The sequence below is a fragment of the Anolis carolinensis genome, chromosome 5, assembly GCF_035594765.1.
Source record: "Anolis carolinensis isolate JA03-04 chromosome 5, rAnoCar3.1.pri, whole genome shotgun sequence".
NCBI classification, from domain to species: Eukaryota; Metazoa; Chordata; class Lepidosauria; order Squamata; family Dactyloidae; genus Anolis; species Anolis carolinensis.
Genome location: NC_085845.1, coordinates 53,072,295 through 53,144,383, shown reverse-complemented (window position 1 = coordinate 53,144,383; position 72,089 = coordinate 53,072,295). Strand labels below are relative to the sequence as shown.

At 38.8% G+C, this 72,089-nt stretch overlaps 1 protein-coding gene across 5 annotated transcripts; it reads right to left on the bottom strand.

Moving 5' to 3' along the window:
* Positions 1-12,813: 12,813 nt before the first annotated feature.
* On the bottom strand, positions 12,814-68,196 carry fnip2 (folliculin interacting protein 2). Of its 5 annotated transcripts, XM_008111913.3 has the most exons (19): positions 68,097-68,196; positions 67,722-67,865; positions 44,781-44,907; positions 41,900-42,019; positions 41,233-41,333; positions 41,083-41,154; positions 38,755-38,852; positions 38,549-38,638; positions 35,438-35,509; positions 34,300-34,420; positions 30,490-30,691; positions 29,259-29,347; positions 26,688-26,834; positions 26,425-26,594; positions 23,476-24,673; positions 21,346-21,502; positions 19,600-19,800; positions 18,646-18,761; positions 12,814-15,444 (listed from the first exon to the last, which is right to left on the bottom strand). In XM_008111913.3, the coding sequence occupies exons 2-19, from the start codon at positions 67,826-67,828 to the stop codon at positions 15,366-15,368; spliced, it is 3,267 nt and encodes a 1,088-aa protein (XP_008110120.2). In that variant the 5' UTR covers positions 67,829-67,865; positions 68,097-68,196; the 3' UTR covers positions 12,814-15,365. The 5 variants fall into 5 exon arrangements, with proteins under 5 accessions (XP_008110120.2, XP_003221750.3, XP_008110123.2 ...); XM_003221702.4 differs by lacking the exon at positions 68,097-68,196 and having other exon boundaries at positions 67,722-68,043; XM_008111916.3 differs by lacking the exons at positions 67,722-67,865; positions 68,097-68,196 and adding an exon at positions 59,552-60,526.
* Between the last annotated feature and the right edge of the window lie 3,893 nt (positions 68,197-72,089).

Below are 72,089 nucleotides of genomic sequence, written 5' to 3'. Positions count from 1 at the left end.
TAACCACCATCTGGCCTCAAACTGGTTCCCAGATTTCCTATGTAATCATCTGCACAGCGAAACAACTATATCAGTTTGAAACTGACTTAAGTGGTCGGGGCAGATGGGGTCTCAGAAATGAACCTGCTGGTCTTTTCATACAGCAGACAAATGTGTGCATGTCCCTCTCCTAGGGAAGTAGGGAAGTGTTGTTATGTGCTTTAGGGTGATTGCCATGGGATTTTCTTGATTCAGAGTAGGTTTGCTGTTGCATTCCTTGGAAGCTGAAAGAGTGTGACTTGCCCAAGGTCACCAGGTTCCACGGTTGAGCAGCTTGGCAGCTGCTGCTGTTAGGTAAAAGAGTAAAGGTTTCCCCCTGACATTAAATCTAGTTATGTCCGACTCTGGGGGTTGGTGCTCATCTCCATTTCTAAGCCAAAGAGCCAGCATTGTCTGCAGACACCTCCAAAGTCATGTGACTGACATGACTGCATGAAACACTGTTGCTTTCTCACAGGAGAGGTAACTATTGATCTACTCACATTTGCATGTTTTTGAACTGCTAGGTTGGCAGAAGTTGGGGCTAACAGTGGGAGCTCACCCCGCTCCCTGGATTTGAACCACCAACCTTTCTATCAGCAAGTTCAGCAGCTAAACAGTTTAAGTTGCTGCGCCACTGGGGGCTCCACTGCTAAGTAATGTTTACCATTATTATTTTCTAGCAAAACCCTTAACATCTTGCCCCCACTGTCTAAAATGCACTGACAGATGAAATGAACAAAAATTATAATTATGACAATTGTAATCAGGGAATTCCCACTCTCTCTTCAGAGTGCAACTGTGAAACCACCACTTCCTTTTTGTGGGTTGACCTCTTCAGGAAGTGATTGATAACCATAAGTGAGCATTCATTAACAGCAAGGGGAGCTACTACACTGTCGTTGGTCTCGCTTGATTGTTCCCCAGCAATTTCTTGACTGGAGTTCAGAAACAATTTCTGTTTGGTATCTGTTTTTAAGAAAAATGTGCATTGGTTGCTCTAAGTGTTCAGTGTCTATATTAGGCTGTCATGCAATCAACCATGCTTCACCACTTTCCTGCCACATGCTCCTTTTGTGGTTAATTTTGAAGTACAGAAATCCATCTTAACTGCCTCTATACTGGTGCCCCAGACAGCGTCCTCAAATGTAGAAGGGGTAGAAAGAAACTGGGACAATTTAAAAGCTGCTGAAAATGGGATGGCAGAATGAATTGGGAATGTCCTGCCAAATCAGGACAGCAATACTAGTAAGAGTGTTTCACTTATACCCCATGTTTTTCCCAAGTACTGAGACTTAAGATAGCTAGGCACACCAGGTGATAAATGTTGGCAAAATATTTATCCTTGGTTAGAAATGAGTGCTGGACAAGAAAACTTGAGATCCCACAAACCCCTTAGCTTCCTCTAAAACAGTGGTTCTCAAACTGTGGGTTCTGGGAGTCGACCTACAACTCCCAGAAATCCCAACCAGTTTACCAGCCATTAGGATTTTTGGGAGTTGAAGGACAAAACATTTGGGGACCCACAGGTTCAGAACCACTGCTCTAAAATATAGCCAGCTACTCTGAAGAAAGCAAGAATGTCTCTGTAGGGGTAGCTGTACCTATGAAGATCATTTCTTTTTTTTTCTTTGGAATTTTCTACATACAATATGAAACTGAATACAAATTCCATTTTCTGCTCATCTTCATATGCAGCTCCTAAGCTTTTAGGAAAGAGAAGATGGGAAATTGGAGGCAAATGCTTTTACCAGAACTAAGCATTTTAGTTGAAATACATGAGAGGAATGCTTATCATGTGCAAGGTGGTGACGACACAGTTCTGCCCTCTGGGAAGCAGCACATACCAGAAAGGAATGTAATCTCACCCATAGTTAAACAAACACAGATGTTATGGGTAATATGTTAAACATACATTATTACTATAATATTATATCTCACAAAATGTGAAATTGGGTTTGTTTTGTTTTTCAGAATACCCCACAACATAGAGTAGTTACCTAATCCAAATAGGAAAATAACACAATTTGAGTCATGAATCCTTTTAATTGACATTTTCAGATGTCTCACTCAGAATAATATCCAACTGAATATCTATATATGCAGACTAATATTGGCTCCCTCCTTCTCCTGTTCCCCCATATTTATTCTTGTATCTGTATTTACAGTGTTCTCTCACTACTTCACGGTTCACTTTTCATGAATTCGCTGTTTTGCAGTTTTTTGATAAACTCTAAACAACTATTATAAATAATAAAAAATTACAATTTACAGCCTAAGGAAGGGAGGAAGGAGAAGCCAAAGGGAGAGAAAAGGAGCCCAAGCAGCAACGGGAGGGGAAGGAGGTGATTTATCAACACACAATTGGTTGATAAAGACTTAAAATAGTGTATAACTACTAAAATAATGTATAAATATTAAAATAAATATAGCATCCCTACTTTGCGGATTTTCACTTATTGCGGGTGGTCCTGGAACCTAATCCCTGCGATAAGTGAGGGAACACTGTAATTCTGGTGAATCAGTCAGTTTGTAATTCAGCTCTTAAGAGCTCTATCATTGGAAGTTATGCTATTCTGGACTTCATTTCAGATAGGTTATCCCACCGAACTACCTGTCATTGTGTCATTTCTGATATTATTTTGTACATTTGTGTTTATCCTGTACTACAGTACGACCTCAGTAACCATGGAGAATACAATCCTAAACCATAATAATAGCAAAACCTTTTCAAATGAACTACTTTCACCAAAAGTTAAAAAAAACATAATCCTGAAGGACCTAGAAAATTCATAGGAAAGTATCAGAAGAATTTGCTCGCTCATCCAGGATGACACTATGACAACATCCTATGGAAGCATAACATAGAATTGCCTGGAGGACCTAGAAAATTCTAGAGATGACATATTTTGTCAGGTATGGGTAGCTAAAACTACCAATCCTACAGTGCACAAAATAAGTAAGTAGAAAGGGGTGTTTTTATTGTTGTTGTATATCTTCAAAGCTCCTGGGATTTCTTGGCAAGGTTCATTCAGAGAAAGCTTGCCATTACCTTCCTCTAAGTGTGTGGCTGAGTGTGTGGCTTGTCCAAGATCATACTATGGCTGAGCAAGGACTCAGTCTCCCAGAGCTCTAGCTCAGCATTCAATTATTATGAGACTATATAGGCTCTTGTTGACTTAGGTGAGATTTATGATAGCGTAACCCCAGAAGAAAACAAATTGTAGTATTGGTATTGGATGATTCAAATGGTATAGCTTTTTTCCTTCTAGAATTCAGAGTGTCTTGAATTCATACATTTGAAAAACATACATTTGGCTATCTAGATGGTGCAAGTATGGAATAAGTTGCATAATGCCTTTCCTTTGGAATTTAATTAGTGATGGCATCCAATTAAAATAGGGTTCTTCACCCAAAGACTTGGGGCCTGATAATAATAATGATGGTGTGATCATGACTTGGTTTTTAAGCTGTTGTAATGGTTTGAGCATTAGATGTTGATTCTGGAGATGAACAGGCAAGAGGCCACTATAGCTAGAAATGTAATCCAATAATATGAACTATAAAACATAGTTCATATTATTGGATTACATTTCTAGCTATAGTGGCCTCTTGCCTGTGCATTTCAGGGAATCCTTTCTTTGTATTGATTCTGGAGATGAGGCATGGCCAAGTCACACTGTCTCAGTCTCAAAGAAAGGCAAAGGCGAACCCCTGTACTAGGTTTGCCTTAAGAACACTGTATGTTGGAAACAACTTGAAGGCACACAACAACTGCAGATTTTAGTAGGTAAAGGTTTTCCCTCAACATTAAGTCTAGTCGTGTCCAACTCTGGGGGTGGGTGCTCATCTCCATTCCTAAGCTGAAGAGCCAGCGTTGTCCGTAGACGCCTCCAATGTCATGTGGCTGGCATGACTGCATGGAGCACTGTTACCTTCCCACCAAAGTTCAGCAGCTCAGCGGTTTAATTAAATTGTCTTAATTATTGTAAACTCTTTGTTATTTAAGGTTATTTTTGAAGTGAATTTGCTTATTGCATCCTGTGATAAGAGCCGCTGACAGAGGGTGATTACGGTAGCTATACTTTAGTAAACAAATAGATCCTTGCTGAAAGCTCTCTGTTTTGCTTTCTTTGGTACAGTTGCACACAGCCTAGTGCTTATTCATTTATTTAAATTCATTTTCTTCATTATTTTCCTTTGAAATGTTTACAGCATAGTGTTGTTGAGGTAATAATAATAATTTTATTTCTTACCCGCTTCTCCTCATGGCTCAAGGCAGGTTACAGCATTGCTAAAAACACACAATCTACAAAAACATTCTACAAAATACACATATTAAAACATATTTCTACAAAATACATCTTAAAATACACAGAACAAGGATTAAACACGAGACACAAGTTTAAAGTTGTGATTACAACTGGCTGGGTAGGCCTACCGGAAGAGATAGGTCGTGAGATGGTTTTCAAATTCCAATAGCTTGTTTAGCTGTTAGAGCTCTACTGGCAGGTTGTTCCACAGTTATGGGCTGCCGATTAAAAGGTCCTCTGGATGACGGTCACCAGTTGGGATCTGGCAAGCTGGAATAGCTGCCCCTCCCCCCCAAGGACCTCAGTGTGTGGGGCAAACTGTACAGCCAAAGCTGATCCTGTAGGTAATCTGGTCCCAAATGATGAACGTAACCCACACACAGTCACAGTCATCACACATTTCACTCTGCTTCTTTAAATTTGAGGTATAAGCAAGTCCATTTTGTCCAACATTTGTGTCTAAATGGCACATGTTGGATCTGATGTGTACTGTTCGTTACATTTGCAAAATCAAAACAGAATGTTCTGCCTGTTTACTTGCCTCCTTTGTAAGCTCTCCAAGATGTGAAGTTCAGTGCCATAAACCCATTGCAACTTTACAATAATAATTTCATGTAGATGAGCTGCTAAACAATAGCTCGAATAACTCATCACATGCCACTCTCTTCAGCGTTCCTGCCCTGTCAAAACTACTTATTAAAAAAGACACCCATACCCATCTGGTTTTTCATATATGCAAGTAGTGAAAAAAACATTTTTTGAAAAAAAATGTTTATCCACTACATCAATCTCAATGTGTCACAACAAGATTTAAAATCTCAAGATTTGCAGATGTTCAGAACCTTAAAAAATATTTTTTCTGCTCTAGCATATTTGTCAATTAGTAGACTAATTCAAACCTCTTCAATGATTTGCCTAATTGTATGCATTGCACATAATTACCATCTGCCATGTTGAAAAGGATAATGAGCGGCTGGCACATTCAAGAGTGAGCATGTACGCTTGATCCTCGACATGATTTCCCAATTTGATTCAATTTGGACTGTCCAGGAAGGATGGGATTGAGAAGAAAGCTACAAGAAAGGTGTATAATGGGGGCCACTGAGAACTGACATAGGGTAGATGGAAAGATGGGTAATCGAGTCCTAAATTTACCAGTGGATGCTGCAATGATTCTCTAGGCTGTTGAGGGTAACTAAACATATTCTGTAATGCATTCTTTGCTTTTTCACTGTTTATTCTTTTACAGAGGCCAGGATCTAGGAATTGAGTCCCCTCCACACCCCCTTTCATAAATCCTATGTGAGCTATTGATGTCTGTCTCATCATATTTGTATATTTCATTATCCAGCAGACACAACTATTGAAGTAAGCAATAACATGCTTACTTTTGGCCAAAGCATAACTTGAAAAACATAGAGAAAATATATATCACATCCTCTCATGTTTAATGATTCATACTTTCTAACTTTCCCAGTTAATCTCTGTCATCTTACCTTTTTGGATGCTTTTAAAAGGCCCATTTCTCTCTTTTCCTTCATGTTAAATTAAAAAGCACAGTTAAAAACAGCTTATAAAACAATTAAAATATAGTTTCTGTTAGCTGGAGCTCTGAAATCCAAAATACCCCAACATCCAAAATTGTTCACATGGATGGCTCAGTTAATGTCACCTTTGCTTTCTGATGGTTCAGTGTACAAACTCTTTCATGTGCAAAATGATTAAAATGTTGTATAAAACTACCTTCAAGCTATGAGTATAACATAAATCAATTTCATGTTTATACTAGGGCTCCATCCCCCCAAAATCTCATTTAGGTGCATATATGCAAATACACCCCCGGTGGTACGGTGGGTTAAACCGCTGAGCTGCTGAACTTGCTGACCGAAACGTCGATGGTTTGAATCCGGGGAGTGGTGTGAGCTCCCACTGTTAGCCCCAGCTTCTGCCAACCTAGCAGTTCGAAAACATGCAAATGTGAGTAGATCAATAGGTACCGCTCTAGCGGGAAGATAGTGGCGCTCCATGCAGTCATGCCGGCCACATGACCTAGGAAGTATCTATAGACAACACTGGTTCTTTGGCTTAGAAATGGAGATGAACACCACCCCCCAGAGTTGGACCCAACTAGACTTAGTGTCAAGGGGAAAGCTTTACCTTTATGCAAATATAGGTATTCCAAAATCTGAAAAATTCAAAACACATCTGGTCCCAAACATTTCAGGTGAGAGATACTCACTATAATTGAAAATATATCATTCCACTTGTGGGAATACCAGTATAGGAATCACGCAAAATTGCATATATTGGCCACGTAAAAACCGAGTATTTTCAGTTCTCTCTGTGGGCCCAGCAATCATTCCTCAGTTTGCAGGAATTGTTAATAATGTTAGTCTAACACCAGCCATTATTAAAGCTGCTTCTAAGCAAGACTTAGCAATATATCAAACGTTTTTATCCCAGGCTTCCTTCAGAACCACATACCAAAATACACTATTGTGCTCTCCTCTCCCTCTATTGCAGCAGTTAGAACACAGCAGTAAAGGAAATTAATAGAAGCTACTGATGTAATATTCCCCTGACCAAGAATGATTTCTAACTAGGAGTCCTTGGCAGAGCAGCTCTTTTTGGAAGCTGCTTGTGAAGAGGAAAATACGATTTGCTTAGGTTGCATTACCTCAGAGTAATTTGAAACCCAGCTGGAATCCATAAGTAGTAATCAGCATTGTCCCTGTGACATCACCATCGGGCTAAGACACCCCCCCCCCTTCCAGTCTCCGGGAAACAGAAATGTCATTTATCAGCTTTGGAAACCACACAGACACGCACATACAGAACAGAAAAGTGAAGCTTTTGCTGATCATTTCAAGTCAAGTGTAAGGCCAGACACTAAAACACATAAACGCACACACAGAATATAGGAAGCGTTGAATGGTCCAGCCCCTAAGTACTATTAAATACCTCATTACTAGAGTATTAGTATTAGCCATGCTGTGGAACAGTGTGCACTCCCCTTCTTTCCTCCTCCCTCAGAAAGGGTAAGTAGCTTAACTGCAGGAAATAAACATATTTACTGTAGACCGTATTTATAAATGGTATATTTTAACACATTCAACAAATGCTATATATTCCTCCATTTCTTTTCTTAATTCAAGAAAAACATAAACACATAGACATTTTAGATACATAATACTGCAACAATTACACAGCTACATTCTACACACTACAATTCAACAGCTATGAAACACTACAGCTTCCCATTTTTGTTTGATAGTAATTATTCATTATTAGTCTCCTCCTCACCTCTATCCCTTGACTTTTTCTCCGAAAATTCTCTAGTACTTACTTAGGCAATCCCTTGTTGTCTGAGTATGATGGCCTTCCAAGTGTAGTGTCTTGGTGGTGGGTACGTAGGTGACTGTGGAGCCCTATTCTTGACCCGCATGTTCTTGCACAGTGAGGGTATGAGTTTTCAGGTGGAAGGCGGTGCCGGTTAGGGTTGGCTTGACACGCCTTCCTCTTGGTACGGCTCTCCCTTTTGCCCTCCATTCGCGCCTCTTCAAATTCCACAGCACTGCTGGTCACAGCTGACCTCGAGTTAGAATGCTCAAGGGCCAGGGTTTCCCATTTCTTGGTGTCTATGCCACAGTTTTTAAGGTTAGTTTAAGCTCATCTTTAAATCTCTTTTCCTGTCCACCAACATTCCGTTTTCCGTTCTTGAGTTGGGAATATAGTAACTGCTTTGGGATATGGTGATCGGGTATTCAGACAATGTGGCCAGTCCAGCGGAGTTGATGGTGTAGGAGCATCTCTTCAATGATGGTATTTGCTTCTTTTAGCACATTGACATTTGTCCGCTTGTCTTCCTAAGAGATTTGCAGGATTTTTCAGAAGTAATGCTGATGGAATCATTCCAGGAATTGAGTGTGATGTCTGTAGTTGTTGACTATAAACTTTACAAGCTATAATGGAACATGGGAAGGGGGTACTGAGAACCAGAATACTTCAAATACTTTGGTGGCGAAGTGCATTAAAGCACTGAGCTGGAGACCGAAAGGTCCCAGGTTCAAACCCTGGGAGCAGCGTGAGCGGCCGCTGTTAGCTCCAGCTCCTGCCAACCTAGCAGTTCGAAAACATGCCAATGTGAGTAGATCAATAGATACCACTCCGGCGGGAAGGTAACGGCGCTCGATGCAGTCTTGCCGGCCGCATGACCTTGGAGGTGTCTACGGACAATGCCGGCTCTTTGGCTTAGAAATTGAGATGAGCACCAACCCCCAGAGTCAGACATGACTGGACTTAACGTCAGGGGGAAACTTTACCTTTACCTTTCCTTAGTGTGATGCATCATGTTAAAGCACATGCTAGTTGGTAATACCCGAGAATATGTGTTTTTCTGTGCAACTGGAATATAGTCCTGAAAGTAGGTGTGGGATGCCTAATAGAATGTCACAACACAAACAAGAGTGAAAAGCTGTGCTGAATTTCCACTTTTCATGGGCCGAATTCAAAGAAACTTGTATAGAGGTGACAGGGGATCATACACAAAGAAAAATTAATTACTGTGAGGATCCTTTGGCCTAGGGGTTGTTAAAATGGTTAGTAAGAACATTTCCAAGGATCATATGGAGCTGGGTCACAAGAACAGGGAATGCTACACAACAGCAGGGTGTGGTTAAATCAGTCTCCCCTTAAGATGGACTCCTTAGATATACAAAATCAGTTCTTTTAGTATTTGTTTGTGTCTATGTGTTTATCATAACCAATCGTAGTTCGCTTTGTCAAGCCTTCACATTGTGGACTCAGTTATTATTCACTTGCTCAGGGCTGAACAAAAGGAGGTGGGGTGTTCTACATAGCTCTTCGCCATAACCTTTCCTGTTAGAGAATTTTCTTTGTTGCCATTGTATGTTGGATTTCTTTGTGAGACTATAATTGCAAAGGAAGGATTATCCCAGGTCTTGTGATCTGGGGGTCAAACATGAGACCTAAGGAGGACCTCTTGTTATGCCACAGGAGGAACTTGTGTTGATGTCATTAACATTATCCACCAACTGTAATTGTCAGCAATGTCTCATTCAAAGAAAAAACACCCAGTCTAATAAATGAGGAATTTATGCACATACAATACATACACACACACACAATTCAAGGTTTTTACCGTGAGATTCCTCCTTCTCCCCTTGACAACAGAGAAGAAGAGCCAGACTCTGAGATCTGGGAATCACACGTGGGACACAGAAGCAGAATACACAAAATGAAAAATAAACAAAATAATTGTAATGTAGAAAGGAAGAATACCATGGATATGGTTATCATTGCTCTTTGTGCATAACTGTTTTTCTTCCTAATGTAGACTGCAAAGACATTTTACCACACATGATAGGACTATGTCTAGGAAGATGGGCACTCTTGTAGGCCATCCAAAAAACAGATATTTAGGGCTTTTCAAAGAGAATGTCTAGTAACAAAGAATTTAATGGACAAGAAGTATATTGCCCCAAGGCCACAAAGTCATGTTGCTGCCTACTGTATTCCATAACACAAAACACAATATGAACATTATCTTACAGACCTAGAGGAAAATTTCCACTGAATTTACCATAAGAATCAGTAGAGAAAGACAGTGGGTATTCGGTTGAGTGCCATCATGCAATTAGAGCACTTTGTTAGATGAGAAGAGTCTATAAAAGAGACTTTGACTTTAAAAAGGCAGTTAGTGCCATTGTTCTCTGCAACAGGTTTTTAAGGATGTCTCCTGAGGGCACTCTCTAAACCCCTTACTCTTTGGATTGACTTATCTGATGACTGGAATAAAACAAAAAATATTATTAATTGCTGAAAGTAATTCTTCAGGGATTATTAATGAACACTGTCATTTCTCATGGATTGTAATCCATGTACAGAACTGTAGTACAGAACATTTTTCTTCTGCTTTCAGCTATCTGAATTTCCCAATAAACTGGGGGATGGAGAGCCTTACTTACCCCCATCAGCTCTCTCCGATGAACTGTGATGTGACTTGACTCTGTCCATAGTTCTCCATCAGTTTCAAATGGAGAACCTTTTCTGGCAGAAACTGCCATTAATGACATTTTAAAAGAAAATAATTATTGCCCTGGATGGTGATTTGACTTAATAATAAGCCTCTTTCCCTCTGCAATGCTAGATATGGATGGTGACATTGAAAATTCATTTGGAAAAGTTCATGAACCAAATCTGACAAAAGACAAAAGGTCAACATAAGCCTTTTGGATTAAGTCTCTAATCTCTCATGCCAATATTCATGGTAACAGACATTGTCCTGGAAAACTGATTTCAATATTTTCAACAAACATGTTAAAAAGGTATTTCTATGCAGAAGCATAGTATTACATGCAAATATACCATACTGGAGTGAGGAATATGTGGCTCTCCAGATGTTATTAAACTACAATTACCATCACCCCCATTTGCATAATGGCAAAGGGATAACAGAAGTCCACTTTTATCATAATCTATAGAACATGTTCCCCAGGCTTGACCTATGCCAATGCAAGAAGCTTTGCAAATAAAATTGCTCGTTTTATATACATTCTGGCTTTTAAACAAAGTTAGCATCTATAAAGCATACTGGAGCGAGCATTAAACCAATACAGTATATATTAAATAATGAGGTACATGTTCTACCTTCCTCATTGATACCACATTCTCCAAAACAGCTTGCAAAGGTATCTTCCTCCTGATCCACAATACCTGTTCTGGAGAGACTCTCTCAACTATCAACCCTTTATGCCAAGCATGGATAGACCAGAGACTTCGCCTTATCCGATGAAGGTGGGGATATTCCTTCTTTAATGATACTGGTAGTTAGGTTTGCAAGTGGAATTAAATCTTCAGCAACTGATTGCACCAGAAGTTCTTAACTTGACCCAGAGTTAGCCAAAAAAGACAGAAACTGGTTGATTATATTGTTTGCCATCTGTGCATTTTTGAGATGGATTTAATTGATATATGCACTAAGTTTACTAGTAGTAAGGAGTGAATTACAAAGAGAAAATATATAGTTTATGCATTATGGCTGCAATCCTGACACACCTACTAGGAAGTAAACCCAATTAAAATACTGTGGGACTTGCTCCCAAACATCCATGCATAGTTCTGAGATGTTAGTTTCACTTTTAACTGTTCTCAGATGAAATTGGTTCTTAGAGTATACGAGGCTTGCCAGTTTATTAACAGCACAGGAAGCTTTCTTGTTAGCATCAGCACAGAGGATTCCCCCATCTAAGGGACTTTTGGCAGACTGTTGTAACACTGGATGCAAGAAATCCAATTTAGCTGAGATTACATTTATTTTTAAAGACCTGACAGTCTCTCATAAGCTTCCTTGCACTATTTTGACCTTGCCAAATTCCTGGCTCCGTGCAATTAATTATCTGTAGCTCTTAAGACCATCCCCCATGGAAAAAGAGACATGTGCCTTTGACTGGATGTGCTTTATGGGATAGTTTGCCAGCATGTAGGCTACCAACATGTGGTCATTAAGCTAATTTTCTCTGGTACTAGAAGTAGGTCAAAGCTATTCAGCTGTCCCACCCACAACAATCCGACTTTGTGCATTTTAGTTCCACTCAGTCGATCTTCCTTCATAAGAGGAAGTAAAACAAAGGCCTTCAGACTATTTGCCACTCAATGCCTCATTCTTTTTCTTTTTAGGGCTAAAGCAGTTGACCATTGGAAGGAAAAGAAAGCAACTTTGATGTGCATCAAGAATGCAGTATCATTTCTATTTAGCTTGTCTTTGCCTGTGCAGAAACAAGTCCTTATGTTTACAAAACAAATGGGCTGATTTGGACATAACAGTAAACTACAACTCTAAAGTATGTTGGCTTGTGATGTATGATCAAACATATTTCTAGAAACAGCTACACAAACCAGAAAGCCCACACTCTTGGTTCATTTACCATTTCATCCAAACTAAAATATCTAAGTTACCTTTTATTAAGCTGGAGTCAGAAGATGAGTTTTGTTCTTCACTTACATTCAATAGCAGATCAAGTCAGGAATATGTTTGGGACAAAAGACTCAAACTACACATGGGACTACTCCCCAGTTTGTTCATTGCATATATTGAAGTATTTGACTATCTCAGCCTTGCCTAAGGATAGCTATTTATTAAAACAGTAACTTCCTTCTCACAGCTTAGCTTTATAGAATAGTCAGTATTCATTTTATTGAACAGATTCCAAGGTGGGCAATCTTGGGATAATTCAGACTCCCTAATTATTTGGACACACCCTCTAACAGAACCAGAAATTGTTTGGGAAGAGAGGGGAACAGCCACCTCTTCCATCATCTTTCCCCCTGGAATTGGGAAATGACAGCATCTCAGATGCAAACCCATCTTCCTTGTTGGGATTGTTCTTCCCTTGGGTTTATCATGATGAGATTATCGGCCACTGTAAAACTTTTAAAAATAAATAGCAGATTTAGCCATTCATTGACAAAATGTAATTCTATAATTTATTGCACTAAAGCCACAAGTAAACTGACATAAATGATACTGTACATTTACAGCCCCAAAGTAAGAAGTTTGACACTGGTATCCAAGCAATCATAATACAGTATTTGCACCTTCTCTCTAGAGACATATCACACCAATACACACACACATATCTTTCCCTAGAAAGTCACGTTACTTCATCTAATCCAGGTAACATGCTTCACTGAAACAACTAGAACAGCTGCTGTGTTTCTTTAAAAAAGCAACTGTTATTTTAGTGTATGGACAACTGTTTTAGCAGTACAATTATCAACCTGACTAAAAAGTTAAAAGACAATCAAGCCTTCAAAATGAGATGTTGATTTCAGATAATACCTAGTATACTAATAAATACTTTTTGAATGCTAGACATTGAGCTGTAAAACTCTGATTGCACTGTGATATATTACAAACTGTTTATCAAGATAAACATCTATTAATAAGACATCAGATTTCATTTTATTCATGTTTGTATACATTAATTTGGAGGGGGGGAAGCCACTCTTTCTTATCACTGCAAAATATGGTACATGAAATATTGAAGAGATTTGCTCCCACTCAGGAAATAAAAAACATGGTATTTTATGTAATCTTTTGATACAAAATACTGCTAACACACCATGAAAAATAAACGACTTTGGAAGATTTAGGAGCTTCCCCCTTCTTCTCACGTTCAGTGTCTCTTGTGTATATACATATCATATTTAAAAATTGACATAGGGAAATAAAACACAACCATGGAACCTCACTGGTACAGCACTTGCTCTGCAAATGTTACAGCACATTCCATCAGAAAATTCAACAGGTGCAAGCATCTAATGCTCCCCCTGCTGGCAGCTTATTCTGTCAATTGAGGTAGTTTTAAAAGGGAAAAAAGTGGAAAGGTTTTTGTTTTTGAATAATGCTATTTTTACTACATTCCTAGAAATCACAATCTTAATTTGGGGCTATTCAGGCTATACTTTTTCTTAAAAGCACATTTTAAAATTGGAAACAGAGATGAATCAATAGGTGGGGGTAGGCTATATAAGTGTATGGCAGATAAAATAAATATGGAATGCTAATTAATTTTGTTTCTTGATGCTGATGTAGGAATGAGGCATTTCTCCTTAACCTTGCTTGTGTAGATTTTCTCCACATAACTTAAATCATCAGTTTAGACAATAAAGTTTTCATTCATTTTTAAAGCTAACCAAGGACAGTTAATTCTTTTAGGTTTATTGACTAGCTCTCTGAGTTGCACCCAGTATAATAACTCGCAAGAATTAAGGAGCAATTAAACAGAATTTGTTTGTTACAATTTCACAAACAAATTTACTTAAAAGTTGCTTGAAATGTTAGAAGTCACCATGTTTACACTGAATCTGTTCAGAGAAAGGCCCTATGTTTGAAACCCAAGATGTTCATGGCTCTACATTAGTACAGAAAAATGTTTAAAAGAGGAATTTATATTTTGGATTTTTAAGTCACTTACGTTTCTCTTCCAGAGTCAAAATGTAACAAGTGGAGGAAGGCACTGAGAGGCTAGTGCAAAAGTTGTTGGATCAAATACCTGGAATTATCTTAATGAATTTCACTGTCACAATACCACCCTTCCTCTTCTCAGTGACATCTCTTCTGAGATTTCTTCTGTACATTTCTTGAATTCACTTAAGAGGTGGATCTTGCTTGCACAGGGTGGCTAAAGTGTGGTCTCTTATCTAAAGGGCAACAGTATTCTTGGGTTTTAAAATAAACCATTGGGAGTTTATGCCAAGTTCACCACCATGTCAGCTTTTAAGATTCAAATACACACTTTTGAAGGCTGATTGTATAAGACAAATAAGCAGGTCTGAAATGTTTCAATAAGGCCAGAAAACAAGTTCAAGACCTGGCATAAACATCGAAGACTTTATCAGTAGCTTTACCGAAGACTCCAGCAGCTTCTTCCGATTTCATCTAACATTATGGAGATTCTAGAATGTCCTTCTTCACCATGAATGTTGAGTGAAGTTGCAGCTTTTTTGACAATAACTGCAATATTGGCAGTCCTTCTTCCAAAGAAGGGCAGTGCTGTAACACAGGTGCTTACTCATGTATACATCTTCCAGCTTGTCCTCCCAGCACAGGGATGCGATGCTGTGTGTGTTTTTTTTTAAAGAAATCCAGTTGGAGGCAAATCAGAACAAGACCAGTGCAATAGTTAGGAAACAATACTTGTTTTTTTTCCTTTTAGTTTGGTTCAAAACAACATATACTAAGCAGTTTATCTGCCAACAGTGTTTAATGGTTTTGTCCATTACAATGCAAGGCTGCGTGCCAGTATAAAAACCCTGAATGTCTTTTATTTTATGTAAACTGGAAACCCACAAATAAGTGTTCAGACAAAATCCAGCAGTGGGAAAAGTAACAGAACGAATTGCTGTCACCTGTTGTCCTCCACTCCTCACCACTTCACATTTGGTATTGCTGTTCTTCACACCTAAATTCACTCACTTTGCCAAGGAAGCTTTTGCCTTCATCATTTTAGTTTAGAGGAGTATCTGAGCAACACACGGAGAATGAGTACTTGCTATAGCAGCCAGCAAAGGCAAGTCGTTGGATTCAATCCTAAAGATAACAAGTGAAAAAAAAATGATAGATGCTTTTAAATATATAAGTTACAGCTACAAGTTAAAGTCAAGTCAGCATGGTGTAGTGGTTTGAGGACTGGACAATGACCCTGGAGTCCAAAACTGAACCTCTACTTGGCCATAAAAACCTATTAAGGCAAGTCACATACTCTGCCTTGTAGGAAAAGCAAATCTACATAAGAACAAATCTTGCCAATACAATCTGGTAAGTTTGTCTTAGGTTTGCCATAAGTCATCAATGATTTGAAGGCAAACCACAACTCATTTTAAGTAACTTTCAACCATAGTACAGGGGTAGAAGTTGAAGACATGTAACAGAACTCAACTCTTAATAGAGATAATGTAAGCTGTAATATTAAATTGGGGTAGACAACTGTAGTTTTTCAGATGTCATTGGATTGCATTTCCCATCAGCCTTAGCACAGTAAATGACAAGGGGCTGTAGAAGCTGCAATGCATCGGCATCAGAATGACCACAAGTTGCCCAAGTCAGATTATAGTAAAACTACAAACCCATACCCATTTATCTGAAAGTAAAGCCTCAGTCAACACAATAGGAATAACATCTTAAAGCACAATCCTATGTGTGCTTCTTAAAGCACAGTCGCATGGAGGCGTGACAGTCTCAGAACATCCCCCCCCCCCCACGTCCATGCAACACTGACAATAATAGGAAGTGCATGGTCCTATTAATCTGTGCTTAGTCAACAGTAGTCTAACATTAGCATCAGACAGAGTGGACGACTGCAATACAAAACAATTGGAACTGCAATACAAAACAATTGGAAAGTGCCGGGTTGCCTGCCTCTGAATTAAGTGTTTCTGGTGTGCCATGCATTACATTTCAACTGGCAAGAAAAAGGGCACACCATGAAACTTAAGAGTGTTAACTTAAGCACATAACTGCACAGGGAAGGGATTCCTTGGAGTGGAAGGAATGGAAATTTCTCGAAGGACTTCTGCAAGGAACACAACAGCCCTAACCAAAGACAATAGGTTTTTGAGGAATAGGGAGGAAGAGAAATCAATAGTCATGTGCAACCAAGCAACTGGAGTGTCTACTGAAAGCATATATGGATTATATACTTAAGAAAAATATTGTGCAGTGATACAGGGGCTTATAATAAGATCCACCTGCCAGCAACATAAACAGACTCAGAGATAAGATTGAATGCCATAAGCATGTTGCTCCAAGCCCTTGTCAGTAAGACACCTTGCCTTTGAGGAACAATTTGTATTCAGATATAGTAATGGAGAGGGTCCAGGACTTTGCTAATCTAGAGTTGTTTATTTGTCAAATTTATATCAACCAGCAAACATTTGCTGTGCTGAAGGCTGAGCTATCTGAGGGTGCAGTAATGTATCTTTTCAAAGCTTTAAAAATGTCAAATGACAAAATAAACAGCGCAATTTCCTATGAACTCAGGGTTGGGAACAAAATTATTTTCCAAGGCATTCATTTATTTAACTACTTTATATGCTGCAGAAGCAAACAAATCACATACTCTTCAACACTAAAACTGGGATAGCTAACTGACAGGCTACAGAGATTTCAGCATGATTCCTCCAGCCTTTATTTTCACTCTTTGTAATAACCGTTCAACAGAAAACTGTTCAATGTTAATTTGTTCTAAACAATCCACACTTAGTAGAAAGAATACAGATAAATTAATACAAGGTATTTTCCAAAAAACGCACTAGAGGTTCTTTTATCTAGAAATCTCAAATACTTCCACAACCTTTTGCTGTCAGCCATCCACATATATTTTGGGAAAAGAGGGCTAGTCACATGCTCAGTGCCCACTGGGGTCTCATCAAGGAGTGTTAACAGGAAAGAGAAGAGGAAGAAGGGGTGGGAGAACTCTGCTTACACAAGGCCCCTGCAGAAAGAAGACGTTCAAGACAAGCCCTCTGGAAACAGTTGCAACAGTGAACACAGAATGACTCTATTTGCCCACCACTTGTACCCAGCCCAGAGATAATGAAAAAGTGTGGTGGGAGGATTTTTCCTTCCTTTCCTAGCTACTTGATTGAAAGGGCAGGAAAGGTGATAACAGGCAGGGAACTGCCTGGGACATCTGCTTTTTATAGAGGCCGTGTGTAAGGAGAGTCCTCCCCTGCTTTTCTTTCACCTGTCAGGGCTCCTTGAGATAAAACTCAGTAGATGATGGACATGAGACTAGCCCCCCTTTACCCTCATCTGTTCTGCACTATATATAAGCAAATACAGATAATTCAAAATTTAATAAAATCCGACAGACTTGTGGCCCCACAACCTGTGGTACAAAAGCGAAATCCAATTAAAACATTAATTTTAACATATTAACAGTAAAATACACATTATGTAACATCTACCCATTTCACACCTCTCACAATTAGTTAAATGGGAAGTTAAATTAGCAAATTCTTTGCCTAGTGGTGAAAAAAGAGCAGAGGGAAGGCCAACTACAGCTTCCCTTGGGAGACAGTTCCATGGGATAGGAACAGCCACTGAACAGATCCTCTCCCATGGTCTCAGAAGATGACTGTAGAAAGGGAAGGATGTCCTCCCCAGAGATCAACACGCAGACAGGCTAATATGGTGAGATACAGACTTTCAGATGGTATGGGCCTAAGCAACATAGGGTTTTATATGTCAAAACCAGCTGTGTGAATTTTGCCTGGAAAGGGGCTGGCATCCAGTTAAGCTGTTTCAACAAAGGAGATATGTGCTTCTTTTAACAAGCCTTGGTTAACAGCCTAGCTATAGCAAACTAAATATGCTGAAGTTTACAAGCAATTTCCAAAGGCAGCCGAAGTGCATTATATTAATCCAAATGGGTGTAAGGCATGTGTCTATGTAGAGACAGACTATGCAAGAATGTATAATAATTAAAAAATTCCATTCAAAAGAAAAAAAAACATTTTTACTTATTTACTGTAAAAAACAGTAATGGGCATGGGATCTCCAGGGAATAGCATTTTGTAGTAAGTATAATTTCAAATTAGTGCCAAGGACAGTCCATGTAAAAGATCACAGCATATCATAGCAGATTAGTTTGTAATTCACAAAGCAAGAATTATGTAACCAACGCTCTTATTTTCCATGAATATTTTTATGGTTTTAACTGTTTGGTACATGACAGAAGCTTTTTTTTTTAACCTGCTGAAACTTCAAAGCATTGTTAGCACTACTTACCCCAACACCACTCCAAGTTCTTTCACATGGACTCTTGATTGACCTCGCAAATATTTAGACAGCATTGTGCTTTTGAGGTATATTTCCTGTAGACGATCCTCGAGATGCATTATGCACTGTCAATAAAAAAAAGGTCCACGGTGATCAAATCCAGAATAATTTAGCACAATGGATAATGTGTAGAATACCCAAATACATGGAATCATGGAAAGTAGTATTCACATTCTGTCAATCTCTGTACTTTACCAATCCAGGTTAACCCCTTTAAACAGGTGACTACCCAAAGAGATAGAGAGAGAGAGAGAGAGAGAGAGATGCCCTGCCACTGAACGACCAGTATACTTACCCTAACAATGGATGGTAGTTTACTAATAATCAGGAGTGCCAGAAGTGGGAATAGCTGGGCTGATATAAGGTATTTTGGTATCAGTTATCCCTAGGCCTCATAAGTAGTCTAATGAGCTAGCTGGAATTGAAAGTTATTATTTTCTGGTGGACCTACAGTTTGGGAGGAATAAAGGAGGAAACAGTGATCTGCTGGGGGAGAAACTACACTCAAGTCAAGAAAGGAGGTCTTGAGAGAACTTGTATCCTGTTTGAAATTTCCTAGTCTACTATTTCCTATACTATCAGATGTGAGTGGCCAGTGTGCTACGAACTAGTGCCATATTTGTAATCATTGGCACCAACTAGTTTTTCCTTTCCTGAAAACTCTGCAAGGACTGGAAGAGGATGATTGGTGGACTGGCATCAGTCCATGGACCACTACTTTGAATTATGCAGTCCTAGAGTCTCAGTTCTGAAAGCAGCAAATAGTTTAGATAACTGAGCAGGGAAAATACTCTTTCCTGTGCTGCCCTTCTTCTACATTTAAAGAGAAAGTGGAATGGCACATGCATCACATTTTCCCTGTGTGAAATGCCTGAATAAAGTTATCTGTAAAATAATACTTACAAAGTCAGCAGGAAGATTAAGTTTGTAAAGGTGTAAAATGGACTGCAATAAGGAAGACACTTGGTTGGAAACAAGGACATCCTTGCCCAGTTTAATATTGTCCATAGTTTTTCTCTGACTTGTAGCCACCTGGACAGTCCATTTATCTGTATTTGCAATAATGCAAAGAGCTTCTGTTATGGGCTCATCTAGAACAGGATGCTGCAAAAACAAAGACATCAGAAAGAACAAAACAAAATAATTTCGAACTGCTCTTCTGTTTTTATTTAATAAAACTGCATATTGAAATCACAAATGTTACATTTTGTATTCAATTTAACTGAACACAATCAACTATTCCCAAACAGTAGCTGCATTCAAGCAATGGGTTGTGTTCCACTCGGTCTAAAAAAAGACAGTTTTGATGTCGGCAAGGGTTTTTCTTCTTCGCAGAATGCGTGTGTGAGACAACTGCTTCCTATGAGTAATTCACAATAACATTATGGATCACCATAGTTCCTAGGAAAATTCTCCATGAGTGCGAGTTTTCTATGTGAAAGGAATTTCTCATGAAAGAAAACGATGGGCTAGAATTCCAGTATTCCTCTACAAGCTGCACTCGATAGGGCTGATAATAATAATAATAATAATAATAATAATAATAATAATAATAATAATAATAATAATCTTTATTTGTATTCAACTCTATTTTCCCGAGGGGACTCAGGGCGGATTCTAACATACAACAGCAAACATTCAATGCCTCCATAAAACAAAACAAAAACATTTTCTAAGAGCAGAATACATTTTCCCCTGCTTACAATAAATCAAGAAAACTCATTTTTAAAGCAAGTGGAATACAGTACAGCCCATTGCTTGAATAGAACTGAAGTTGGGAAAAGTTGTTCATGTTCAGTATGTGGGAGTGAATTATGGTTCTAAACTCTAGTGATTTGATATTGCACCTAGCAAGGAGATCCTAAAGGTATATAACTGGTGGTTCTTTGTCACAGCCCATCAAACATTACCTATATATTTATCGCATAAGTTGAGAGGGGTTTGGGGGTCAAAATTATGGATTTTGATATGTCCTGTTGATAAATCAAGAATTATTGCAAAGAAAGGGGAAAGCACTCATTTCCTTGTATGGGCATTTAAAGGGGCCAGAAGGGGCCCCATGGTGGAAAAAGTGGAGGGGATTGGTGCTTCTTCTAGGTGATACTGGGATGGAATAAGCTCTTGCCTTTCACCACTCTACTCAAAGAAGGGGGTGCTTTTGTTTTGATCAGCAGTAAGATACTGTACTCATATTGACTCATAGATAAGTCAACCCAGCTTTTTAGTTGATTTTTACTAAAATTTCTATACTTCTACATGATTCCATAGTGTAATTTGAATGTGTCTCTGAGTTGGTTCTTTTTAGTCACTAAGTGGCAGATTTCTTTAACCAGTATATAAGTTTGCTACTGACACAATCTGAAATTGAGGTGGCAAAAGGGACAGTAGTATATGGGATCATGTTACACACTGCCCTTGTCATGAAAGATGCATGTATATGGTAGTTATGGTTTCACTCTTACAGTACATCATCATCATTACATCTGCAACAAAGAAATTTGAATTCTACCAGTGGAAGAAAGTGATAGACCTGCATCCCTCCTGTGCACCCCATTCTAACTATAGCTTACTGTCAGTTCTACCAGGTCCCTCCTCCTTCTCTACATGTTTGTCTGTATTAATCTTTCTCAGAAGCACGCACAGACTTACATTCACAGCATGACTCAATTCGGCTGGTAAGCACTGTTTAAGCTGCTCCTCATTACTTATTCCTTGTAACACCAGATCAGACATATATGAGGCACAATAGCCACCCAGAAGCGACCTTCCAAAATGCTTCACATTTTGGTTGCTGATTGTGCTGGATCTAAAACACAGGAATTAGCAGCTTGCTTAGCACTCAACCTCTTAGAGGCTTCTTTGTTAAAGGCATTGAAATGTTTTATAAGTTTTTTTTTTAAAAAAAACTAGTGTTATGCAAATGGACTACATGACCACTTTCTTTCCTTGCCAAAATACTTGGAACATTATCACACAGGACTCTGAATATGGGTCTGGCATTGCAAACACATCTCGAGTTTGAACTGGAAAGTGCCAGGATAGCTGCTCATCTTATTGCACCAATCAATTTATGCAAGTGCTTTAAGAAAATAGCAAGCATGGTTAGAATTACTACATCTGCCGAGGACCTTTCTCCTCCTAGACCAGTGGTTCCCAACCTTTGATCCTCCAGGTGTTTTGAACTGCAACACTCAGAAATCCCAGCCAGGTTACCAGCTGTTAGGAATTGTGGGAGCTGAAGTCCAAAACACCTGGAGGATCAAAGGTTAGGTACCACTGTCCTAGACCATGTATTGCACGTTAGTCCATATGCCCCCCTTTTTTTCACCATAGGAATTCCACACCCCTGAAAATTCAACATCTCATGAGACTGGGGCTTCATAATTAAATACTTCCACAAGATCATAAGCACTGTCCCTTTAAACACCTAACATAATAGTTACAGAATATACACTTTCCATTTAGTATCTTTCCCATTACAGTAGAGTCTCACTAATCCAACACTCGCTTATCCAACGTTCTGGATTATCCAACGCATTTTTGTAGTCAATGTTTTCAATACATCATGATATTTTGGTGCTAAATTCATAAATACAGTAATTACTACATAGTATTACTGTGTATTGAACTACTTTTTCTTTCAAATTTGTTGTATAACATGATGTTTTGGTGCTTAATTTGTAAAATCATAACCTAATTTGATGTTTAATAGGCTTTTTCCTAAATGCCTCCTTATTATCCAACATATTCGCTTATCCAACATTCTGCTGGCCCGTTTATGTTGGATAAGTGAGACTCTACTGTATATGTATTTGGCAAGAGAGAGGGCTACTTCTATTTACAAGTCCACATAAGCTGCTGCTTTGTGCAACATGGCTGTATTGCAAAATGAATAATTTTAAATAATAAAAAAAGAAAGTTTCATTTTGCAATTAGAATCTTTCCCCTGGTTTGTGCATTCTGCAAAGGAGAGGGCGATTCCTCACTGACTAACCAGTAATGTATTTTTCAGCATTCTGGTTCCAACACATTGATTTCATGTTTGCAAAAGAACAGTTTGCAAAAAGTACAAAGTAAAATTGTTAGTACTATGGCCATAGGGAAGTGAAGCAGTTAAAAGTGGCACACAATAATACATCACTGTTTTCAAACTTACGACTGAAGTGCTTTTGCATTTACCGCACAGCTGAAAATACTGCTTCAAGTACTTTCTGCCACTTGAAAATACAAGTTCTTGTTTTTTAAAAATTCACTGCTTACAGATGAGTTGCAGACTGATTTGGAATGAATACAGGATGACAGCATGCAATTGTAAGTAATTCAATCTGTGGCTGGGAAGACTGCAGCTTGCATTATGAGCCTTGTGTGATAATGTCCTGGCATACTTAGGATGGGCCATGAAAAACTGCCAATGAAAAAGATTGGCCACAAAAAAGCAACCATTTCTCATATCTGAATGTTAATTGCTTCATGGATATTAACAAACAACTGCACATTTATCCCTAAGCTGCACGTACCACAAAATATTTGCATATATTATCTAAAAAGGATACTCAGTGCAATAATATACATTAACTTACATTAATATAAATACATATACATTGTCCCAATCCAGTTTTTCTATGTCAATACTGCTAGGTTGTAAAACTCTCTGGCTTTAGGTTAGATCAAATTTCACATCAGATCTTCCATCACATCTTACAAGTATCTTGGAACAATGCAAACATAAAACCTCTGGGAAACTACACCTTAGAGCAGCACTTTTTGTTATTTGTTTACCTTGGTAAAAGAAGTTCCACCTCAGAAAGTTCTTCAGGTCTATTGCTGGGAGAGTTTAGAGATGGTACATCTGGAATATATGCACTGCCTTCATCATCACTCTCGCCCAGGGCACTGTCAGAGCTTTCATTTCTAGGAATGTTCTCTTCCATTCTAAAAGTATGTTTCCTGCCAGCATCCCCATAGGGGATATCCTGAGTAACTACTTGGACAGATCCTGGCTCAACATAAGGATTGCCTGAATCACATTCAAATGAACTTCTTTCCAAGTTTTCACAGCATGTACTTTTAGCTTTCTCCAGTGTTCCTGAATCTATCATCTTGACTTTGTTAGCAGGTGACACAGATCTGATGATCTGATCTGATGACAACCAGAGTGCTTGCATTTTACTAGCTTTCTGCTTTGTCCGTGATTTAAGACAAAGCTGGGATTGCGAAAGCAGACTTGACATAACATATGGAGATTTGCTCTTAGCCCTGTACACCCCAATAGTTTTATCCATCTCCTTTCTTTGAGTCTCTAAATCAGACTCTGGTGACGCTGAACTTCCAATCTGGAAGGTAACCCTTTCCAAAACAGGGTATTTTTGGTCAAACTTCTCTGGGCACTGTACAACTGCCAAGCCAAGAAGCATCTCTTCTGTTACACAACACTGGTTGCCATTATGCATCCTTGCTGTTAAATGATCCAGTTTAGCTTGCCCTTCAGAAGCAGGTCCTGAATTGCCCACAGTTTTTCCCTTCTTAGTCTCCTCTACAATTCCTTTTGGGAAGCCATCTCTGGACACACAAGGGGAAATCTCAGAGAACTGCTCAGCATTTTCTCCTTCACATTTTCCCTTCAAGCAGATAGGCTCAAAGCAATTGTCACGTTTCAGAGCTGCAGTAGTCCCGTGCTTCCCACGCTTTGGGGGCAAAACAGGAGGTATGAGAGCAGGTTCATTTTGAACAGTGACAACCACATAATCAGATTCTTCAGTTTCTCCTTTTTCCAGAGCTGTGGTAATATTGCTTCCATTCAGAGTTTGCTCTTCTCTTCCAACTTTCCTACTCCAGGTCAGCTGATTGTCTTGTAGCTCAGAGCACCGCAAAAAATATGTAAGGACATAGAGTATCCGCTGAACCAAATCCTTACGTTTCCCAACAATTACAGTCCTTGTCGTCCTGACAGGTGAACCTATTGCACCATACAAGTCACCTAGACCAAGCAAAGGGAGAAGAAAAGAAGGAGAGATACATACAAAGTAATTAAACTAAGCAGACACATGGCTTAAACTGAAACCATTAGAAACAAACTTGTCCAAAAGTGATTTCTCTGTCTATAAAAGGTGCAATGAGAGTCAGCACTTAGGAAGCAAACATTACTATTCCATACTGAGATGAATTAGGTTCCATTGATTTTAGTAGGAGAAATGAATACACAGGAATACACTTCCAACTAAAAATCAAAATGTTTGGAATTAGCTATCCCCTTGAGGTTCTTTTTCATCGTACAAGAGAGTTTTCCTTTTTGGTACATCATTAACAAGGAGGCCTATACATTCAATTAAAATGAGTTTGTGTCAACATCATCTGGATTCTTCAAACTCATATAAAATAGAGTAATTTACAATTTACAGTTCTGTTTCTATGTTGGATGTAGTTTCAAGTGTAATATAAGATTTATAGCAACTCATATCATACAGATATGCTACATACAAGGGAGGTCGGTCACCTAATTTAAATCAGTACAGCAATTACTATATACATGTACAATATGGCATTCGATAAACTAGTACTATGAGATTTACAGACTGATGATGTGTAAGCTACATGCATGAGTAGCAGTCTCATCCAGTATAACTCAAGGGTTCAGCAATATCCAAGTCACACTGTGGTTTTTACTGAATGTCACATTGTGGATTATAATTAGGACTGCAATATTTTATTGTCTGACAGGTGTTAAACAGATATTTTGAAGACCTGAACAATTGTATTGACTTCACAATATCTGAATAAAACAGTACAGTTATATTATTCTGCCATATTTATATCATTCTCAAGTGGATCAATACAGTTTAGCTGAAGAAATAAAAAACAAAAACATAATAAAACTATTAAGAATAAGTAAAACAGTCAAACTCAACATCTCTAAACTGAACAGGCTAATGTGTGACCCACCAAATATTATTATACAACAGTTTTCAGATATTCTTGGACTAAAACTATCTATGCATAACAAATGGAGAGAGGTGTTAGAAGTTGTACTGTAGCAAAAAAAAATCTGGTCACAAGTTGTCAAGTTCTGTACTAAGACAGATCGATTGAATTCATCACTAGAATTACAAGTCAGGCCATTCTTTGGTTTGTAAAGCAGAATACTAATTCAATCCTATTTCCTCTGCTCGAAGCAAGTTAGGTAAGAGAAGATAGTAAGCAATCTGACTTCTAATGTTGGTGTTGAATGTATCTGTTGGATTTGTTGTGTTATTTTTGTTATATTCTGAGTCTAGCAAGAACCGCTATTTATTAATGCACAGACTACAGACTCATTCACATTTTTAAGAAAATACAAATCCAGTTCTTTCATTCGCACTTACTTTCTTAGTGCCAAATACACTACCAGCCAATTATCCAGTTTGTAATGTATTCAGGAACCACTAGGGGGCATTCCCCAGCTTCATGGAGATATCACTACTGTTTCCCCATAAGATCTGACAACTGGTTGTAATTTTAGGTTACAGGGTACAAACATACATGTTTAAAGTCAATCATATAGGTGCATGTGTTAATGAACGCGGTCATATTGTTCTCTAACTGTAGGCCAGTTGTTCCAAACCTTAATATTTTCAGGCAAACAATTCCTACATCCATGTAAGCAAACACATTTCTGTTCAAAACATACTCCTGCTTTCTTTATAGGAAAAATCATTTGTTAGAAAATGTCTGCATGCAAAAATTTCTACTGACCAAGCTGTGCCCAGAGTGGATTATAAGGGTGAGATTTTGCTAGAAAGTTCACAGACTGAGAAGCGCGTTTCTCAGAGAAGGTCCTGTTGGGAAGATGGTCAACTGGCATCACTGTTGGGACCCAGGCCAGGTGATAGGTCAGCACTGCTGTTAATAGAGCAGCTAAGAATCTATGGAGACAGAAACAAGACAATTAACATTGCCATACATTTATTCTTTCCAAGTAGGGAAGCAGAGCAAAGCAGGACATAGAGGTGACTTACTGGTTTTTGCTAGTCTGCTCTATCAAAGAAGTGAACTCCTTGAGAAAGTGCTGGCATAAAGTATTCTTTTCTGAAGCACCAGACGTCATAGTAAGCCACACAGGCTCTACAATTCTTGGAAATGAATACAAGTTCCAGATTGTAGCTCTACAAAGAGATCCCAGAGAGAAAGTAAACAGCAACAACGTGTTAGCTAAAAAAAAGTACAATTATTCACATAACAAAACCTCTATCAAGCAAAAAGGAAGGGGTCATGTTTTGTAAAGACAAATTATTAATTATGATCCTCCAATGCCACTGAAATGGCCGAGAAATTCGGGAAGCAATGCAGAGGTGACAAGACATTTTCTACTTGAAGTGAAGATACACAAAGCTGTTCCCTTCTGAGGGAAAGACAGGTGAAGTGACACATGGAGTTCTGTTCTCCAAGAGAAGAATTTTCTAGAAATTCAGAAAGAAAACTGAAGACATGTAACAGCACATACTTTGCCACTCCCTACCGTCTGCCACCTGAGGCAACTGCCTCACTCTGTCTAATGAATCAGTGAGAGTAAATGATAAAATAAGTGTGAGTGATTCAAGGGATAGAGGATCTTTCCTTCCTTGCAACTGGTACAAATAGATTCAAAAGCCAAAGTAAAGCATGAAATCATTATTCAAATACTATTTTTTCAGCTTGTTAAAACCAACTTACAACTGATTAGCAGATCTAACACTGAAAGGAAGTAAAGTTACCAAATCGGACTATGGTGAAACCCAGGGTTGTACCATGCATACAGGATACACCTTATCCCAGATAACTGCAGGAGCTTTTCATCACATTGCTCTAATGGTAGATACCAAAAATCTAGTTCAGATGTTGTGTGAATGAACATGCCTGACTGTGAAAATTGTGGAAAAGCCCACTTACAACAGTATTTGTGGAAAGTGCGTCAGTTGTGACTGGGGACTCTTTCATATCTTATGGCTCGAGGCTGAGTATATGCAAATCTATCTCTCCACCTTATGTTTACACAGCACTAGAACACAGTGGTGTCAAACTCAATTTCATCGAGGGCCACATCCACCTTATGATTGCCTTCAAAGGGCTGTTGAATCCTTTTTTTTTTTTACATAGTGGCCTGTGCTCTTTAGTTTTTAACCAGTTTGGGCCCCCAGATGTTACTGAACGACAACTCCTATCACTTTAGAATATTCACCATGCAGACTGGGGATAATGAAAACTGAAGCCCAACAGAAATTGTGGCTCTGAGGTTGGGGAAAAGTTAAATGAAATTTTAAAATCAGACATCATATCCAAAAATCTTGTATCTAAATTCAAACCCCACTGTCCTGATGAACTACAGCTTTCCTTCCAGAAGTTAATGTATCACAATTTCCATTATCTAGTTATGATGTCTAATAATACAGGAGGGCCACATAAAATGACATGGTGAGCTGGATTCAGCCCATGGACCTTGAGTTTGACACATGTGACATCTAGGGTATTTGGAGGCAATAGGAAAATGCAGGGAGGGTTTTTTTTGACAAAAACATTAGATTCTGAGTAAACTGAGAAAATTCTACATAAACAAAGAAATTCACTCCAGATTATTCATTCCCTATTATTAGGGAGACCCATTATCAAAACTTGGCACAGCCCATTTCTACATTATCCCCTGATACCCCAGGACAGTCAAAAGGCTGCAAGTCATGAGTGTCAGTTTTGACGGGAACGTTTATGTTGTGCATTTCATCTCTGACTCACATGCTCTTTTATATAATCTCAACTCACCCTCTCTGTCTTGGCCCTGGCCCCAGTCAGGTGCTTAAATAATGAGCTAAAGTATGGTCAGATGATCAAATCCACACAGGAGTCAAAGTGAAGCATGAAATCCTTATTCAAATACTATTTTTTTTGCACTCACGCAACTTCTGTCATATCAACATTGGGATTCTTTTATACACATGACAGCCAGAGCCTGGAAAGTGACTTTTCAGGAGTTATAGGCTGGCGAAGAGGGGTTCTTCTCAAAAAAGTAATTCTTTAATGCTATGCAAAGAGAGCTAAATGTAGTGGTTCTCACTGTTAATTTGTTTTTGTTATGATCAGTGTGTAAAAGTCATGTTTTGGAGGACAACTCTCAGAATCCAGTTCTGTCATTCAACTTTTGCAAATTATACAAATTTCACACTGACACCAATGATTCAAAATGTAATACCATAGGGTAGTACTGACACATTTATCCCAGTGCAAGTACAGTATGGAATCCTTGAAGAAACCTGGGTGAAAAACAGCTGCCTTAGGGTTCTGCACTAGTTTGCACAAGTAAGAATTAAAGCAGCATAAGCTAGGACCAAAGTGTCAAAGTGAAGTGTTCTACTGTAGGTGGGGGTTACATTTCTGAACAGAAGGGGAAGAATGCAAATAAGGCACTACCACCCTGCACCCCATGAACTACAGTCTAGCATCATGAACTGTTCTATAATTGTGAAATGTATGAGACTAAGGGGTATGCGGAGAACAAGAATTCCTGATTCCTTATAAGCTGTGTTTTACGAAACAAAAATTTAATTCAGCTAGTAACTCACCTGAATTCATCCAGTGCATTCATGACCCGGCTGATGTAAACTTGCACTCTTTGGCTAGTTTCTGCTATTTTTCTACAGGAGATCATAGCCTTGATGATAAAGAAATAATGACAATAGGTTTAAAATGAAATTGTTCTTCTTTCAAAAAATCACTAAAAAGTTTTTTTTAAAAAAATTCAGGAACTGGAGCCAAATATAGATAGTTGCCAGCTACCTGCCTGCCTGACCTGAAGTCATCCTTCTTCCCTTGTCCCCGATGCCCTCCATTGACTTTTGGGGGGCCGCCGCCGCCTTGCCTTTCTGAATCAGTGAAGCTGGTGATCTGCACTGAACCACTAAGACTTAAAATAATGTATAACATGCTCCAAAATATTGGGGTTTTTTTCCAAACATGGCTAGATTTCCCATAATACATTTTGAAAATGCCCCCCCCCCCCCCCAAGTGGATCATACAGGAGTGTTTTTCTAATAAGAGGACATGCTGCTTGCTTGCTTGTGGATGGTGGGCTTCTGGCCTCTTTCAGTATGTTGTGAGAACAGGAAATGCAAACGTTTTGGAAGAAGCTGCTGTTGTTTTTTTTATTAGTAAAGAAAGTGAAATAGTAGGTGTGTGACGTGGAAGTACATCTTTGACATTTGGCAGGGAGGAATGGTGCGCTGCTGCTGGTCCTGGAGAAGTTATAGGGCGGAGCCAGCGGCGGATACCTTTTTGGGATTTTTTTTAAAGGAGATTTTATTTCTAGAAAGAAAAGAAATTTCTAAAAATCAGGGGACGACCCAAATGTTATAAAACTTGTCAGCTAACAGTGGTAGATGTGTCCTCCAAGTGTGGCTAATTTCATCCAAATAGCTCTAAAATGATGGGAAGGGGAGCCCAGGAAGCCTCTCCATAGGCGCCAATGGGCCGGATCTTGCCACATTTTTTGGCCATGGACCAAAAACACCTATTCGGACAGCTGCTTGTTTTTTGGAGGTATGCAAAAACAAATATATGGGCCCGCTGAAATTCAGATAGCAGAAATGGATCGCAATTCAGTTGAAATGTAGAAGTCTACTAATTACTACAGCCTTTCTCCCACACTGGTCCACCCTATAAATGAGTCAGTGATACTGCTGTTAATATACTCAGTTAACAAAGTATGTGGAAACCTGGCTGTCCAATCCCTTTTCATGCAAATCCGCTTTATAGGTAGTAATTAAAACCAGGAAGAAATCTGCCCCACTGCTTTACCATTTCAATTGAACTCTTCAGCTTGCTCATATGTGATTCAAATAAAGGGAAGTGAGAAAAGAAGAAATCTTGGAAGTCCCTCTGGGCCTCTTCATTTTCTGGCAGTGTGAAAATGATACTGATGGCAATTTTCTTCCTACGAATCATTGCAGGATTGAGGCTACAGCTTTCATCTGCCATGCTGAACATTTCTTCAGTGGAGCTAAAGAAAGGAGGAGAGTGAAATAACTGTATGCACATTTAAAAAACACACACACACACATACAGCCACCGACATCCCGGAGGCTTTTGTTCATTCTTGCTGTGTTGATATTAGTAATGTGTTAGAATGGTGTCTCTCCTTGTACCCCATCAGTGGTGTAGTAGAGCCATAGCTTACAAGGTCAAAGATCCAGGACTGAGTGACCAAGTAGTAGGATTATGATTATCCATACACACACACACAGTAGAATTCTCTCTTCCCCCTGAGTTTAGCTGCAATCCAATCTGGAGGGGAAATGGTTTTTCCAATAATGATGCACAGTTATGCAATCTTCCTGCTGTAATCCAACGAGCTGTTCAGCAGTGGGAATAGGTTGGTGGAGTCTCCTTCTCTGGAGGTATTTAAGCAAAGGCTGTATATATGTCCAGAGTACTTTGATTGTGTTTTCCTGCCTGGCAGAATGGGGCTGGACTGGATGGCCCTTGTGGTCTCTTCCAACTCTATGAGTTTATGATTTAGCTGTAGCTTTACAAAATATCTCTTCTTGGTAGAAATTAAGACTGCCAGGATTTTAAAAAAAACATATCATCATCATCATCTATGGGGCTATTGCTACATGAACACCTGCACTTCAAGTTTTGCACCCCCGCCACAACATACAGTTCAGTTACTCACAAGTGGAAAGACATCTGGAGACGCAAAACATCATTCCCTCTGCCAACAGAGGTATCCATGACCAATAATATTTAATCAATATACCAATGTGGCTATAATTGAATAATCATCCTCAAGACAGAATCTGAAGTCAAATGTTATTATATTCAGACAGAAATATTAAGAGAAGAATCTCACCCTCCCATATTCCTGAATTTATTCCTGAATTTATATCTCAGGCTTAACAAAAATCTTTTACAACAGAAATAATTTCAACCCAGTTGCCCTTTGTAGTTGGAATGCTGCTGCCTGCACAATTTTAACAATAAGAAACTAAAAGGCAGACCTACAAAATTCACTTTGGGTAAACGTGTGTAAAGTGCATTTAAATGCAATAGGATATTCATGCAAACACTTTTTTAAAAAATGACTTAATTTTTTAAACATAAAATCAATAATACAGATATCAATGCACTGTGGTTTGCTTCAAAAGCTGTTAGCCATCTGGTCCAAGCATGGCCAAACTTTAAGCTTTCCAGGTGTTTTGGACTTCCACTCCCACAATACCTAACAGCCTACCAGCTAAAGTGTGCCCATGCCTGATCTAGTCACTGTGTCAAATTACATAATTAGACATAGTAGGTTGCAGACCAGAGTCCTCCAGAGTTCATGATGGTAAAACAATGAAACAAGAGGTAAGAACCGGTCTCTTCCAACCCTATGATTCTGTGATAGCAGTGTTTTATAACTCTGAAAAGTGATTTCAAATGGCACAGGAATTGCAGCCTAGTGACAGGTAAGGATAAACTATAGATGTTATAATGATGAATATTGGCAGTATCCAACCCCTTTTCAAACTATTTGCAGCTGAGATCTCTTGGCAAAACATCATCCACTAACTCATGGGGAGTTCATAAGGTACCAATGGAGGGTGCTGGCAGCATAACAAGAAAATACATACTAAAAGTGGGGCTTCTTCAGATCCAAGTCATTTTACAAGTGGGTTGAAAATGCTAGAAATGTGAATCCACAGCCTATGTGATATACAAACCAAGATATGTTGTTTTGGGGGCTTTATGAAGCTTCACACTGATTAAGTACTAAGTTCTTTAGATCAGGAATAATAAATTAATCATGGACTTGGCTTTTCAGAGAAGCTTTGCAATCTACCTCCATGTCTCTCCAATTGTCACCATACAGCTTTGAAACATAAGAAAGTCCTACTGGGTCAAATCAAGGCAATATTTAGATTAAACAGATTTCTAACTGAAGTCAACCTGTTGCAAACAAGGCATGAGGACAATTGGAACCAGCATCTTGTGTCCAAAAACAAGGAAATGCCAAGAGCACTATATCCTCTTACCCTTTTTAGATGGTGAAGTCTTTTCGGAAAGCACTGTTCAATTATTTTTAACTCTTTACAGTTCAAGAAATGTGAAGGAAACAATAGCTAAGTCATACTATATAATCATCAGTTCAGGTAGGAGGACGTAAGTGGGGACTCACATCTGTGTATTTAATCATGTGTCTGTTTTCAATAAGCATAAGTCTGAGAGGTGAGAAATGAACCAGAGAACAATTTAACATGTATCTGCTCATTCTTTCTTACTCGTTTTTAAAATTGTTTTAAATTGACTGCAAGCCACATTGAGAGATATCCTAGTGGAAAGTAGTAGTACTATGTCCTGCTGCCCTACTCAATAAATATTGAATCTATACAGTAGGGCTGAAGAAACCTGTGTCCAGATGTTTTTGACCTCAATTTTCAGAAATCTCATCTAGCTTGGAAAAATAGAAAGGTATTATGAAAATTTCTTATTCATGTCATAACATAGGCAAAACACCATACATCTATAAAGCTACCACTATTTAATCTCGCTGATGTGTGTGTGTGTGTGTGTGTGTGTGTGTGTGTGTGCACCTTCATATCAATTATTGACTGATAGTAACTCCATGAATTTTACAGGGTTTGATTAGGCAAGGAATACTCAGAAGTTATGCCAGTTCCTTCCTCTGAAATATTGCCTACAGCTCCTGGCACTCATTGGTGGTCTCCCATCCATGTACTAATCAGAGCTATCCTGTTCAGCTTTCCAGGAAAATATAGGGTCTGGTGCTTTTATTGTATATGCATATATTATTGCTTTTTAAAAGCATTCTTTGGCATTTATTTGAATGCTTTGGTACTGTAGTTAGTTTTAATTCATGTTATTAGCTGCACTGGACCCTGCATAAGAAGTATATATGTAACAAATGAATACATATATAAAAGTTTGAGATTACCTTACACCAGGGGTGGGCAATATGGCCCTCTATTTGTGGTTGGACTACAATTCCTAGGAACCCTCTCCAATGGCTACATTAACGAGGACTGATGGAAATACTGGCCAACAACATCTGGAAGGCCTTATGTTCTCCACGTGGCCCACACCATTCTTTCTACATCTGATCTAGGCCCAAAATATCAGTTTCACAGTTTATGCCCTAGGTTGTAATGTGCCAAGGAAAGGGCAATTTTAGTGGCAGCTCACATATTTGGAATTTTTCCAAAGTATCTCTCTGGTTCCCCCAGTTAAAACAACTAAGAGGATATAAAGACTAATCTGTTCTCCTAGGCTTCTAGAATTTTTCCTCCCACATAGCTTTTTACCCAATGATGTGGATTTTATTCCATTTTCAATTACTGAAAGACAGTATAGAAATAATAAAGCATGAACAATATCTGAAGAGAACATCTTCTTATATGTGTCCTCTCCATCTCCGCATACCCTGCATTTTCTCTACAGAAGCTGGGCAGTTTTGCATACTCCAATTACAAAGGTTGTTAAAATGTACTTGCTCTGCCAGTCAGCTTAAAGATTTCTGATTGCAGTTTATGAATGGTTTCTTAAAGCAGAAAAGTAACTGCATATACAGCAGCTAAATTGGAGGAAGGCAATGCCTGTGAAACTTACCACCTGGGGAAAATGCCATTTTCCAGACTTGTTGTTTGACTTCTTAGCCAACGGCGCTGGAAGCTACTAGAAGAAGGGCTTGGAGATGGCAATGGAGTCATCAAAAGACTGCTCAAAGATGCTAGCAAGAAAGCAGAAAGATATCAAAATTTCTTAAGTTCTCACTTCAAACAGTAACTCTTCCTAATCACATGGAAGTTTATATCCCACTGTTATTAAAGATATCCAACATATATTTTCTTTTGCTAGGCTGACAAAGAAAGGACAGCAGCCCTACCTTACATGTAAATACAGTGTGGAAACACATAACAGATAAGATTATTATTCCTCCAGATTATAACCACATGGAGTAGAAAGAGATAGTCCTATTATGTTATCCAGTAATAATGGACCCCAACATCACCCCAACGAAAACGCAGAGCTCTCTTCTGTAACCATCTTGCCAAGAGATTAAGTTGCCAGTTTTTAATCACACCTTGGGTGATGTCATCAAGAACCAAGCAAGTGCAATACAGAACAGTCATGGTCTTTTAACACAAACAATGTGCAGACACTGTCCGAGACAAGCTACCTTGCCCCAAAAGCGTACCAACTTCATTACAAAAAGCAAATGACTATATGAAGAGGCCAACTGTCCTATTTTACAAAGAAAACAAAACTCCAATTTCTAAAGAATGCGTCAGATTTTACGGGAGAAGTGTTCAAATTACATAAGAAGTAAAACCATATCTAAACACATTGTTTCATATTGAATGAAAATAAATTTACCACCTTCTGACAATATGGGCCGAGCATCCCTTATCTGGAATTCCAAAATTGGCCACATAACTAAGATGGTGACAACTTGGCTTTCTGATAGTTAAATGTATGCACACTTTGTTTCATGCAGAACATAATTTAAAATATCAAGCTATATTCACAAGAGTGTATATGAAACATAAATAAATTTCCTGTTTAGATTCAGATCTCATTTCCAAATTGGAAATTCCAAGATATCTCATTATTTATGTATATACAAATACAAGTATTTCAAAATCTGAAAAAAATCCCTGAAATCCAAAACCCTTCTGATCCCTAGCATTTCAAATAAATGATATTCAACCTGTACTCTAAAAAAGAGCAAAAAATTAGCAAATACCTGAGCGAGCAATGCCACTGTCTCTGTCTTCATTCTGCCCCCTGCTAGGCATGTCAACAGGTGTGCTGTGAGCTAAAAAAAACCCCACAAAACTAAATATTAAATTGCAGTACTGTTTATCATGTGTCTTCAAAACAAAGCTTGACTACAGCAGTTTGGATTTAGGAGCTGGATTCCGAATAACGGCTTGTGTTTCTCCCAAATACCAAAAAACAAATGAAGTATTAAGCAATGAAATAGTGCAATAAACAAATGAAGTATTAAGCAATGAAATAGTTGCAATAATACTGAATGAGTTCCCAAAAACAGTATAATATTAGTTTGAAATATCCCATAGGGTTTTCATAGTGGCTAAGAAAACACAATAGTATATTTAAAAACACTACAGTTGAGTCTTAAAACTGCAAGCAATTGGGGAGCAAAAAGCTGCACTTTGGCAATGTACTGTTTGGCTTGCTTCTAGGTAGAAAGAATGTGAATGCAAGAATAACTGTTTCATTGCCGAGTCTCACTTCCCACCATCCCTATCAGTTATTCATTTGTTCTCTTAAGTTCTTAGAGGAAACTATGTAACAATTTTTCTAACATTCCTCCAAAAGTAGCAAATTACAAGGTTGGTTTAGCCCGACTTTCCAATCTACACAAACTGCATTATAATCCTCTACAACAAATTGTATCCTCCTGAATTTGTTCCCACATTAAGGAAGTAAGAACCCATTTTCTCAAGCGGTATCCCTCTCCATTAGGCATATTCAGGGCAAAAAAAAAACCAAAGTGTATATTTTTGGGGTTTAGGCATGTTACATATGTAGAATAACAACTGGAATGAGCTGGTGGGAAAAACTAAGCCGCTCTAAGTCTCCTTTGGGGTGAGAGAGGGCGGGGTATAAATATGGTAAACAAAAAACAAACAAACAAACAACTAGAACCAAAAACAATGAGGTAAGTTTATATTTTTTTTAACCTTCATGCAGGCAGATGAAAAAAAATTACACCAAATGCCTCAATCTGTCCGCATTGAGAACTGCAATGTATAGCAGGTATAAGAAATGTTCATGACCATAGGAGGGATTTGGGTGCAGAATAAAGGATACTTTCCAAGTCAGAACAGACAATATTCCATGTCATGCATGACATGGAACATTTTTAATGGTTGTCAGACCTCCAGGTTTGAAAGAAACCTAAAACACAAATGCAGCAGATTTGTTGGGACAATTTTGTCCCAGATGTTGTTTGTCAATAAAAAAGACTTGTACTTCTCTTAAAACTCATTAATATGATCAAGTCATAAAATGCCAAAATGTAGATTTAGCTCTATGTGAATTCTACCTCAAAACATGTCACCAGGGTGGTGAAAAATACTGTTTGCCTGCCTGAGGATTAAACAAAAAGGTTAAACAAAAATCAGTGTTCTAAAGTTAGGTTAAATCTAAAAAGTAAAAGATTAAATTGACGTATAAGAGTATCTGAGCCTGTACTCCTGGTCAGTCTCTTTCAAATCATAAAAGCTCTCAGCACAGAATGAACACAGTTACACTGAAAGAGATCAGATTTTACAGACTTTGAATTCAACAGAACTCATATATTTCCCACTTTTTTCTCCTGTGGTGAACGGAAGAAAACTACCATAGATGGTTAGCTCAGCATGAACACAATGGCAAACATACTTCACTTGAAATTTGTTAAAGCCTATCTCTGCAATCTTTTACCTGAAAAACTCAGTCTGATTTTAATTAGTTGGTTAAAGTTGTCAGACTGGAACACTAACTAATATCACTGCAAACATTGATGCCCCATTGTTTGTCACATTCTAGTTAATAGCAATTATAGATGCTTTAATGCTTCTGTAAAAAGGTTCAAAGTGGAAGAGCATCTCAGTTTTTTAAAAGTAAAGCCCTTATCACGGCTGAGAAGTTTATTGGATACATTTGGGTATATATACCCAGATGTATCCAGCTTTAGTTTTCCTTTTCTAGCATATAGATCAAAAAACAATCCTTTCAGGGTCGGAAAATACTTTGTGTGCAGAAGAGAGCTTCTAGATGCAACAAATTGCTTTTACGTATTGTATGGTGATAATGCCCACAGGTAACAACATTCATCTTCAAATGGGTTCCACTTCAACTAACAATGCTAGCCAAAGGAGTAATTCTAAATCATGTATTCAAAGAGTATTACAAAATCCAGTGCAATTCCCTGTCACACAGGATCACAATAGTAAAATTCAGAATAGCTTACACCAACATTAAGAAGATGAATTCATTTGATTAGTACATGCATGATTTATTGCCCATGTAATATTTCTTTGATCAGACTATATTTTAACCCATTTCCCAAATTCATTATATCAATCAACTACATACTAGTTGAAAATTGTGGGGTGGGGTGAGGGTGAAGGGGTGACTTCCTGGAGAGTGAAATAATAAAACCATATTCTCAGCATTATTATGTAGATGTAACATAACAAAAAATTAACACTAGGAAAAGATTAGCCAGGAAAAACAACTCCTCTCGAAACTGGAATGGGCACACTCATTCCTGAGGACATACTATAGGAAAACTACTAATAACAAAGACACATTATGAGGAATATTGCAATGAGGGGGCATACAGCTAATGTAGCGCACTATAATCAATAAGTATGGAAATAAGACTTGCACTTTATATGTTTTTCATCTGTTATTGTCCTATGTATTTTATTTGCTCATGTGTTTTAATTGTTTTATAGTTGATGGGTTATGTTTTTATTGTTATGTTTATATGTGGCATTGAATTTTTGCTGGAGTTTGTAAGCCAAGTGAAGTAAATAAATAATTAAATATTTGTAAAAACTGGAGCCCTCCCAGAGAGCTTGGGGGTACTGTTAGACTACAACTTGCAGAATGTCCCAGTCAACATGGCCATACTGCCTGGGGGGATTCTGACAGCTGTGATGTTAAAAAGCTATATTTCCAATCTCTGGTACAATGTTTAAATAAAATAATTAAATCAGAATCAGTATTAGCCCATTCAGCTTAGAGAGCAGTCACTGATCCGATGCTAAGAAAACACACAAGAAGCCAAACAAGTGCATAGGAGCACATCACATGATGAGTGGCATTCCACACAAACCTGCAAAAAAGGAAGCACTCCGGATGAGCCGGAGGGACCCCCCTTCAGGCACACCGTGCAGCAGTTTGTTGCTACACAGCTGTAACGCACCTAAAGACAGCAATGTGAAAAATACACAAGACAAATGTCAGATTTAAAACAGACAAACAAAATACTGTGGCACATGACAAAACACATCCATAAACATACTAGGTAAATGCACTTACCTAAACTACCTCCATTCCGACAGGGGCCCAAACTGTTTGGAATGTTCACTCTTCCTAAGCCAGGATCTTGATTGATGCATTCAAAACTACCTTGCAAACTTGGAAAGAAAACATCCAAAATAGTAATCAAGAGACAATAAAAAATGTGGCTGAAACGGAGTTATTTTCATTAAATATTCAAAACTATTTCTAATTTATAGATGACATTACTCACTGTAACAAGAACTGTCCAAACTATTTTTAAGTAAAATCTAATGCACAGCATCAGTTCTGTGTGAATTTATAACAATGCATTATCTCCATTTACTAATAAATTCTGAGTGATCCATTCATAGATGCAATAAGAGGCAGAGCTAATCTTTCTCCCTCTTCTTGTGAATGTAGTTAATTCCAAAAACACATCAGGGGCTTACTCTTTTTCTCTTTTTCTCTTGGGAGAATAAAATGGTGTAGTAAATCTATAATTCAATATGGATTTCTAATGAAATTATATCACTAATACTACAATGTCATTTTTAAATGAGATACAGTAGTTATTTGATAAACAGTGCACATTATTCACATGTGTGAAACTAAACATGAGAGAAATAAGCAAAAGTATCCAGGATAAAAGGAAGACAGAACTGAAGCATTTCTTTTATTGTTCAGACATAAGAACCCACTTATTTAGGTTTCCTAAAAGAACAGGTGCTAAAGCCAAGGCCACCATTGCTTGTTTCAAGAGCAATGCATGCCTCTCTTGTGATCAGTGTCAGTATTCAGCAGACTGTCCAATGGAATCCTATTATAAAACAATACTATTTTAACACAGACTGCCAAGGTGCAGAAACAGAATGTATACCTTGTTTTTCCTGTCTAATTACTAAATCTCTAGGATAAGTGTGTAGCACCTATTTTTTATTCTCAAAGAAGGATCCTGCCTTTCCCCCAATATCGCTTTACAATTCTATGAGATAGGTCAGGTTGAGAGGCAGTCAAAGTCATATGGTTTGCTTCATGGTTTTGTGGATTTGAACTTGAAGACTTCTGTAATAGTGGGTAGAAAGATACACATTTAATAGTGCAGTGCTTAAAGTACTGGATTAGAAATATGAAGACCTAAGTTCAAATCCACAAAACCATGAAGCAAATCATGTGACTTTGACTGCCCCTCAACCTGACCTATCTCATAGAATTGTAAAGAGATATTGGGGAAAAGGCAGGACCCTTCCCACTATTACAGAAGTCTTCAAGTCAGTTATCATATAAAACATTCCCATGCCACATTCAGTAAAATAGGAAAATACATAATAGATATTGTTTGTAATTAATATAATGTAGTAGCACACAATTGATATAAAGCTATGAACACAAAATGAAATAAAGAATTACTTTCTTCCAACAACAAAAAGTGTTCATCGACAACACTCAAGTTTACAGTTGTTTCACAATCTAGAATGAGTACCAAAACTCCTAGCAGGTGGTTCCTTTTGGTTTCTTAATGTCAGGGAGCAAAATAAGTATTTTGTCTGCTACCAAAATAACATCAGTGTGAAGTACTCCATAACCTTAAGTCAACTGAAGGAATTGCTACTACTAAAAAGTACCCGCTGGTCCTCACTGAACCTCCCTTAAAGCAACCGTAAGCAAAAGATGGTGATCTCAATATTCAGACAGATAATCATGAGCTATTTGTTGTTGTACACCTTCAAGTCATTTCAAATTCATAGTGAACCTACGGCAACTTGTCATGGGATTCTCTTGGCAAGTTTTGTTCACAGAGGATTTGTCTTCCTCTGGGACGAGAGAGTGTGATTTCATTAACTTCACCCAGTAGATTTCCATGGCAGATTAGAACTCAAGGTGACCTATATCCCACTTCCTCTCCCCAAAATTTCACACAAAGCTATTGTTAAAATGTAATTAAGCTATCAATAAAGTGAAAACTGTTTAGAGAACACTTTCAAAAAGCAAATGTATCTTTTAAAAGAAAAATCTTTCTTTGGAAAGCAAACAGTTCTCCTAAATCTGTTGGAATAAAAAGGACAACAAAGAGGGAGGCAGTCTAGTCTACCTAAGAAGGGAGTTCCAGGGCCTGTATGCAATCAGCAGGAAGGCGTCTCCCTTTTGGTCACAAGGCAGGTGGGACTAAGGGGAAGACCTCCTCTAAAGATCTCAAAAATAAGGCAGGCTCATATGGAAATTCTGCCCAAAAACAAATCAGTAAATCAAGATGGCTGGGCCATTGTATATCATTAAACCATTGATATATGCTCTCTAAGGAAGGGGTGGGAAACATGCTTCAGTAAAAAGGAAACAAAACTGAATCAGAATGAGAAGATGACCTACCTATTTGTACTTCCACTGAAGCTTCCTACTCTGGCAGAGAACACTTTACTCATCATGAGCTGCGGGGGAGACCTGAAAGGATAAACCGTGTTATTGGCAGCTCAGAAATTCCAATCGCAATCCCACACTGTGCAAGGATAACAAGCTCACCGTATATAGTGAATTTTCAATGTGGAGCCTTTGTAACTCATTGCGACTGAACCAAACATCATCTCTCCCAACATGTTGACATCAGATGCTGGCCTGGTGTACTACAAGTGAGAAAGGAAAAAATACCACTGTAATCGAACAGAATTTACCATATTCAGTTTCTTATTTGGCTCAACCATGCTATACCTTGAATTCTAGACAAAGCATAAACAGAAACAAAAATAAAAGATAGCTTGAGGGTATTACTTTCTTGACTATAGCTCCCAGAAGTCAACCAGTGGCCATGCTGGCAGAAGAATTCTGAAAGCTGCAAGTAGCATTTTAAAGTTCTGTGAAAAACAGTAGTCGTCTCATTCACTGGTAACAAGCTATGCATAATCTGCACACAACCAATAGAATACATTGATCCATGGACCTGTTGACCCAGTTTTTCAAATTAAAGGACTGGAAAAGAGAGATGTACTGAATGAAAATTCACTTCATATTTATCTTCCCCAGATAACAGCCACTGTGAAAACTGAACAATTTCCTTTTCTGGGCAGCATACTTGATAACAGTATTTAAGCAGAGAATGCAAAAATGCAGTAAGAGATGGGATCTCAGTATAGAAGCTATTTTTCAGTTTATGTGCTCGAAATATGCACAGAGATTTCAGCTGCCAGGTTACCTGATACTTTGGAATATCTTCCTTGACAGTCTGTCTGCTGTCCATTGAAGAGTTATGAAAAGTTGTACTGGACCCCCTGCATTCTTGGCAGCATTTGCCACATGGCTTCCCAGAAGCATCCTACCAGATTGAAGAAACGACAAAGCAGAATTGCCATCATTTCTTGGACTTTGTATATTTCCATTGAAAACTGTACTACAATGCATGCCAATATGTGATGACAACAAAAACAAAGAGATTTATTAAAGAATCAGTTTTCATTTACTATAGTCCACATCATCAATTACACTTTTATCTGTATCTTATTAAAATTGGGCAAATGATATATGATTTATGAACATGTTAACACTGGATTTTTTTAACAGCATCAACAATTGGAGGTGAGGGAGGGCACAGTTCTTTCAATGCTATTTCTGCCCCTGGTACCACATTCTCAGTTAAAGAAATAATACCTAGAGCACATGTACTTTGTAACTAATTTATATTTGCAGTTCTCATTGGCTGCACTCTTCTCAAAGAACTTTTGTTGCAAACTAATTCCCACTTCTATGAACTAATGGACTTCTATGGACTTTTGGCTTGTTGACTAATTGCTTCTTTTAATCACTATATGTATGTGTATGCATTTATCTCTGGTGTTTGTCTAGCTGTTCAAGTCACATGCCTGGCTTTTTTTATGTGGCAGTGCAATATAGGCATTTTAGTTTTACTCTGGACATCTCTGTAAGTTCTCAGTTAAAAAAGGAATGGCTCAAAATGTACTTCTTTCAAAATACTAGACAGCCTAATCGAAAATGCCATTTAGATTCAACATACATGTCCGCTATAGTGGACATGGATGATATAGATCAGGGATTCCTAAACTTTTCCACTCGTGACCACTTTCCACTTAACAACCTTTTATTTGACCCCAGATATATAGGTATATAACATATGTATAAAATTAAGCTATCAGCATTCACAAGGCTTGCTAAACTGGCTAATTTTCCTTTTTATCAAGTTCAGCTAAAGCATCTTTTGCAGAGTCCACTGTAAACACTTCACAAGAGGTTCGTGTAAATGTCTAAAACAGCCACTAGGTAACATTTAGAAAAAAAATTGGAACCCCAACATTAAGTTATTTAGTGTTGGGACCCACAGTTTAAGAAGCCCTGATATAGAGGATATTATGAACAATTACAGCTCAACCCATTCAGTAATGAGGCTGTTTTTCTGAACAACAATAAAAGATATAGTGTCAATTTGTTTTTGTTTGAATACATTTATGTAAAGAAATATTGTTTTCTCAACTCTCTTTCTCTTAACCTTAAGAAAATACCTCCCATAAAGCACATTGGCTCTTTCACGTTTTACTACCAATCTACATTCCTTTTGCAGAGATAAAGCTTTTATGAAAAGGGCTACTTCTCTAATCCCCAATGTGACTGTCACTAGGGAAAAAGTAAAAATGCTAGTTATCATGTGCTTAACACAAGCTACTGACAAGGAAGGAGGTGGTAGGGAAAACCTTGTTACAGCTTTTTACTCTAGGCTACCCACTGGAAAAGGCTACAACAGAAACTATTAGTCATGACATATGATTAATCTTGCTTTTACCTAAGCCTAGAAGTAGTACATTTTGGGATAACTTCCAGAACCATCTTGCTTGCCATCCCAAAAATTAACTTTTTCAGCCTCTGGCTCTTGCATGCAAAGAGCCGGCCTCAGCTTCTGAAGAAACAAGACTGCTGGGAGATGAACTCAATATTTTTTCTGGCCCTGAAGATGTTTTTTAAAACCATTAAATTATTTCAGAGGAAAATACTTAGCAAAGCAACAAGTGTAATTGAAACTAACTGGGACAGATGGAAGTCACACACAACTATGCAACCAATAGCACGGACTCTTGTGGGTTAGCTATAGCCAAAAACAGCTTTTACTGATGTACTGAATAACAAGCCAGCTGTATTTTTTATTAAAGCTTGTACACAGGATTGCTTTGTCTTTCTTCCTTAAGATATCCAAGTTTATGTTTGGAGAAAGAAAAATCAGAATTAAGTGTTCAGGTAGATTGAGACCAGACAGCCTAACACTGAAAACTTAGATCTATTATATAAAATTAGATTGTATTGTTTTGTGCCTTGAGGTTGATTTTAATTTATGGTGATGCTAAGGTGACCTTATTGCATGGTTTTCTTGACAAGATTTGTTCAACAGGAGTTTGCTATTGCCTTTCTCTGAGGCTAAGAGAGTATAACCTGCTCAAGGGTCACCTAGTGGATTTCCATGGTCATTTGGGAATTTGAACCTTGGTTGTAGATCAATGCTTAAACCACTACATCACACTGATTCTCATTTTTATTTCATGATTACATCCATAACAGGAGTGGGTAACTGATGGGGAGTATGGGGATACACACCTCCTCAGAGGCCTCCTCAGACCCTTGGAAAGCCACAGCCCTTGCTCTACTTCCCTGCACAAAAAATACAATTTTTATTTCCAAATGCCCTTTAGTAGGCAACATTTTCTGCCCTAGCTGCTTTTGGTTTAGGAGAGGCCTTTTTACACCAAGAAAAAGACTTGGAAGTAATTTGTTCTCCTAGTCCCAGTCCAACACTCTGTAACTCAGGCATGGGCAAACTTTGGTTCTCCAAGTGTTTTGGACTTCAATTCCCAAAATTCCTAACATGAGGTAAGATGGCTAGGATTCCTGAAAGTTGAAGTCCAAAACACCTGGAGGGCTGAAGTTTGCCCATGCCTGCTGTAACCATAATTGTCAAATGTTTTGTCTAAAAGTTTAAACAGCAACAAAATATTAAAATATAAATGATTATAAAACGTGTAGATCTTGTCATTTAAACAGAACATTTATAGTTTGAAGAAGGACAAAAATATTCATACCTGAAACCCTGTCTCATCAGTCTTGTGGACTGCAGTGGAATCAAATAAGACCTGTCTGCCTCGCCTCTCACAATCTTGATACACTATCAAGCGGATTTCATTTTGGTCAAACCCTGAACACGACCAGCTGTGAATTGTAAATGTAAGAAGGAATGAGTTATTCAGCTTTCTCTGTAAAGACAACAGTCAATTTATTCATTTGGACTTGTATAAATGTGTCATTCAAAAGAGTATAAAGAGATTTATATAAAAGCTACCTGCTGTGGAGTCCCTTGCTAAGATCATGGCTACAAACATCCTTAACCATCATGTACCTGGATAAAAAATTGAACTGAGCGAGATATTTTCTGATCCCAGTTAGAATTCTGGTGTACCATTGGTCACGAGTATGATTATGCTTGCACTTTTTAAAATCTATTTCAAATCCCAAAGGTCCTTTTATCCTTCATTAGGAAGAACCCACTGGCCATCTGAATCTGTCACCCATACTACTTGACACCATGGTTTGCTGAAAAACAGCAGGAGCATTTTCGTACTGCTGAGTTATATTGACTGGGACAAAAAGTACCTTGAGGACAATTTTTGCACTGTTCTTTTTAAACATGGCAAGTGGCTGAAGATTGGGGAAACCGTATACAACTCTACAAGTGACAATGCTGTAGAATACTTATATTGTAGGTCCCGTTCTATATATAACCTCTGACTGAACCTGACGAATATGCCCTCTTTTGCTGTAGAAGGTGAATTTGTGTCAGAATTATTGCCAAGGAAACCCCTTGATAAATTTGCCTTAGGGCCACCATAACTTGAGAACTAGAAGGTTTGCACTTCAAACTCATTTTCCAGCAGCTGCAGTACACTGTAGGCGAAGGCAGGAAGTGAGAAGAAGAAAGAGAAATTGGAACATTTTTAAAAGCAACTGAAAAGGTAAGATGTCAGAGAATTGGGACTGTTTCTGCCAAATTGTGGCTTTTGGAGGGCATGCACCAAAGAGGAAACAAATTAGGGGCAGCAGACTCCTGAATTTAGTAGTTTCTCATTTGCTAGACCATGTGACCTTGGAGGTGTCTATGGACAATGCAGGCTCTTCGGCTTTGAAATGGAAATGAGCACCAACCCCTAGCATCAGACATGACTAGACTTATTGTCAGGGGAAAACCTTTATCTTTATTTTTAAGATACCCAAAGATGCATGCTTGCCAGTGCTGTAGAGACAACTAGTTGGTGCTATTTTCATCATTTGAAAACACTGTTGCCTTAATATTTTTTTCAGGCCTCTGTCAGCTAAGTATCTTCTTTGCATTATTATGTGATTTTATGCTTGTGATCAATATAATGCTTTTGGATAAGACAAGACAACTTCAAGAAGTGTTGGCTTGCCCACATTTTCAGAAATACCCTAGTAAATATTTACAGTATTGAGAGTACCTCTCTTAATGTCAAGCAGTGGGTAATTTTATTTCCCCCCGAAATGTGACCTATACAGAAATATGTTCAGAAAAGTAAGACATCATTCATTCCAGTTTGTATAAACATGCCTTTTTAGGCTCTTTTTAAAAATATTCAGCTTGATTTTTCTTTTTTGAAAATATCTTCTAAACTCTCAAGCAAGACAGCAAATACTTACCTAACGAATCTTAGTTCCTTATTCAGTTACATCCCCTCCCTAAAATGCACCCTGGTACTGATAATTGTATATACTCTTGTACAATATGACCTTATGTATAAGTTAAGTGCATAATTTTATCACTGCCATTTTCCCACCCATGACTTCAAGAAGGCCAGAAGTACTGTCACAACCAAGAAAGTAGAAGGGACCGGTGCTTCTTTTAGGTTTTCCTGGAATGTACTAAGCTCTTGCCTTTTGTCCCTTTACTCAGATAAGTCAATGGGCTTTTTATAAGAGTTAAAATGTAGACCTCATATTGATCTATGGACAAGTCAACCCAGTTTTTTGGGGGATCAATATTTTGACTAAAATTTCTAGACTTCTATAGGAACATACATAGTAGTCAATTCATTCTTCGGTGGCAACAAGATTTATTAGCACACTTAAATGTTTGGGTAATATTTTGGATATCTGCTTATCTTTTGCTTAATTATAATTTCAATCAAAAGTATTTTTAAATACCATCTAACGTATAGCATTTGGAAGATTAAAAATAATGTGTTTACATTTAAATAGCTATTCTCGTTTAGTTGAATCTTCAATTTTATTTATTTATTTACTAACAGGCGACTCCTAAAAAGCCTTTTAAAAAAGAAAAAGAAAACCCAAACCTTCTATCCATACATTTAGGAGTTGCCAAATACTAACAGCTATATTTAGGGGATAACAGCAGGATTTTAATAATACCAATTGCATGATACTCCATTAATTTTCCTTATATTAATGCTCACTTGACAGACTGAATATCAGCACTGGACTACCATTAAAGACTGATGCTGGGAGATCGGCATTAGATGCAAACTCAACTTTTCAGATGTAAATGTCTGTATCTAAACAATAGTAATTTTAGATTAACATATATGAAAGTCAGTAATTTGTTAATATCTAGTAATACTTTCTGAAGTTGAGAGCGATTATCAAGAGATTCCCTGGAACAGCAGTTTCAGGATTTAGAGATTGACAACTCATTTAAAGGATTGTTAATTTTTTTCCTGTTACACGTGTTCAAACATAAGACTCTTGCCCTACACAATATAGATTTTGGATTAAATTTTCATACCTGCCTGATAGTTCTCCAGCAACTCTTTTGGAATGTTTGGCATCTTTTTCTGGCACAAGTGGTTTCCTTGCCTTATCCAATCTCGGCACTGAAAAGTCATTTACCAGTTTGGAAGCAGAAACATGGATTTTCCTTGCTTTCTCCTTTTTGTTTCCTGTACTGTTTGAAGCCTTCGGTGTACCTCCACACATTTTGAGCTCACTGGTGTCCCCCCCTCTGTCACACACACAATCACAGCTTCTTCAAAATAAGCAATGCATATGTAAAAATATCAAAAGAGATACTGAGCTGCAAAACTATTAGTCATCAGCCTTCTTACTAGGAGGATCAGCAGCCACAACCCGGACAGCATTCAGTTGGTTTGCTCCATAGAAAACAGTAACCTTAACTCCTTCTGATTGCAAATATTCACTATCTATAGAACTATGAAGTCTTATAATATACCATATATTTCTAAAAAATTAAACCAATAGCATAGCTTGTTTGTTCCAGTAATTCAGCCAACTTGCTGTCAGATGCAACAGCTAATAAGAACTGCGAATATCTTGCTTCCTGGAATGCTTCTGTAGCTAACAATTATATGATCACAAGACCTAACCAGATGGCCTTGGATAGAGAGGTTGCTGCTTTCTCATCCACTCCTGAGTTGCAAACTTGTTTTAAAACCGGCTGCAACACCCTGTTAATAGTCTCATGTGAGCAAGTGTCATCTGACAGATCTTAGCAACCTTGTGTCTCTGCACCAACTCTTTCAATGCAAACAGGAACCTGTCATCAACACCACAGGTTATCAGTAGGCAATGATTAACAAAAGACAAGGGGACTAGTACCCTCCTTCTAATGTCCCCCCTTAATATTATTACTATCATAAGCAATCTGTTAATTATCAGAAACAATTACTTGTATAGAGTGGAAGAAAAAAAATCCTACTTAAAGAGGACAACAGAATGGTGGTGGGGTTTTACACTTTACCTTAAATACAATCAGCATTTTAATCAATCAAAGCTGGAAAAAAAGTACACTTTTTGTCACTTCTGGCTCAACAACGGTCACATAAAGATTTTTTATAAGATGTGGGACATGTCAAGAGATTTGTTTCAGTGATCTTTACTACAGATTTGTTGCACATAAAATGGCTTAATCTTTTGTCTTGAGAATGACATCATCCCCCCTCCCCCCAAAAAAATCATCTAGCACTATGAAGTGGGTCAAATCAAGGGCTAATAACTGTATGAATGTAGCTGGTTCACAACATTTTGGCTGCATGAGGCAAGTAAGAGCTTCGTTCCTGATGCCCCATTTCAAGTATAAAAACTGATCAGCATGTATGCATGGATATGCCTTCAAGTCACCTTTCAACTTGCTGTGACCCTATGCATTTCAGAGAAGCAGATGCATTCTATAGTGAAAACAGGACAGAACCCTTTACAGACTGGTAAGCTTAGGGGCTTCAGAACAGATCATGTGAAGCAAACACATTCAATATCTGTCAGGAGGCTGGATCATCCTACCTAAAGGTGTGATCAGCTCTATGTTGAAAGATCAGCGAGTTAATAATTACGAATTTCTGGGCCCTTCCATACAGCCATATAATCCAGAATATTGTTGATGTTGACCACAAAAATATCTTGGAGAACCTACAGATTCTTACAGAGGTTCTCCCGGGTTAAAAAAAGGCCTTTCTAATTTGCGATTTTTCACATATGCTCCTAAACCTAGCAAATGTGGAGGAATTGCCTAGTTATTACCACTTTTCAGTTTGCTATTTTGACACGATTTATGCAAAAAGGTGCCACAGATGCTTCTCTGCCACACACACACACACATTGTTGTATAATATACCATTTCTAATAGCAGCAATTTTGTAACCATGGTAATAACAACAATCTCCTCCAAACTGCTGCCCCTCTAGATGTTTTGGACTACAAGTCTCAAAATCCTCAAGCCGGATATGCAGATGGCAGAACTGTAGGCAGTTGGGGTATTTGGGATGTTCTGCTCGTGGAGGGAAACAGATTAGAAAAGTCAGCCTTAAAAGGACTAAAAGCAGATTTCACACTGAACAAACAGCAAGCAAATCGGCATACCTTTGGTTAATCCACCTGTTCAACGGCAATGCAGTGTTATCAGTTTCACATAAGGCCTGTTTTGAAAGTCACATGTGATAAGAGCATGTGATTTGCGTAGCCTCACTCTTGTTTTTTTTCATGCAGTTACCCAATAAATATTCAGGTAGCAAAAAAACTAGTAACATGGGGAAGATATTTTTGTGGCAATGCCTCCCAGAACCCTCCTGTCAACAATCACAGCTATGCTGAATGTTAGATTCTGGGAGCTGTAATCCAACGTAGAAATGTTTCCAAGCTGTGGAAAAAGAAATCTAAAGTACAGAAAATGGATAGCCACAACAATTTGGAACAGAACTGCTATACATGGTTCCACAGCATTTAGCCAAGGTAGTTATGGTGGTGTCAACCTGCATTGATTCTATGGTATAGAGATACCCTAAAACTTTTTACGCTGCCTGAACTAAAACTGTGAAAGCACCCATGTTCACACATGCACATAGACAAACACATACCCTAATCAAATTTAGAGATTAGCACCCAAAGGCCATCATTTTGGCATCTGAGGAAGAAAATCTCTCCGATTCAGTATATTTTTGCCTAATCTATTTTACTGCTGCTGTTTTTGAAGAAATGGTGTGACCCTCCTTTGTTGCTCCCAAATTCTCCTAATTTTTTTTAACCTAAATTCTCTGAATTCCTCTCATCTTCAAAAGCGGGGGAAAGGAGACACACCTGAGCTTTATTTATATGACACAGTATTTGTAGACTGTGGGATGATTTACTGGTATTGATAGTGCTTGGGGCAAGTAGAATAGAGAAGATAGATTTTGAGGAAAAATTCAAAGGCTGATCAATTTCATCATTTTTTTTTTTAAAAAAAACTGTCAGGTCAAAAGTATGTTAAATTCAGTTTAAAAATATCGAAGTATTTAGAAATACAGTAGAGTCTCACTAATCCAAGCCTCGCTTATCCAAGCCTCTGGATAATCCAAGCCATTTTTGTAGTCAATGTTTTCAATACATCGTAATATTTTGGTGCTAAATTCGTAATTACAGTAATTACTACATAGCATTACTGTGTATTGAACAACTTTTTCTGTCAAATTTGTTGTATAACATGATGTTTTGTTGCTTAATTTGTATAATCATTACCTAATTTGATGTTTAATAGGCTTTTTCTTAATCCCTCCTTATTATCCAAGATATTTGCTTATCCAAGCTTCTGCCGGCCCGTTTAGCTTGGATAAGTGAGACTCTACTGTACTGGCATTTTGAATCTCAGGGTATCAATATGGAATCTCAGGATCTCATGTTGCATTTTTAAAATTCAGAAGAATACTTCACTGATAAAAATTATGTCATTTAAACAGACAAAAGCCACAATAACTGGTCCTGTTGCAAGCAAGTGACCTAACAAACCATGGACCTTCCATCTACAACTAGTTTACTCTTATGTCCAAACTTGCCACTCTGATTTGGTTCCTCCACAAGAGGCCGGTGTTTGGCTTGGATGTTACAATAAGCAAACTACTGATTGAATGATTGTGATTTGTTTAGCCCCTCTACTGGCAAAAGTAATGATAAGGCATGCTGTCTTATTCACAATAACTGAGAACTTCCAAGAATTCTGAGGTATCATAGAAGGTCCAGCAAGGACATAACTAATCTCTCCCTTCTACAATGGAACAACATGACATTCAAAGACACATTAAGTGACAGTCCTCAACTTACAGCATCTTTGTCATAACATAAATTGTTCACTAGTGCAAATGTCACTTTCTAAAACAGAGCATTTGGTTGTACTTAAGAGTAGCATCGTGTAACAGTAGTTTTTTTTTCTTCAGAGGATGCTTCTTTCACATGGCACCGGTTCCAGATGGATTTGGCTAAGTTCCAAGAACACAAAGCTCAGCAGAGATGCTGCCAGAACATTTCCAGCTGAAATCTCTTTGCCAAACACAGAAAGTTGGCTCTTTCTTGCTATGTTTACTTTTATCTTCCCACTCATATCTTCCCACTCATGGCCTGCCTAAGTGACAATATATGGGTTTTTTTTAACATCTGAAAGAATGAATTATTCTCTAGTTGTAAATTATGGTAATTTCAGATCTGGCCCTCAATGTGGGCTGATGACAACCATCCAATCTCTCCTGGAAGAGGAAGGTCAACTCCATCTTCCGGATCACACCTGAGACTCGTATCCTGATATCTGAGTTTGTATTGCCCAATTGGTACAGCAGCTTTCATATTGTTGTTCATGAAGGAGAACTCATGGACTCATAGAATAATGGAGTTGGAGAGACCACATGGGCCATCCAGTCCAACCCTCTGCCATGCAGGAAAGCACAATCAAAGTATGCCTGACAGATGGCCATCCAGCCTCTGTTTAAAAGTTTCCAAGGAAGGAGCTTCCACCACATTCTGAGGCAGAGAGTTCCACTGTTGAACAGCTCATACTGTCAGGAAGTTCTTCCTAATGTTCAGGTGGAATCTCCTTTCCTGTAATTTGAAACCACTGCTCTGAGTCCTAGTTTCCAGGGCAGCAGAAAACAAGCCTGCTCCCTCTTCCTTATGACATCCTTTCACATATTTATACATGGCTATCATGTCTCCTCTCAACCTTCTCTTCTGCAGGCTAAACATACCCAGTTCTTTAAGGCACACCTCATAGGGCGTGGTCTGCAGACCTTCTATTATTTTAGTTGCCCTCCTCTCGACACCTTCCATCTCTTTTAAACTGGACACAGTATTTCAGGTGAGACCTAACCAAAGCAGAATACAAAGGCACCATGACTTCCCTCGATCTAGACACTATATTCCTTTTGAACTAGCTCAAAATCCCATTTGCTTTTTTAGCTGCTGCATCACACTGTTGGTTCATGTTCAGCTTGTTGTCCACAAAGCTCCAAGATATTTTTCCCATGTACTGTTGTCGAGCCAGGCATCACCCATTCTGTATCTTTGCATTTCATTTTTTCTGCCAAAGTGTAGTATCTTACATTTGTCCTAGCTGAACTTGATTTTTGTTAGTTTTGGCCCACCTCTCTAATCTGTTAAAGTCATCTTGAATTCTGATTCTGTCCTTGGGAGTATTTGCTATCCCTCCTAATTTGGTGTCATCTGCAAGCTTGATAAGCATGCCCTCTAAACCTAACCCACATTTGACCAGTTTGCTTGCAAGAAGGTCATGGGGATTCTGTCGAAGGCCTTACTGAAATCAAGATATGCTACATTCACAGCATTCCCTGCATCTGTCATGCTTGTAACTCTATGGATAAAAAAGATAAGATTAGTCTGACATAACTTGTTTTTGAGAACTCAATGTTGACTTTTAGTAATTCCTTTCTAAGTGATTGCAGACTGCCTTCTTAATGATCTGCTCCATAATCTTTCCTGGTATTGATGTCAGGCTGACTTGATAGTAATTGTTTTTTCCCTTCTTGAAGATAGGGACAACATTTGCTCTCCTCCAGAATTCTGGGACTTCTCCTATTCAGATGCACAGTTCTGATGTTCTTACAAGACCTTCTGCTTCACAATATGGGGTTACACTCCCCCTGAAGACACAGGTTCACAGTTTGGGGGTCCTCCTGGACTCGGCATTGAACCTGGAGGCCTAGGTATTGGCAGTGGCTGGGAGGGCCTTTGCACAATTAAAACCTGTGCGCCAACTGTACCCATTCCTTGAGAAGTCTGGCTGCAGTGGTACATGCTTTAGTTGCATCCCATCTGGATAACTGTAACACACTTTACGTGGGGCTGCCTCTGAAAAGTGCTCAAAAACTTCAGCTGGTCCAAAGAGCTGCAGCCAGGTCACTCGCTGGCTACAGGAAGCAGACAACCCCCATTGGAGCATCTCCATTGGCTGCCAGTCTGTTACCAGGCACAATTCAAAGTGCTGGTTATGACCACTAAAGCCCTATATGGTTCAGGTCCAGGCCATTTGGCTGGCTACATCTCTTGTATGAATCTGCCCGGGCCCTGAGATCTTCAGGAGAAGTCCTTCTCTCAGTCCCACATCCATCTCAAGCTCAATTGGTGGGAACAAGAGAAAGAGGGCCGTCTCAGTGGCTGCCCCTCGACTTGAACTCCCTGCTCAGGGAAACCTGAATGGTCCCCTCCCTGCTATCCTTCAGGCAGCAGGTTAAAACCTTGTTATTCAGGCAGGCTATTGAAGAAGAGGAGGAGGAGGAGCCCTGGTGGCGAAGTGCATTAAAGAACTGAGCTGGAGACCGAAAGATCCCAGGTTCAAACCCCGGGAGTGGCATGAGCGGTCGCTGTTAACTCCAGCTCCTGCCAACCTAGCAGTTCAAAAATATGCCAATGTGAGTAGATCAATAGGTACCGCTCCGGCGGGAAGGTAACGGCGCTCCATGCAGTCATGCTGGCCACATGACCTTGGAGGTGTCTACGGACAACGCCGGCTCTTCGGCTTAGAAATGGAGATGAGCACCAACCCCCAGAGTCAGACATGACTGGACTTAACATCAGGGAAAACCTTTACTTATTAAAGAAGAAGGTTTCTAAGATCGTCAGGGGCTGCTGTGATTTTAAATGCTTTCAATTATGTTTTTACTGTTTTAATACCTGTATATTTGGTCGTATTCCAATCCGTTTAGTTGTGTATCACTTTGAGTATCCGTATGGAGGGAGAAAGTGGGATATAAATAAACATAAAATAGGGTGATACTGATCTCTGCAAAATTCAAAATGCATGACCCCCCGACATCATTTAGCCTGAGGAACATCTAGGACTTAAATATCTTTTGAATCTACACCGTCTCGTATGCTACCTTCTAAATCACAGCAAAGCTATGCTAGATAATAAATTCAGATAAAAATAATTGTAACTGTTGTTTTACATAAACTGTAAAATGTGTATATCCTTTTTGTTGTGCTCAGGTTAACAGGCTCATGATCATATGGTTCCACCCAGCTCCACACAATGCTCAAATGTACATGTTTTCATGAAGGCAGAAGATTGGAAAAAATGGCAGAGTCTAAAATACCCACCCTCATTTTACAGGTTTGTAATACTAAAAACACGCTGGATCAATGTTTCCATACCCGCTAGAAATGAATGCTCGGAAATCCTGTCTCAGATGAGACATGATAAATTACTGCCAAAAATGATTTCAGCTCCATTGTTTCCTAGAACCACTGGTCAAGGTATATGAGAGATGCTAATAATGCTGAAATCAGCAATTGATTAAAATTAACCAGTTGTCACAAGGGAAAGAGTCCATTTTAATATTTTGTTATGTCACAATAAATGTATTGATTTTAACTTCTTAACATAACATTATAGTTTTAGTCCTCCTTTATATGAAAAGTGGTGCTATGGTCCAGAAGCAAAACATTTAAACGGATTCAGTACAAAACCGTCAGTGGTAGAAAAATTGTTTTTAATATTGTTCTGCAAACACTTACGTAAGACTTAGCAAAGGAATTCTTGACATGTGATAATAGGTAGGTTTGGCAACAGCTCTCATGATTCTGCCTGTCCAAGATGGGTGGCCTCTTGTGAAAGTAAATGTTTGAATTAGGTTTCACTTTCCTCGCACAATGTTCTCTGCTACTTTGATTTAAATAAATACGCATATTTACTTGAGTTTAATGCACACCTCAATTTTCAAAACCCTGAAACCAAAAAAAAAAATGCTGACAAATAGAATCATAGAAGAGTAGAGTTGGAAGAGACCTCAATGTGCCATCCAGTCCAACCCCCTGCCAAGAAGCAGAAAATCACGTTCAAAGCACCCCCGACAGATGGTCATCCAGCCTCTGCTTAAAAGCCTCCAAAGAAGGAGCCTCCACCACAGTCCGGGGGAGAGAGTTTCACTGCCGAACAGCTCTCACAGTAAGGAAGTTCTTCCTGATGTTCAGGTGGAATCTCCTTTCCTGTAGTTTGAAGCCATTGTTCTGTGTCCTAGTCTGCAGGGCAACAGAAAACAAGCTTGCTCCCTCCTCCCTATGACTTCCCTTCACATATTTGTACATGGCTATCATGTCTCCTCTCAGCCTTCTCTTCTGCAGGCTAAACATGCCCAGTTCTTTAAGCTGCTCCTCATAGGGCTTGTTCTCCAGACCCTTGATCATTTTAGTTGTGCAGTGGCAAAAAGTGTGCTATTTGTAATTTGGCTCAAAAATGTGCATTACTGTTGCTGCCTGCTTAGAATTCCTTCATTATAAACAATTGTGTTAGAACACCCAAGCTTCCAGATGGAAAAGAAAACCTTGAGATGCATCTTTAATTCACTTTAATTGCCTTGATTCAATGCTATGGAATCCTGGGGGTTGTAGTTTGACAAGGTTTTGAGCCTTCTCTGCCAAAGAATGCTGGTGCCTCACCGAACTACAAATCCCAGGACTGCACAGAATTGAGCCCTGGCCATTTAATTAGAGATGACGTCCTTCAAAGAGGAACTCGTGAAGCAGCTTCCCCTTTTGCTTTGGCTTAGCACTAAGCTTATTGTATGCCGCAAATCAAATGCACATTCCAATTCTGGCAAGGTCATTTCATCAAAAAATGTGAGAATTAGATTCAAATAAATACAGCAGCTTTTCAATTCCAAGCTTCAAAGTGTCTCATTACAACAGCATCTTTCTTTACCATTTTGCAGGATATAGATAGAAAAATAGATGCATGAAAGAATGTAAAATTGTCACTGCATTTTTCCATTCACTTAAAAAGGGCATTTTTTTACGATTTTTTGTGTGAAAAGGGGGCAGTAGGTCAAATAAGTTCGGGAACCTCTGGTCTAGAGAGACGGGTGTGGTGTCGGCCCATCTCAAAACCAGTATGGCACTACAATGGATTTATACTCTGGGACTAGACTGAAGCATAAATGCTCTGGGACAGGCTTTAGCTGCTAGTATAGACTCACCCTGGGTCTTGATATACAGGGTGTTTAAAAAAGAACTCCGTATTCACCATTTAAATTAAATGGTGAATAGGGAGTTCTTTTTCAAACACCCTGTATAACATGAAGCATAGCCATGGCCTTTTTCAGCATGGATACAATAATATGATGCAATGAATGACTGCCTCAAGATGTTTACAGATATATCTGCACAAAAGTCACACATCTAGAAGGATTCAATGGCCTTGAACTACCTTTGATAACTAGAGGAAACTGTGTAACCTGCTTCTGCAGCAAGTTTTTTCTTAAAACACCTCATCTGCAGACTTATGTTTTTCAAAGATGGAGAATGTAAGAGCGCCTAAAATGAAAGGTAAAGCTTCGAAGTGCTCTTTCTCTTTGAATTGCTAGATTGCCAACAACTGTGTCCAACTAGCTCAGAGCAATCCCACATTTAAGATACAATTCTGCAATCTTCCTTCACCAAAAACAAAATTTTACAACACGGTCCAAACAGCATAATATTCCCTCTGCAGTCTTCTCATATTTAACCACTGCATTTTCTTTCCTTTCTCTTAGCAGGAAAAAAAAAACACGTTAAGGAATAGTATAAGTGTATAATGTCCTTTTATTGGCAATAATAGGACCCCGCTCTGTTTGGAAGTACACAAACTGAGCACAAAGCCTTCAGTAACTTTGAAGCCCCCACAGTTCATGCAAATACCTTTCTTGGTACCTCCCAGGTTCTCTGATTTCCAACTTCATTTGTTTCATGACATACTATAAAATGCCAGCTGTAGATACCTCTTTATTTCCAAAATGTTCTTGGCTCTCATACAACTTCTGAAGCTATCCTTAGAATTCTTTTAATTATAGGTAGCTACAGAACTTTGTCTGGAAATATACCCAGCCAGCCAGGAAAAAGGAAGGAATTTGAGGGATGATAGAGAGTATTGAGCTGGGAACTAAGGGGAGATAGTGGGAGTGAATGAGGAGTTGTGCCTGTGCCTTTGCGGTGTTGTGTCTAGATTTGCCTCTTTTGCTTTGCCATGACTGAATACTTTGTATGTATGTGTATGTACTTCTATTATGTTACACCAGTGCACCTTCTGTGAACTAGGTATTTTGTTGAACTCTATGAAGGAAAATGTGACTTGGCATCAGGACAGTATCACGTCCACATTATATGTCTCTGAGCTTCATTAGTTTACATTCTGCATATGACCCCATTTCAGCTCACCTCTTAAGTTCTTGGTCATGCCACTTTGCCTTTAGTTTCACAAGTTTTTCTTCTGGAAAATCAATATACGCTTATTCACTATGTCCACAACTGTAGCCATTTTGAGAATCTATGCTCTGGCACCTTCCTATTTTACAATGATTTGACTTCACTGATTTTATTATGTGATCTTGCATTGTTTCTTTTATGTTTTCTTAATTTACCTTTATACTTACTAGAGAATTCATTATTGCATAGTCTAAAAGGGTAAGAAACATACAATGGGCATTATTCACTATTTATCCCACTCTGCTTCTTGCAGAAAATCGATATTCTGTTAGGTTTCTGCCCTCCCAAAGATGGTAATCTGACTTCTAAAGACAGCTTTTGCCTAGTAAGAATATATAGAATTCATCTCATTCAACCCAGTCACTTGTAAGCATGTAAATTATAACTACACAGGATAAAAATTTCCATTTCTGGGATTAGTGATCAGTCAAACAATATACAGGCAGTCCCCAGATTACAAAAATCCAACTTACAATCAACTCATAATTAAGAACGGGGGTGAGACAAGAGGAGGTGAGAGAAATCTACCCCTCGAAAGGGAAATTCACTCCTGAAAGAATTATAATGAGGAACAGGTGTCTCCACTGAAGCTTCAGCACCAATCCTTATTTCCACAGCAACCCATTTTTTTTTCAAAATCCAATTGTCACAGGGACAGAAAGTGAGGTAAAGTCTTCTGAACAGCCAGCCAAACACCTTCCCTATACTATCCAAAACATACATACACATATATAATCTATCTAGATAGATAGCTAGATAGCTAGATATGAGTTACACTTAAAATGCACCTGTTCTGACTTACTTACTTAACTTGGGGACTGCATGTAGTCAATTTTATTTTGAAAACAGAAATATCTTTTTTTCTAAAGAGGTGTATACATAACCATTTAACTCAAAAGCTAAATCAACAAAATATACCACAAAGTGTTGCAGTTTTGTTTTACTCCATTTCTAGAACAAACATAAGATAGATAGGCCAAAATCTAGTAAGTGGTTACAAGTATCTAACAATGCTCAGATTATGTTGCACTCAACAGTAGCCTCCTTGGGGCTTGCTGCTGCTGCTGCTGTTGTTGTTGTTTAGCTCTCCCATCAAATTATATGTCAAACTGTTACCAAACTTGGGAGGACTGTGCCTATACAATGATTTAGTTTTTGGTATTCAATTAAAAAGAAAAGGTTAGAAAGGAAGACCCAACGAACACACTCAAGTGATCAGAAAAACCTAAAATAGTTTTCCTATAAATTATTTGGAAGTTAAAGTTGATGAATTTCAAATGTTATAGACAAAATCTGCTTAGAAGGAGAAGTCTGAAAAAGTTTAGCTTGTAGTTCTCAAAATCTAAGCAAGCAGAAGAAATGCTGAGCTTGGACCAATATACTGAAGTACTTTAAAATCTAAGTGTGAAAGCATACTTTATTAGTTGCTCTTAAAGTAGTAGTTACCTAATATTTACTTTCAATTTTTACAACAAATGTTTTATTGTCTAATTTGCCAAAAGCAAACAGTTCTTTTAAACTACTTTTATCGGAATGGTACAAGGATTAGTTAGGGTGATACAAAACCAGTCTCTTTTCGTCTACTTTTTGCCACTTTAACATCCACAAAAAGAACATGCAGCACAACATGCATGAGCCAGTGGTAATTTTACTTCCACCATTTAGTGAGGCCACACTTTGGTGAGACTATAAAATTGACTTTTAAGTTACAGTTACATTGCTAAAGGAGTAAAATTATCATTTGTTAAGTCACATACCATAGTTACAGCTTAGTCACTCATAAAAGGAACTAATTACTAGGAGCATGTCATTTCTAACTAACCTTTTTCAACATCTGGTTTGCAGATTTCTATTTTACATCTAATTTACTGCAGAACTGGCTTTCAGCAGCAGAGCCCAATCTAGAATTGCAATAAGAAGCAGCCATTTGGGCATCATTAGAGTCTAAAATATGCTCTGCTTGCTCACATTTTAAAGATTCAATCAATAAGGAGCAAGAAAGAGCCCAATAGTTGAGGACTCCAATCCTATTAATGATACATCCAAGACTTTCCTCCCTCCCTTCCCTTGAGTGATTCATGATCCAATTCACCTGACCCAATCATGACTCCTTACTGGATTATTTATCAGATTTTTAAGCCTCATTTTCCTACTCTTTTCCTCTCTTGATTAAGATCTTTATGTTCAAATGTACTTTACACAGAAATAAACAACGAAGTATGGAATGTATATTTTATGACGGTAAAAAACTAAAAATCTTCACTATTATCAAATCAGTGTTGCTCCCGACTATCCATAGCATCCCTGCCATAACTCAACAAAACCTGCCTCTGCCTATCCTTTTAATCGCAGTGGAATATTGCCAAACACTTCATAAAACGTTCTCACATTTCTTTATTTCACACACTGGCAGAGTCTGTAATCATTGCAACATGGCCAGAAGGAATGGCTTACAACCTATTGCCAAGTGAATGAGCTCATTCACTACAGCCAACATTTTTGTTACTGGCTGGAGACACCGCACAGCAGCAATAAAGCATTCGTTCAGTGGCAAAGGGACAGTTTGAAGTATTCCAAGCTGTAGCCATGATTTTCAAAGCTGACTAACATACAGGACCCCTAGATAGTCTTTTGATATGGAGTTCATTTCAGCAAATTATTGCACACATTATTTTGCTATGCTTTTCATTCTGTTATACTGAGACTATAGATCCCATATTTTACAACACTGCATAAGAAATAAAACACTTCACTGTTCATTCCCTGATTCAAATAGCTATACAGGCACCTCAGTGTAGAAACTTTCATAGTTACATTTATGAATAGTATTGGCCAAGCATAAAGAATCTTAATATTATAGACCAGAAGAATATTTTGACAAGCTAATTCAAATTAAAGGCATAACTATAAACATTTTATCAAGATCAGCTCCAGATGTATGACACATAAGACTGCGTGATACATTCTTCTATATCAGTGGTTCTCAACCTGTGGGCCATGACCCAACAGTGGGCCACGAGAATGAACATCTGGTCTGTGAATCTCCTTCCTCTTTATTTATTTTATTGATTTTATTTCCATTCCTTTCTGCAGAGCTGACCATTGCATTGGATAGACCACATCAGTGTTAGATTATTAAATGGTGACTACTGGATGGCATATGTTCTGTATCAGAAACTAGAGCTGATGTGGTTTATCCAATGCAATTTTCTGAATCAGCACCCCATATAACAAAACTGAATCTAAAGGTGACCAAAAACTGATTCGTAACCCTTTTGGTACTAATGATGGAGAGTGGTCCCTGTCAAAATGATCCCTGGTCAGAGTGGTCCCCAGTCAAGTGGGCCCTGGTCAAAGTGGTTCCTGATCAAGTGGGCCCTGCTCAAAAAAAAGGTTGGGCACCATTGTCCTATATAGTACAATCTTCAGTATCTTCCACATTTGAATCTTGTAGTAGTTTCATGAGATGTTCGTGTTTTGAAAGATGCATAAATTGTATTTCTAAATACTCAACTGCAATAATACATCTCTGAGGTCTGGAAAAAATATTGATGGGGGCGGGGGAGAATTCTTACGAGAGTCTGTATGTTGCAGTAGCTTGAATGCTGGATTATAACTTTGGAGACCTGGATTTGACTCGCTGCTCAGCCATGGAAACCCACTGGGTGAGCTTGAGCAAGTCACATTCTCTCACTCAGAAGGAAGCAAAGGCCAAAAGCCTTTTGAACAAATCTTGTCAAGTGATAGGTTCATCTTAGAAGTCCAAAACATTCAGAGGGCCGAAGTTTGTCCATGGCTGCGTCTAGTGTGATGAAATTCTAAGAGAAAATCCCACTGAAATCAGCTGGATCCATTTATTATGACAAAGTTGCTCATTTATTTCAGTTGGTTTATTCTAAGGACTCAACTTGAGGTGGATCAACCTCAATTACAAATCATAAGTAATTATTTTATTATTTTACCATTGCCCCACCATTTTCAAAAGTGCCAGCTGCCAGGACCCGTTCTAACATCAGACAGGCTAAGATGGCTATTGTCTTTCAAAACCATTCCTGGTACACTGAACCTGGAAGCTCCCATATGCAAAGGAGATGATTCGCAACTGAACTGCATGCCTTTCCAACTGAAAAGAGATATCAAGTTCAGGCCACTTCCTGACTCTCACTCAAGAGAAGGGGTACGATCATACTCAGAACCTAACTATGCGGGTTATTTATAGACCATTATCCATAACTTATGGCTATAAAATTATCTTGAAAATTAAAGCCACACAGGTAAAAATGCAAAAACTGAAGAAATTGGTGTTACATATGGTTACGTATGATAGATTCATAATTTCTAACGTAAGTCCTTGATCTCACAACATAATTAATAAAACTATGTATCCAAATTAGAAACTATATTTAACATTTGCACAGTTTGCTGGTTGCTTGATTTCTTTGCTGTTTAGAAAGATGATCGGGAGAGCATATGAGCATGTTTACTCCTCAGAAGCTGAACATGTATTATACTGGCTGCAGAATCCAGTTCTTTATTACAGGAATTAAGACTTGCCACAATCAGACCTGATAAAGGCTCTGGATAAAGATTCTAGATCAAGGAAAAATAATTCTAATTTTTCATAATCAAGTCCTCTTATTTATGCTCTAGATTTTAAGATAAGAAAGCTGAGTAGTGCAAGAACATATTAATTGCCGTATGCTGGGCTCTTCCAAAACCAGAATCTGAGATTTTATACAACATGGTAATAGTAAAACTTCCCATTGCTTTGCTGCCCCTCAAATGTTTTACTTGCATATACATCTTGGTGATTCACCCATATGTGGTTTTTGAGGCTAGGTTACACTAACTATAGCTTTACCAAAGATATACGAGGTCACTCTTATGTCATAAAATCTGGTCAGCATGAAACCATAGAAAACAACAATAGTGAGCACAACTGCTACTATACAATAATCTGCCGTCTCTTTTGCCAAAGAGTTGGTTTCCATGATACTCAAAGGCATTTCATTCTAATTTCATGCTAGAAAATGGCTGGAAACAAGGATTGGTGAGAAAGCTTCAGTGGAGACACCTTTTCCCCATGATAAATCTTTCAGGACTGAAATTCTCTTTCAAGGGTAGATTTCTCTCAGTTCCTGTTGTCTTACCCCATTCTTAACTATGAGTCATTTGTAAGTCAGATGTTTGTAACTTGGGGACTGCCTGTATATAAAACCGAAACCCTCGATAAAAATGCTGACTATCTTTGGGCTGGACATATACTACTAAATTGAACTGGAAAACCTAGAGAGGCCCATAAACACATCCCCAGGTGGCGGTGGTGGGGGGGGATACTTTTTGAAGTGTGAGTAAGGGAAACTGTGTATATCAATTCCATGTATAAGGGCATAGTACTGTATACAAAGAAAGAAAAATTCATTTTTCAAGTGGGAGAAAGCAAAGAGAGATAAAGAGCTGTCCCAAATTTGTATCCCAGCGCCCTCTTTTTCCCCTCTCGGCAGCATATTTAGCATTTCAAAGGTTTAGGAATTGGCAAAGGATCTAGACACTACCCGGTCACAAGATCTGATCAGCCACAATGAATGGGATGGGATGTCATGTGAAAATGTGTTGTCTATAGATGTAATTTCGTCACTGTGGGCTTGGCCAGCTTCCCTCAAAATATAAGTGAAGAGATTATGAAATGCCCAATTTTGGAGTTATCTGATTATTCAGCAAATTCCAGGAAAAGGAAATCACAAATGCAAAAGGAAATCTGACATTACAATCTGAATTAGCTACATTATTTTGTTTTACACTTTAGACTTAAAACCAATTATGTGGAGGGGTTTAATCTTTGATCAAGGACTTCAGTGGAGAAGAGTACTTTTCACTATCACTTCGGAAGCCTTTTATTAATAAATGCAAACCTACAGGCCAAAAAGTAATCAATGTAATAAAGTTATAATATTTTCATATCATGTCCAAGGAAATTGTTAAACTTTATTAATATAGAATCATTCTAGGAAGGAAGTGACACTTGAGTTGAAAGAACCCTACAATGGTTCAAATGACAGCAATTATTCTGGGACTGTGAATCCTTTCCTTTTTGTTCATTCCGAATGACACAGAATACCCCACAAAAGTCCCAAACTGAAGAAAGTGATTGCTCCAAGGCACATGCCCCAATACATTTTGTATGGCAGTCTTCAACAACCCACTGATTCTTCAGATATATTGGACTGCAATGGCACTCAAACCGTGTTAGCATGGCCAGTTAGAATGATGAATTTTACTGTTTGAAACATTTGCAAGGCATCTATCTGGTTGGGAAAGACTGTTGCACAGATACTAATAGGTATTTATTGACCTTGTGTGCCTTCAAGTTACTTCTGAGTTATGGAGACTCTAAAGTGATCAATTATGAGGTTTTCGTGACAAGACTTATTCAGAAGGGTTGCCTTTGCCTCCATCTGAGGCTTAGAGAATGTGACATGTCAAAGATCACCCAGTGTGTTTCTATGGCTAAGCCAAAGTATCAGATCAGTGTTCAAACTACTACCATACTGGTTCTCACTCAGAAGATATCCAACAGAAGTGTGAACTGCTGTTACCACATCTTGCCTGTACAAAAACCTGTTACATTAGTGCTGAGCTACTGGAGATTTATTTCTCACATCATTCATGAGAGGTCTTGAAAGTCCAGGCTCCTGTCACCAATAAGCCATAAAACTTTCCCTCAGCTTTGCCTACCTCACAGGGGTGTTGTTGTGATTTCAAAGCAGTGAAGAAGAAAACTTGCTTTGAGTTCATTGGAGGGTGACCTGACGTTAAGTCCAGTCGTTTCCAAAAAGCAGGCATTGTCCGTAGACACCCATTGGAGGATAGGTGGGACTAAAATGTAAAGTTGTCACCCCAAATTTCATTTTTTGGGGTGTGTATGTCAAGATGGACATTCAAGAAAGAGGCACCATGTCTTCCCTCAATCTAGACACTATACTCCTTTTGATGCAGTCCGAAATCCCATTGGCTTTTTTAGCTGCTGCATCACACTGTTGTCTCATGTTCAAATTGTTGTCCACAGGCTCCAAGGTCTTTCTTGCATGTACACTGTGCCCTCACTACTTCGTGGTTCACTTTTCGCAGATTCAATGTTTTGCGGTTTTTCAATAAACTCTAAAAGACTATTATAAATCATAAAAAATTACAATTTACAGTCTAAGGAAGGGAGGAAGGAGAAGCCAAAGGGAGAGAAAAGAAGCCCAAGTGACAACAGGAGGAGGAGGAGGCGATTTATAAACACACGATTGGTTGATGAAGACTTAAAATAGTGTAGAACTACTAAAATATTGTATATATATTAAAATAAATATAGTCCCTACTTCGCGGATTTTCACTTATTGCGGGTGGTCCTGGAACATATCCCCGCGATAAGTGAGGGAACACTGTAACTGTTGTTGAGCCAGGCATCACTCATTCTGTATCTTTGCAGATGATTTACATAACTATAAAACAGATTATACAGTGAAAGATTTCCCATCCTATGGCTCAGTCATTAATCAAATGGAGCTGCAGTCAAGAGATCAGAAGTCCATGAATTAGAGAAGTCAGACTTGGCCAGGGTGGTCCACACTCTCGTTACATCTCGAATAGACTACTGCAACACACTCTACATGGAGTTGCCTTTGAAGACTGTTCGAAAGCTTCAATTAGTCCAACAGGTGGCAGCCAGGTTTCTTACTGGAACAGCGTACAAGGAGCATACAACTCACATGTTTCATCAGCTCCACTGGCTGCCAGTCTGATACCGAGCACAATTTAAAGTGCTGGATTTTGCCTATAAATCCCTAAACAGTTCCAGTCCAGCTTACAGTTCTGGTCCAGTTTACCTGTCTGAATGCATCTCCCTCTATGAGCCAGTTAGAGCATTAAGATAGGCTGGGGAGGCCCTGCTCTCAGTCCCGCTGCCCTCACAGGTGTGATTGACGGGGATAAGAGACAGGATCTTCTCGGTGGTGGCCCCACAGCGGTGGAACTCCCTCCTGAGTGAAATTAGATAGCCTCCCTTCCTCCTGGCATTTAAAAAACAACTCAAAACTTGGCTACTCAAGCAAGCATTCAGTGACTGTTAGCAATAATGAAGCAGTTAAATGACATCCTTGAGACTGGTGCAATGTCTAAAATTTTTATGTTTATATCTATGTCCACTGTTTTATAGTTTTAATGGTTTTAATCCACAGTTATATGTTATTTTAGATATGTGATACATTTTTACATATATGTGAGGCATTGAATTTATTACGTTGTAAACCACTTTGAGTCTCCCCAGGGGTGAGAAAAGCGATACAGAATTGTAATAAATAAATAAATAAATAAAGAGCAGCAAAACCTGAAATGTCAAACTACATCAATAAACACTATGGTTAGGTTTGTCTGTGTCACCTATCTCCCATTTCTATGGAAGGCTGTCAAAGTATGGTCCTTGAACTAGACCTCCTGACTCAACTTATCTTGGACTGTAAGGGCACACTCACACTGTAGAATTAATACAGGTTGATACACTTTAGCTGCTACAGAATCATGATAGCCGTAGTTTGTCAAGTCACCACCACTCTTCGGCAGAGGTGGCTAAAATCTTGTAAAACATTCTACGATTCCATAGCATTAAGCCAAGCTAATGGTGTTAAACTGCATTAATTCAACAGAGTGGATGGACCCTGTATGAACAATGTATACGTACCCATAGAGACAAAAGAGATGTTGCACTATAAGGCAGACATGGGCAAACTACGGCCTTCCAGGTGTTTTGGACTTCAACTCCCACAATTCCTAACAGCCCACCGACTGGGTTGCTATAACTTTTCCGGGCTGTATGGCCATTTTCCAGAAGCATTCTCTCCTGATGTTTTGTCCACATCTATGGCAGGCATCCTCAGAGGCTGTGAGGTCTGTTGGAAACTAGGTAGGTGGGGTTTATATAAAATAGTTTCACTTATCCAAGCTAAATGGGCCGGCAGAAGCTTGGATAAGCGAATATCTTGGATAATAAGGAGGGATTAAGGAAAAGCCTATTAAACATCAAATTAGGTTATGATTTTACAAATTAAGCACCAAAACATCATGTTATACAACAAATTTGACAGAAAAAGCAGTTCAATACGCAGTAATGTTATATTGTAATTACTGTATTTACGACTTTAGCACCAAAATATCATGATATATTGAAAACATTGACTAGAAAAATGGCTTGGATTACCCAGAGGCTTGGATAAGCGAGACTTGGATAAGTGAGTCTCTACTGTATCTGTGGAATGTCCAGTAAGGGAGAAAGAACTCTTGTCTGCCTGAAGCAAGTGTAAATGTTGCAGCTGGCCTGCTTGTTTAGCATTATAATGGCTTTGCAGCCTGGCTGCTTCCTGCCTGGGGGAATCCTTTGTTGGGAGATGTTAGCTGGCCCTGATTATTTCCTATCTGGAATCCCCCTGTTTTCAGAGTGTTGATCTTTATTTACTGTCCTGATTTTAGAGGTTGTTTTTTTTTTAAATACTGGTGGCCAGGTTTTATTTTCATGGTCTCCTGGCTTTGAATGCTAGGAATGGTAGGAAATGAAGTCCAAAACACCTGGCGGCCCGAAGTTTGCCTAGCCTGCTTTACATGCCTTCCCTGCCAAAGAGCGGTGTTTCACCAAACTACAATTCCCCTGATTCCATGGCAGTCAAATTAGCGTCAACCTGCATTAATTCTACAGGATGGGCAGCAAAGGGCAGGGAAGAGGGGCATCCCCCCCCCCCCGAAGAGAGAATGGTACACGCCTGATTGGTCCCATGAAAAGAGACTGTTACGAAACGGCTGCCAGCCATGTGGGATGCGCCTCAGCCATTCCAGAGCCCTTTCCTTCCTTCCACTTCGCTCCTGCTTCGGCGGGAGAAACTTCCCTGCAGGGACTGAGGGGGAGGCAGGAGGCGCTTTCCCGACCCGCAGAAAATGAAGCGACCCCCCCCCCTTCTCACCTTAAAGTGGAACATTCCTGGGACGACGACGACGACGCCCCACCTGAAGCTGAATCCGAGCCGCCGCCTCTTTTGTTGAAAAGCTTTTGGAGCAGAGTCGGAGCCATGCTGTTAATGCTGCTTCCACCGCTTCAGGAGGCGGGACTGAGGGAGAGAGAGGGAGAGGGAGCCCTCAGCTGGAACTGAGGAATCACTCCTGCCGCGCTTACAGCGGGAGCATCCATGTCAGCTGCCGGCGGGGGGGGGGGGGGGGGGGGGTTAACGGAACACCCCTCTCTCTCGCGCGCCTCCTCTTTTCATTTCTCCCCCTCCCCTTTCCCCCCATAAATGGAAGCCGCCCAGACAGACAGACAGACAGACAGTCATATGACTGACCGTGAGGGAGAGAGAGACGTGCGCGCGCAGCGCCCCCACGCGGCCATCTCGAGCCCCCGCATCTTGGAATCCCCATACAAACGCCTGCTCGAAACGGACATGCGCACAAGAAGGGCCGGTCCGTCCCCAATGTTGTGTCATTGGGTTCTTCAGGGGATTCCGTCCTTACCCGCGTTCTTAAAGGGATACGACCCCCCACAGAAAGGGTGGGCAACTTTAGTGCGTTACCTGAGCCCCAACTATTCTGTCCACACAGAATGATCAAAACATAGCCCATGGAAAGTTGGAAGTCCATTTCTAAATAACGCCATGTATAGAACACGATTTTTGTTCCTGGGTTGTAAATGCCATTTCCTAATTGGTTCTACCCTTAAAACAAGGGGAAAAGTGTATTAAAATGCAAAAAAACTTTGTTTTGGCGAGGGATCCTGCAGCACATTTTTGCTATAGTTTTTGAATGAATATCCCATAAGAGTCCCAACCAATTCAACATAGGGTTGTTGTGAGTTTTCCGGGCTGTATGGCAATGTTCCAGAAGCATTCTCTCCTGACGTTTTGCCCACATCTATGGCAGGCATCCTCAGAGGTCCAACACTTGGAAAACAGAATAATTCCATACATGAAACAATCAGGGCCTCCCAACAAAGGATTCCCCCTGGCAGGATGTAGCCAGGCCTTGAAGCTGAAAGGCCATTCAATGCTAATCAAGGTGGCCAGTTTGCAACATTCTCACTTGCCTCAAGTAGATAAGAGTTCTTTCTCCCACCCTGGACATTCCACAGATATATAAACCCTACTTGCCTAGTTTCCAACAGACCTCACAACCTCTGAGGATGCCTGCCATAGATGTGGGCAAAATGTCAGAAGAGAATGCTTCTGTAACATGGCCATACAGCCCGGAAAACTCACAGCAACATAGTGACTCTGGCATGAAAGCCTTCGACAATTCAACATAGTTTGTGGTCACAAAAAAACAAAGCTTCTGGAGTATAACAATGACTTTCAAAGTAAGTACTGCACAATTAAACAGGAAATAACACTTTCAAACCAGGAACAGCAACGTTTTTGAATCTTGCTACAGTGTAATTTTTAATGCTGAAGTCGAAGGGACTGCAAACAATTTGAAAACATAATCCTAACTTTGTTTATCTTCTGAAATAAGTTGCATTCCTTCCACGTACAGTAGAGTCTCACTTATCCAACCTTCGCTCATCCAACATTCTGTATTATCCAACACAGTCTGCCTCCCGCCCGGATCCACAGCTGTTTTTCTAGGCAGCAGTTCTATCTTTGAATTGAAGGCTTTCATGGCAGAATCATTGGGTTCCTGTGAGTCTTTCGGGCTGTATGGCCATGTTCCAGAAGCTTTCTCTCCTCCCTTGCCTAGTTTCCAACATACCTCACAACCTCTGAGGATGCCTGCCATAGATGTGGGTGAAACATCAGGAGAGAAAGCCTCTGGAACATGGCCATACAGCCCAAAAGACTCACAGCAACCTAAAGTTCCATCTTTATTTGTAGTCAAATTTTTAGTAGCCTCTTTTTAAAAAAATATTTATCATTGTTACTATTTATTCTTTTTTCTTTCTTTTTCTCCATATTTTTTCCTTTTTCTTTCTTTTCTCTTCCTCCATTTCCGCCTTTCTCTGTTTCCTTTCCTCCTCTTTCTTCTCTTTCTTCACATTGTTTTCCCCCACCTGCACTGTAAATATTACAACATAATAAAAACGATTAACATAATTTTTTAGTAGCCAGTGTTTTTGTCGTCAGTGTTTTCAATACATTGCAATGTTTTGGTGTTAAATTCATAAATGCAGTAATTACCACATATTGTTACTGTGTATTGAACTGCTTTTTCTGTCGATTTGTTGTAAGACATGATGTTTGGGTGCTTAATTTGTAAAATAATAACATAATTTGACATTTAATAGGCTCTTCCTTATTATCCAACATTTTCGCTTATCCAATGTTCTGCCGGCCCATTTATGTTGGATAAACGAGACTCTACTGTATATGGGTTGGCAATCTCTTCTACACGCACACACACACACACACACAAAATACATATATATGTCAAAATAGATAACAAATATAATAAGCAACTAAAATAACCAATTATTCAAATTGACACTACACAATTCATACTATGCCACCTGGTTTGTATGGGTTCCATTCAAGGTAGCTGGTTGATCCAATCATGTAAATGAAGCCTGGCAAGATGTTGACAGACCTTATGCAGGAAAGTTATCTTGCTTCATTTTTATACATTAATGCATATAATCATAAAAAGAAATCATAAAAATGGGGGATCACACATAAGGAATCCATAGGGGTTGAGCAGGACCCAAACTTGTGGAGGCCTGCCCCTGTGGAGATCTGGAGCTACACACAGAAGTGGGGTCCATAAGACTTCAGAGGGGCTCCTATCTTACGGTCATCTTACGGGGAAGGAAAATGTGAAATTATAGAAAAGGATAGTGGGGAGGGATCCCTGGGGTCAGCAGGCATCATTCTGCTGCAACGTGAGATGGGATAGAAAATCCAGCACAAGGGAAGGGACTATGGGTTAGGTAGTTAGAAACAGAGAGGGGGGAATGAATGGCAAGCAAAAAAGGAAGCAAAATGGAGTTTGGGATGTTTATGAAAGATGATCTGTTTTAGTAGAATCTAGCCTCAGCAGCCAGGGAACAGAAAAATGGGAGTCAAAGGTGATACAGAAAGGCAGAAGGATAGGCAGAAGAATACATTTCAAATTTGAAAAATAAGGGCAAGATTATAAAACATATTGTCCACTAGTCTTTCCCCCCCCTCTTGCCAGCCCCCAGTCCAAAAGCCCAGAAATGCAAACCCTTCTCAGCCCAGTCTTTAGACAAAAGGCTTTCTGCCTGAGAGCCAAGAACTAAGGACTCTGTTAATTGTTTCTTATCCCAGCTCTGAAACAAAAGTGAAAATCTACATTTCTAGGCCTCTAGGCCAAAGGCTAGCAAAAGGGAGAAAAAGCTGAGCTTGGCAAAGGTCAAATACCTTTTGTGACATGATTTCCAGTAATAAATTTGTTACCTTCTGCTATAAATATACTAAATGTAAAATATGGGATATCAAAAAAGATTTAACATAGGACGTGTTTGTTGGTCCCTTTTGCAAATTGTCCAAGATTTAACTTTTATTAACCAGCTTGGTGTCCTTGGCAAAACTATAAGTTACTATCTTTTATTGGAGGTGGGGGTCACCTTCGACTTCAATAATAATAATCATCATCATCATCATCACCATCTTTTACTTAAGATGCCACACAGGAGATTTATTGTTTTAAATTGTTGTTGTTTGATAACCTACTGCATTAGTAATTGAGGGTAACACTTTATACAGGTTGAATCCCCCTTATCCAAAATGCTTGGAGCCAGTGTTTGGGGTTTTTCAAATCTTTATGATTTTAGAAGATCTGTATTTTCCCTCTTTTCAATATTACTATCTATCCATTGCACATAATGGATATTTCACAGTGGCAATATTTAAAACCATAACACTTGGTGTATATATATGGATCACTAGCTCTGAGTCTCTCGGCCATCATTGTTGTGTCTGAAACATTAATCAGAAAGCTGAAGTCAATCAGTCCATTTTATAAATGTTTGCTGAAAAGCCTGAATTAGACATTAATGATTGGACCAAAGACTTTACATTGCCCAGTGCAAATTAATCAATGTAAAACTTTCATAGTTTGAGTGGAATCAATTAACCATTGAGACTGATTGATGCAATTAAACATGTGGAAACCTGAGTGGGAAACTGTCCTAGCTAAATCTAGTTTAGACCAGCAAAAATCAACATTCTGGGTGTCCCTGATGTTAGTGTGGGGTGGATGGAGGGAGAGGGGAGACCAGCTTCACCTTTCTTTGGTGAATTAGGGCCTTTCCACATAGCCATATAACTCAGGATATCAAGGCACAAAAGCCCACAATATCTGCTTTGAACTGGGTTATCTGAGTCCCC

Bases quoted from the DNA above. Each gene is read 5' to 3' on its own strand.
- fnip2 (XM_008111911.3), bottom strand. From the start codon at position 47,700: ATGTGTGGAGGTACACCGAAGGCTTCAAACAGTACAGGAAACAAAAAG. The intron at 18,762-19,599 runs GTAAGTATTATT...TTTTATTGACAG, and splicing joins TTAATCTTCCTGCTGACTTT to TGCATAATGCATCTCGAGGA. The intron at 15,445-18,645 runs GTAAGTAGTGCT...TGTTATCTTTAG, and splicing joins GAACTTGGAGTGGTGTTGGG to GATTGAATCCAACGACTTGC.